Source organism: Ursus americanus, chromosome 34 (genome assembly GCF_024610735.1).
Source record: "Ursus americanus isolate L20-20 chromosome 34, mUrsAme1.1.p, whole genome shotgun sequence".
In the NCBI taxonomy this organism is placed as follows: domain Eukaryota; kingdom Metazoa; phylum Chordata; class Mammalia; order Carnivora; family Ursidae; genus Ursus; species Ursus americanus.
This window is the reverse complement of record NC_142160.1, coordinates 2,012,944-2,085,032: the sequence shown is the minus strand read 5'-3', so window position 1 is coordinate 2,085,032 and position 72,089 is coordinate 2,012,944. Positions and strand designations below refer to the sequence as shown.

General features: G+C 50.1%; 1 protein-coding gene and 1 pseudogene across 1 annotated transcript in view; one reads left to right on the top strand and one right to left on the bottom strand.

Moving 5' to 3' along the window:
• The first annotated feature begins 17,439 nt into the window (after positions 1 to 17,439).
• Positions 17,440 to 36,468, top strand: LOC123776430 (non-selective voltage-gated ion channel VDAC1 pseudogene; annotated as a pseudogene).
• Positions 36,469 to 66,756: 30,288 nt separating this feature from the next.
• NXNL2 (nucleoredoxin like 2) overlaps positions 66,757 to 72,089 on the bottom strand; it is a 7,470-nt gene continuing 2,137 nt past the window's right edge. Inside the window, exon 3 of the mRNA XM_045772392.2 lies at positions 66,757 to 66,925. Within this exon, the coding sequence (XP_045628348.2) occupies positions 66,757 to 66,925 (169 nt within the window). The remainder of the gene's footprint in view (positions 66,926 to 72,089) is intronic.

The following is a 72,089-nucleotide window of genomic DNA, read 5'->3' as shown; positions in this document are numbered from 1 at the left end:
GCAGGTGAGGCCCGCAGCCCCCCACGCCACCCCACCCACAACGAATCCCTGCTGGCTCCTTCGCTCAGAACACTAGAGCTGCAGGGAGCCACACTTTATGCATTGGCTCCATTTACTTGTTTCAAGTGACTATTTATTTAAAGGAAACGTGTTTCCTTTATCCAATTGATATGTGTTTCTCTCTGTTAAATTTTCTGATCCCTTGGGTTAGGATGGAGTGTCTCATATTTTTACCACTAAAATTAACGGAAATAGTTTCACTGAACAGCTTTCCCTCAGTGACTGGTTTTCAGGAGTGACTTATGTGGTTATGGAAGGAACAGGTGTCACACGGCCGTCCTCTGTGGCCTCAGTGTCCAAAGCCACCGCGCCCACTCCGTGCGTGAGCCTTCACCAGCACCCCACCCTGTCGGCGCATGCATGGGCGGCAAGTCTCAGGAGGACCCCAGTTTTGCCTTTCCCCTTCTGCTGACCTCCTTAGATTCAGGTAGCCAATGCCACGCTTCCCGAGTGCCATGGCTGCCCCACCCAGCACCCCAGTAAAAGTGCCCACCCACCCACCTCTCTTGACTTCATTTCCCACCAGCAACACTCAGGTGGCTTTCAACGACATGCGTCAGCCAGACCTCCCTGTCTGGGATCTGCAAGTGTAATAAATCCTTAATTTCTCATTCCTTTGGAGTGTGAGGGGATCCCCACAGACCCCAGTTAAGGGGCTTCACCCTATTCACACAACGGTTGGTGTGCTGGTCTGCTCTGGATTTTTCTAGGATTTTCCCCTTCTTGACCTAAAATAGCCAAGATGCTTGGACAGCTAGAGCACCAGAAACGCAGTAAAAGGCATCCACACCACTTTCATTATTTCCAAACAGCCCAAAAGGAGTCAGACCTTCACCATCAACATTGCTGACGAAGAGAGTAAGTCTCCGTTCTGAAATCCCATCCACCTCGGGCGGCAAATCTAACATTTCCATGCTGCTGCTCCAAGACCCCGAGTGTAGTTACAAAAATGGAAAACTCGTGGTCAGCTGATAAATCATGTGAAGCATAATTGCATAAAAGAGGATAATCAAAAGACAGGCTGGGTGGATTGGGGTGTCTTGGGATCTGGCTCCCCTGCATCACCGAGAAGGCAGAGTGTCTCAAGGAGATGCAGGACCGAGCGTGGGTTTGCAGAGTGTATCAGTCAGCGTGAGCTGCCGCAGCAAACACAGACGGGTGCCTGATAATGGACTATCCTCTCCCAGCCCTGGAGGCGGGAAGTCCGAGGTCCAGGCATGGGCGGGCCGGGTTCCCCCGAGGCCTCTCTGCTGGCGGGCAGACACCGTCTTCCCCGTGTCCACACACGGCCGTCTCTCCGTGCATCTGTGGCCTCCCCTCCATATCAGGACACCAGTCACACTGGATTAGGGTGCACACATATGACCTCATTTGCCCTCATCACCCCTGAAAAGACCTTATCTCAAACACAGCCACATTCTGAGGCACTGGCTGGGGGTTAGGGCTCAACCGTGGATTTGGAGGGGACACAATTCACCCCATCACAGAGGCCTCTGTCACTCTGGTGAAGTTGGCCTTAAAGACAGCACAGAGTGGCAGTTCACAAAGTGCTATATTTGAGTCTGCAGAACAGAGAATAAAATAAACCCCACTGTGACCCTCGGGGGCCCAGACGCTGTGCAGGGACGTGCCCTGGGCCCTTCTTCCAGGCCCTGGGGGCGGCCCCCTCACGGGTGGCTCAGAGGGAGCCCCGGGTTCTGCAGGACCTGCACCCAGGGCGTCCAGGTGCCCCTGCAGGGCGAGGGTGACAGCTCCGTGTGAGGAGCCCTCGGAGGGACATGGTGCTTGAGCTCTGCCTCCCACCGGAGCCCACCTTAGCATGTTCCTTATGGACTAAGCCGTGTTCTGTTTTCAAAGAACCAAGCTCTTTCTTTTTGGAGATGAATTTGCTTCTCTGGTTTGCTCCATTCCTGTTTGTCCCTGCCTTCCTCCACACGGGCGGGCGGGGAGTTTCGCGGGGCTCTCTCTGCCAGGTGGGCACCTGCGGGCTTCAGGCAGCTCTGCCCCGGGGCGGCCGCAGGCCCCTGGCGCCCTGTGGACCCACTGGGCCTCAGGCGAGGCGAGTCCCTGCTGTGGCCTTTGTCACTGGGGCAGCTCCCCGGATTCCCAGCTGCCAGTGCTGACGCCCACTCTGCCTTGTCACAACCCCTCCTTTGATGCCTTCCCATGCCGCGCTGTGGGTCATGACGATGTGTGAACAAGGGCTCGTACATCAGCAGCGGAGCAAACGCACAGGCCCTCATTCAGCCGTCCCCCCTCCAGGGGCAGCTCTGCAAAGAGGCCCCTATTGGAAAGGTCCGATGCCGTGATGCCAGAGCGGAATGCCCCGAAGTTCGCTGAGGCCTCAAGCCACCCACCACTGCACAAGGGCCCCCATTGACAGGCCACCAGCCCTCCCCTGGGGCAGCACAGCACAAGGTACCAATAGCTTCCAAGTCCCTGCTTCAGAAGCTGATAAGAAGGTACGTGGCCCCCCAGCACCACAACCAAATCAGTCCCCATCAGTGAGGCCCTGGCCTCAGTTTCCCCAACTGTGAAGTGGAGACTGTTTCCCCCTCTCTCTTCCTGCCTGGTTTCCGGTGGAAATAATGTGGGACAAGCTTCTGGCCTGTGCTCAGGGTCCCCAGGCACTCTGGTGGCTCTCACAAATGACGTGGCTCATGTCTCACAGGCTCCCTGCCTGCAGGCCCCCCAGCCAGCAGGTGCATGCTGGCCCCTGTGTTCTCTTCCACCATCTGGAGAACGAGGCAGGTGGGGGTCTTGTCCCTTCCACTCGCCAAAACATCAGGAGGCCTTTAGTGCACGCTCAGCTCTCCCCGCCAAGCAGAGGGAAGCCTCCAGACAGGTGGAGAGAACCTGCCTTTCCCGGGAACCAGTGCTCCATTGAGCTGAAAGAGAGAGAAAGCCATGGTGCCCGGAAGCAAGCGTGGGTGCAAGCTCACGCCTTTCTCTGCATCCTTCACGGCAAACTACTCGCCACTACAGGTGCGATCTGGGCTTGCTCGCGAAGGCGCGATTTCTCTCTCGTTGCTGTGTCTTCTGTAACGAAAGACTGTTTCTTTCAAAGGGGATCTTCCTCCCACAGTTGATTGTGCCCACTTGCAATCTGATGCATTCAGAAAGGAACAGCGGGAGAGGGCATGCATGTCCCCAGTTTGTCTGCGACATGGGAATGTGGGCTGGCGGAGGGGCGGGTGGGGTGGAAGTTGAACAAGCCCCTGCTGACACAAGGCAGACCGTCCCCCCAGTGGGTGAGCCTCGGCCAATCAGCTGAGGGACTGAACGACACACGCGGTGGACGCAAGGCGAATTTGCCGTCTCTGCCTTCTCGCCGGGACTCGGACTGCAGCCACGCCACCGGCTGCCCCGGATCTCCAGCTTGCCCACTGCAGATCTTGGACTTCTCAGCCTCCATGACGGCAGCAGCCGATTCCTGATAATACGCCCGTGTGATCAGTCAGTCGCGTGGGGCCCGAAGGCAGAGTGCCAAGCCAGACGATTGTGCTGCAGCCTTACGATCTGCTGGAATCCACCGTGTTTTGTTTCATGCCTGCTTGGGACCCATCACCCCTTCCTTCTCTCCAAGTGGCCCCTTTCTGGAATGGGAACGGCCGTCCCAGGTGCATCTCACGCAGCTTGTCCAGTGTCACGGGTTCACAGATGGAGGGGAATTTGGCCTCAGGAGGAATCACACCTCAAGTATAACCCGCATCTGACTGAGATGGGGCTTCAGACGTCAGCGTGGCGAGCCGGTGCTGGAATGAATTAAGACCCAAGGGCAGGTGGTATGGAATGAAGGTATCTTGCATGTGAGAAGGACAGGGATTTGGGGACAGAATACTATAGACTGAATTGTGTCCTCTGGAAATTCCTATGTTGAAGCCATAGCCCTCAGTGTAACAGTATTTGGAGGGGACCTTTGGGAGGGAATTAGGTTTAGATGAGGTGATGAGGGTGGGGCCCATGATGGGAGTAGTGCCCTTACAAGAAGAGACCAGAGAGCTTCTCTCTCTCCCCACCATGCAGGCACCCATCGAGGTGGCCACCTACAAGCCAGGAGGAGCCCTCCCTAGGGAACCGAACTGGGGGGTGCCGATCTTGGACCTCCAGCCTCCAGAACGGAGAGAAGTAAATTCGTGTCGTCTAAACCATGCAGTCTGCAGTGTCTGTTACGGCCACCTGAGCAGGCTGAGATGGTCACTGACGCCCTCACAAACTCTCTCGGTCCCCACAGGGCAGCCGGTGCTAACGCCGACAGATCCCAAATGATCCCCTGTCTTGGTTCAGCCACTGTAACAAAGCACCACTGAGCGGCGGCTGAAACAGCAACATCTGTGTGTCTCGGTTCTGGGGACCCGACGTCGAGATCAAAGTGGGGCGTGCTCTTTTTCTGGTGAGAATCCATTTCCTGGCTCATGGAGGCTGGCTCTCGCCTTCCCCGAGGTGGAAGGACACCCGACGGTGCGGGAGGAGCCTCCAATCCCAACGCTGATCACATCCACGGGGCTCCGCCCTCAGGACCTACTCACCTCCCAAAGGCCTCACCATGTCTCCCCATCGCCCTGGGGGCTGGGTTTCAACATGTGAATTTGGAGGGGAGGGCACAAGCATGCGGTCTCCCTCAGCCCTGCACACCCCGCCAGCCACACTAGACTGACATGCACCAGGGTGTCCCCAGCTCACCTGCTGGCTGACGCTGACTCGCCTCCTGCGGGAGGAAGAGCCCAGCGTCTGGGGAGTCCCTGTTCTCCCGGAGTCTGTGCCTGCCAGGGGGAATGAGTCACCTGGACAATTTTGACAATCAAATTACGTTTTGACTGGGGAAGAACTTGAAATGTGAATGAACACTCCAGTGAACTCTCACCTAACAAAATCCATGTAAAATACAAAAATCAGAGGCGTCTGGGCTGCTCGGTCGGTTAAGCGTCTGACTCTTGATTTCGGCTCAGGTCATGATCTCAGGGTCATGAGATCCAGCCCCGTGTACGGATTTGCACTCAGTGGGGAGTCTGCTTGAGATTCTCTCTCCCTCTGCTCCTCCCCCCTTCTCTCTCTCAAATACATAAATAAAATCTTTATATAGATGTATATATAAATCGCCCCTCGTTTTGTAACTTTGTAATAGCCTAGCTTTGCACAGCACGTGTTGCTTGGAGCAGGGGGCTTGCATCATCCACGGGCTAACGATCTAGGGTTGTTAGCAAGGAGAATCATTTCCCTGCAGGTGCTTACTCAGCCTGAAGCTCTGTTTTGAGGGCTGCTGACCGTCAAGACTCCGTCTTCCTGGGTGATGAAGCACCCGAGTTAAAGCCCTTGCTTAGTCATGGTCGTCAGTGATAGCAGAGTGACAGTTGTATGGGAAGCTATGTGTTAACTTACGTGTTAACATCCGAAAACCATCGTAATTCCACCCCCACACGGGGGAGGCGCTACGTGAGAAGCTGGAATCTTAAACATCAGAACGGGGGAGAAGTTACAGTAAGTACAACAGGAAAAGGTTGAAAATTTTTATTGCACAAATATCACATATTAATCCGTAAGAAACAATCCGTTCTCATAATTGGAAAAATATCCCTGTATAGTTAGTCCAGCCCAAACATCCCTACATAGCCCACTGCTGATACACAGAGGTGGACGAAAGACCCAGAAATCTCAGGACTAATGGCTTCTTTAGTCCCCAGGGTCCTTACTGGCCCCCAAGGTCCTCACTGGCCCCACGGTCCTCACTGGCCCCATGATTCTATTGCCTGCCTTGATCCCAATGCCCCCCCCCATGATCCCATTGGCCTCATGGTTCTACTGGCCCCGTTACTCCTCTTCCTCTCACCCAACTCCGGACCTGGGCTCTGTTGCCCTATTAGGGTGCCACTGCTGTTGGGTACTTGGAAAGTGTGTCAGGCCCTTTGTCTCCAGATTCCTCACTGGAGTTACAGTTCATGAAGACACTGCTTAAAACAGAATTTCAGAATGTAAGTGCTGACGAGCTCTCCAGGACGTCCCCACAAAGCTGGGTGGATGCAGGGGTTTGTAAGCACATGATCAAGACAGCATTCCCATGAAAAAGGACTCACCATCATTAGTCATCAGGGAAGTACAAATTAAAGCCAAAAAGGGTTATTGCTACACACCCACAAGAATGGCTAAAAATGACAGGCTGACAATATCAAATGTGAGCAAGGACATGGGACCGTCAGAACCCCCAAGCACAGCTGGGGCAAGTGTTGAACAGGGCGACCACCCTGGGAAATGTTCTGGCAGCGTCACATAAAACGCAACATAAACCTGCCATGTGACACAGCCTTGTCCACAGAAAGAACTGTAATGGAACATTCACAGCAGCTTTCTTCATAACAGCCCAAAACAACCCAGCTGTCCGTCAACAGAAGGTACAACAGCGATCTAGTCATATGATGAACTGTTTCTCAACTGCAAAAGGCAACAAACAACTAATACATTTGACAACACGGACGGTCTCAAAAATATTATGGTGAGTGAGAGGAGCCAGACCCAGAAGAGCACACACCGTAATATCGTACTAATTCGTTTCTTGAACCAGGAAACCTAATCTCTGGAGGAAAAGAGTATCAGCCCAGTGGTTGCTTCTGGGGTGAGTCAAGGATTGACAGGTAAGGAACGGGAGCAATCTTGGGTGATGCGAACGTCCTGCTGATGAAGTTCAGGTCACACAGGTGGATACACTTGTCAAAACACAGTGAAGGGCACACTTATAATGTGTGCGTTGAGTTGTATAAAATTTTCCTTGAAAAAAAGAGCTACACGCAAATACTAAATTCTAATTAATGATGTGCATGCTGGAATACTGAGGAAGAAAGGCATTAATGTCTGCAAACTGCTTTGAAAGGCACCAAGAAAATAAGACAGTTGACGGACGAGTACATGGGTGAATTTATAACAGGTAAGAGTGTGATAAAACGTCAATGGCAGAATCCGTGCTGAACAGGAGTTTGCTACAATTTTTTCACATTTTCTGTAGTTTGAAAATTCTCATAATGAAATGTTGGATGGGAGGCGGACAGGTAGAAATGTTCAAGATGCCTCTGGTTTATGGTTTCTTACAATAACCGACCATTCTCTCTCCGTGACCTTGCGGCTCCAGGGAAACTGGAGGATGGGGTGTGGGGAGAGTGCTCTCAGAGTCGGGGGGTAGAGGGGAGAGGGGCAGAGGCAGGTGACAAGGGTGCTGGGGGTGTCAGCCAGGGCTCAACCACAGACACAGAGCCACTGGGAGGTACACATTAAGAGGGTTGTCACAAGGAATTGATTTACATGAACTTGGAGTCTGACTAGGCAAGTTTGAACTCTGTTGGACTGCCTGTGTGGAAGGGTGGGATTCTTGTGTGTGGGCTGAGGCTGCTGTCTGTCCATGACAGAATTTCTTCTCGCTCAGGCAAGCCTCTGCTCTGCTTGTGAGGCCCTTCAGCTGATTAGATCTGGCCCACCCGGGTCATCTAGGCTAATCCGCCTTACTTAAAGTCAGCTGATGAAGGTCCGTAATCACATCTGCAACACACCTTCAGAGATACACCTAGATGAGTGTCTTATGGACTAACTGGGGACTGTAGTTCAGCTGAGTTGGCACCGAAACCTGACCATCTCAGGGAAGCTGCATCAGGGGTCTCTGTCTCTGTCCCCACTAAGATGGCAGGTGACGGTCACACACTCCGATACGCCCGCAGCCTCATCCAGGCATCCTTTCTGAACAGACTGTAGAAATCCCAGCCTCTTAAGCAGCCTTCTAAACAGCTTACGCTGGCTGATTACATTGTTAACCAGTTAAAAATGAGTCAAAAACCACCTCACATAAGTCCCTTCTTTTGTGTGGGAATATGGTTTCTAAGATGACCTGGGAGGAGGCGGAGCAGGAGCCAGAAGCAGGCAAGGAGCCCACAGATTCTGTGGACACCAGCAGAGGAGGGTGGGGGCGCACACCGGTCCTCGGGGCAGCAGAGCACTAGGGTGGGGCGCACACCGGTCCTCGGGGCAGCAGAGCACGAGGGTGGGGCGCACACCGGTCCTCGGGGCAGCAGAGCACAAGGGTGGGGGCACACACCGGTCCTCGGGGCAGCAGAGCACAAGGGTGGGGCGCGCACGGGTCCTCGGGGCAGCAGAGCACGAGGGTGGGGGCACACACCGGTCCTCGGGGCAGCAGAGCACTAGGGTGGGGGCGCACACCGGTCCTCGGGGCAGCAGAGCACTAGGGTGGGGGCGCGCACGGGTCCTCGGGGCAGCAGAGCACGAGGGTGGGGTGCACACCGGTCCTCGGAGCAGCAGAGCAGGAGGGTGGGGTGCACACTGGTCCTCGGGGCAGCAGAGCACGAGGGTGGGGTGCACACCGGTCCTCGGAGCAGCAGAGCAGGAGGGTGGGGGCGCGCACGGGTCCTCGGGGCAGCAGAGCACGAGGGTGGGGGCGCACACCGGTCCTCGGGGCAGCAGAGTCACTAGGGTGGGGAGCACACCGGTCCTCGGGGCAGCAGAGCACGAGGGTGGGGGCGCGCACGGGTCCTCGGGGCAGCAGAGCACGAGGGTGGGGTGCACACCGGTCCTCGGAGCAGCAGAGCAGGAGGGTGGGGTGCACACTGGTCCTCGGGGCAGCAGAGCACACCCCCGGAACGGGCTGCTCTGAGCTACAGGTGCCGTTGGTTGAAAATCCCAGGTTTCCTTTCCCATCATGTGAGCAGACCAGATCAGGTCGGGAAGTGGGCCTCTGCGTTTTCCTTGTACAGGAGGCCGAAGTGATTGATACACACAAGCCAGCTGCCACTGAAGTGGGTTCATAACGCGGGCCAAGCCGCTAGTTAATAAGCACGTGGGAAAATGTTCAGAATCATTAGTGACCATAAAGCATAAATTGGAACAATGATACACCCTTTTGCCAACAATGTGGAAAGTAAAGAGAGAGGCCAGCACTCTGGGGCTGTGGGGGGATGGGGGGGCAGTCCTGCTGAGGGCAGATGGCGCAGCCCCTCGGAAGGCAGTCATGATTGGCAGCAACTGCGGACCTGGGCGTAGCTGTCATTATTCCTAGCAGCACGAAGTCAACTGCATCCCAGGGACCCTCCACGGGGAACGGTTACGGAAATGAGGGTCTCCATGCGACGGATGTGCACTGGAATGCTCCACGTCGTGTTTGAGAGGTGGCTGGTATTGCTCTTACAATATGGAAAAGAAATCAGGGGCCTGGCTAGCTCGTTACAGCCTATGGGATCCCTGAAACCGAACTTCAGCTGAGGCCCATGAAATCTAAATTGCTTTTTAAATTAACTGGCAGGAAACCTTGAATGAGGATTTTGTGTCCAATTCAGTTAATAGGAACCAGATGCAAAGTTTCAATCAAACCCTCATTGTCTAGTGGTCTGGCGCCCATTTACCCACGTGCTCACTAAGCTAAAAATATTTTATTCATTTGCATCTTTTGTTGATTAATACCTTGGATGCATAGTAACTGCCTAAAATACATTCTTTGTGTGTCGTAAAAATGGACTTGCAAACGTGAACGTGGGAATGCCAGAAATGTCTCATGTGTTCCCCCAAATCTGATGAAATCTGAGTTGAAATCTCCATCCTACTCAGCTGGAGAAAGATTCAATCTCTGTCTTCACGGGAACCTGCCCCAGCTCTCCAGGGGGAATACACCGGGGGGGGGGGGGTCCTGAGGACCCAGCACAGAGAAGTATATTCTTGGGTCCACATCACCCCCTGGGGGGGAAGCGGACCACCTCCCTGCAGGTTTGTGATGCCACCAGGCCCACCCCGTTCAGCTTCTCACCATGCACCCAGGCTTTTCTGGGCTGGGAAATGGCTCTTCCTGAGGGGTCGCCACCTCCTCCTTTGTCCCAAGAGCCCTCCCTCCGTGGCTGCAGCCTCCTTCCTGGGGAAGCCTGGCAAACAGTGACCCACACTCTGGTGTAAAACACACACATCACACCAGGAATGTGGAGTAGCTTTGCAACTCATTTCCACCCTGAGAACGGACCTGAGGCAAGGCCTTTTCGGGGACAGAAGAGGAAAAATGTGCACTCAGAGCTTTCTGGGTTTTTTATACGTTAGTAGACTGTCCAGCTAGGCGAGGAGTCATTCTTTCTCATTAACGTTGTAGACTTGCTCCTTGCCAGGTACACACTTTCAGTTAAAACTAATAAATCTAGCAGTTAATACCATTTAGTGTATTAACCTTGGAAATGTGAGTTCACCCCTGCAGGTCCCAGATTCTCATCGTGAACTGCAGCTAAATCATAGGATTACATAAGAATTACAGTGTCCTGCCTGACGCAGCGTGTGCTCAGTAACCTGGGAAAAAGATCGACTCCGTTCAACACGACATGGAGAGTCGCCCGTGTCCACCAGGTCTTAGTCTCCCCAAGAAAGCTCCAAGGGGTGGGTGTTGTCAAAAACAATCCAAAGAGCTAGCGGCAATTTGTGGAAGAAATGCAAAGGGATCCACAGCTCACAAATATTGCCACACGTTCTCAAGGCTGTGGCCACAACGCTGTTCAGCACTTGTAAAGGCAAAGGTGTGGAGGCGACTTAGACGCCCACCTGGCGGGACTCTAATGGCTCAGCTGCTCCGTGCAAGGTCACAGAACTCTAAGAAAAATGAGACGAATACACATAAAGACCTGGAAGAACGCTCATACAGGTAATTGGGGTTTTCTTTAAAAAAAAAAAAAAAGTGAGTTGAAAACCAACGCACAGAGCTTCCATGTTGTAAAATACGCATAGGTCATGTGTTTGCATATGCATAGAGACTCGTTTGCATATGCATATGTGGGTGTGGTTTGCATACGAATTCTGGGCTGAACACGATGAACCGCCCATACCGGTTATGCGGGATCAGAGAAAGGGGCTATGGGGAGACCCTCCCTCCATGCGGTAACAGGTGCAGGGGCAACGTTCTCACGTGTCCCAGCTCCTGCGTTCATGCCCATGGTCAAGACAATGGCACATCCCCATCGCCACAAGGATCCCTCCCATTGCCCACCATAACCACACCTCCTGTCCCCACCTGTCCCTAAATTTCACCACTACCACCCTGTGCTCCCTTTCTGTAATTGTGGCATTTCAAGAATCTTATAAAATGGAATCCTCTGGCACGTGCCCTTTGGGGGTGGCTCTTTTTCACTCAGCCTGGCTCCCTTCTGGTTCATCCACGCTGCTGTGTGTGTCGCTAGACTGTTCCTCTCCGTCGCTGACCGTGGTCCCCTGGCGTGGGCGCACCATTCCGTTCCACCGTTCCCACAGGGAAGGGCATCCGGGCTGTTTCCAGTTTCGGGTGATTACAAACAAAGTTGCCATGAACGGTGAAGCACAGGTGTTTGTGAGAACATACGTCGTCCTTTCTCTGAGATAAATGCCCAGAAGTGCAGCTACTGGCCACGTGGTAGTTTTATGTGTGCACAGGAACCTGCCACGCCGGCTGCCACAGTGGCTCTCCCAGCGTACGTCAGCCAGCAGTGTGTCAGCGGTCCGTCCGGTGTCTCTGCTGGGACTTGGAATTCTTGTCGTTGGTTTTACTACTCATTCCGATAGATGTCTGCTGCTAGCTCAACTGTGGCTTTACGTGCATTTCCCCGGTGGCGAATGGTGTTTGTCTGCCTTCTGCGTGTCCTCCCAGGAAGCCGTCTCTTCCCGTCTTTCCCTCACTTTCTAATTGGACTGGTTTACTGCCATTGCGTGTGCAAGTTCCTTACAGTTTCTAGATCCTAGAATGCTCTAGGTTCTGTGTCATTCGCTAATCTTTTCTCCCAGTCTGTAGATTGTCTGTTCACCCTTGTAACAGCAAAATTTTAAAATTTTGGTGACATCCAATGTAACAATTTTCCTTTTATGGATGATGCTTTTGGCATCAAATCTCAGAGCTCTCTGCCCAGTCCTAGATCCTGAAGGTTTTCTCCTATCTTTTTCTAAGTTCTTCTAGTTTTACAGTTTATATTTAGATCTGACAGCCATTCTGAGGTAATCTTTATATAAGATGTGAGGTGTTGATTGAGCCCTTCTGCTTTTCTTTATCATGGGTGGCCAGTTGCTTCACATCTTTGTTGGAAAGGTTATCTTTCCTCGATGAAATTGCTTTTGCACATTTGCCAACACTCAATTCGGCATGCTTGTGGAGGCCTGTTTCTGGGTGTTCTATTCTCTTCCATGGAGTGCTGTTTTTGTCCCTTTAGCAGTGACACACTGTGCCACTCACTGCACCACCTGTGGCCTCAATACTGGACAGACTGGGCCCTTCAGCTTTCTCGTCTTTCGAAGAGTGTTAGCCACAAAAAAAAATTTTTTTTTAAAGATTTTATTTACTTATTCGACAGGATAGAGACAGCCAGCGAGAGAGGGAACACACAAGCAGGGGGAGTGGGAGAGGAAGAAGCAGGCCCATGGTGGAGGAGCCCGATGTGGGGCTCGACCCCATAATGCCGGGATCACGCCCTGAGCCGAAGGCAGACGCTTAACCGCTGTGCCACCCAGGCGCCCCAGCCACAAAAATTTTGAATAAGCTTGTTTGTATTTACCAAAAACAATCTTTCCAGGGGTTTTGATAGGAATTGCATTAAACTTACAGATCCACCTGGGGAGGATGGAATGAGAGCATCAGGTAATCCCGTGAGGCCCCGGCTGTTGCGGGCAGGGCCGTCCTCCGCACCTGCTCGATGTGACCACTCCCAGCAGGTGCGCCCAGAGCCAGAGCCCATGCTGCCGCCAGGAGGAGGCTTCCTCCCAAGGACTGGCCTGTGAGCTTTCACTCTCCCTTCTGTTCTTCCATATCTTAAGGTGGGTTTTTTGATGTTGTTGTTGTTTGTTTGTTTTTTAACTAAATGTCATTTTGGCTGTGATCAGCAAGATGGTTACCTGAGCAACCCGGCAGCCATCCCCCCAACCTGGAGCCTCTCTTACTTCTCTGGGAGTTTCTCTTCCTTCAAGTTCTTCATTTTGTCTTGCTTGCACTTTCATCAGCCAATGCCGAATGTCCTGTCCTGATCTGCTGACCTAGTTTTCTTACATTTTTTTCAATTTCTGAGTCTGTCTTTCGTGTATTGTCTGTGAGATCGGTCAGGTTTATCTCCCAAAATCCCTATTAAACTTTTCATTTTGCTTATTCTGTTTCCAAAAGGACTTTCTTCTCCTCCTATTGTTGTTTCACGTAGCACCTTTAATGGACACAGTATATTTCATTAGCTTTCCAAAATGTGCATTTTATTCCCGTACACACAAACGGTCCGGGAGTCCTGAGTGTGCAGCTCCACGGGTGTTCACACGAAGCACACCCATGTGGCCAGCACCCAGAGCATCTGTGTGCCCCCTCCCCACCACATCCTCTGGGGGGACAGCTGTCCTGCCTTCCAAGCCCACTGGTCAGTCTTGACTTTTTAAACCTCATAGACATAGAATCATATAGTTTGCACTCTTCTGTGTTTCTTTCACTCAAAATAGTCTGGGACGTTCACCCATTCTCCTTTTCACTGCCAGTGTTACTCTACTGTGTGAAGTGGGTAAGTCCTCCTGTTGATGGGCTTTTCAGGGTTCCCAATTAGGCTGTTATGAATAGAGCTTCTTTAAATCATTTTGCACATGCCTCTCAGCGGACACACGTACACACTTGTGTACCGAGGAGTGGAGTAACTGGGTCATAAGCTCCGAATATGTCGGCTCCGCAGAGCGCTTGAATGAGCCCACGCACCTGCCGGCTCTAAGCCCCCTGTTCGGTGACGTCTGTGGCCTTCACCAGAGCCGCTGTGCCGTGGTATTTCATTGAGGTTTCTAATTTCATTTCCCTCTGACCAATAAAGTTGAGCAATTTTGTATGTTTACTGGCAATTTAGAGACATTCCTCCTCAAAGTGCCTGTTCGGAGGTGTCAATGATTTCTGCGTCTAATTGTCAATCTTCTTCCTGAGTTGTATTTCCTTACGTTCCTCCGCCATGAAGATTGTGGAGTCTACACAGTCGTAATTGGTTATTGCTGGTTAGGAAAAAATATTTTGGTATTTTGTAGTCTGGTTTTCACTTCTCCCATCAAATATTAAAAAGGACTCAGAGGTGTCCATGTTGGAATGCTTTTGGGGAGGGAGGAAAGAGCAGCTGCTAAAACCAGAGACTGTACCTATTCCCACTTTCTCCCCTTGGTAACAGAGCCCTCCTCCCAGCACAGTGCTGTCTGGGCCCAGTTTCTCAGCAGGGACCGAATTAGCCTCCCTTGCAGCTGAGCATGGTCCCAGGACAGAACTGGAGCAGAAGTGATGGGGGGCAATTCTCCCACAACACGTCCCCTACAACTGCTCTATGCCTGTTCCCCTCCTGCCTCAGCCTCCAACCACAACAGGTGGGGTGGAGGGGAGCTGGGGGCACCAGTAAAGCAAGACCTGCATCCTGGGGCCTCATGGGGAAAGGACACCCACTGGGAACCTTCCCATCTGGGGGCTGTGCCCTAAGAGAGAAACAACATTCTGTGGTTTGTGAACCACTGCATTTTGAGGTCTCCTTTTTACAGCAGTTGTGCCTGAGCCCTAACTAGTACAACCTTTTTCTACCACATATGATACTAAGAACTTTATGCACAATAATATTCTATTCCCTTTTCATAGCAATTATATGCTATGTGCCCATTTTTACAGAAACTGAGGCTCAGAATTGTTATTCTCAATCAAAGTCTCAAAATTTATCAGTCAGTCCGAGATTTCAGATTTAAAACACAAGCTTTTCCTACTACACAAGTAGTTTCAAAGCTTTATGTTTTATTTTTTACTTATGATTTTTGTTTCTTATTGGCATAAGCCTTTTTTTTTTTCAAATAAAATTTTATGAGGACTGCTGATACAAAACACATCAAACTAATGAAAGAAAAGCTGTTTGGGTTGAAGTTGGGTGGGACATTTAGAGACCCACCTGTCTCCCTTCATCTGCAGGTGGCCACTAAGTTCTCCCCACAGACCAGCCCTCCTCTCTAGGAACCAAGGACAGACTCACCAGGAACAGAATTGCAAGGAACTTAGGGCCCACAAACAGGACTCAAGCTACAACTGGCCTTGGTTTTTCACCCTGAGATATTACAAGTCCCCCTGCTAAACACTATGCCCACTCCCCTACTTTCCTACTCAGCAGGTAGGACTGTTTTTCAAACAGGACATCAGACTCATTAGATGAAGCACAGATCTTAAATGTTCTGCTAGGTTCTCACAATAAAATGGAAGTTGCTCAGTACCTCCCGGAGCTCCTCACCTCCAAATGGAGTACAACATATATGAACGTCCTCACGTGGCTCCAACTCTGTGACCAGTTTACAGGTCAAGGATGTAACATTAGTCTATTTGTTTTACTTCAACTTATTTACCCAGCTTCGGAACTATCCTTCTTAATAAGGCTTGGTATTATTAAGACTTGACTATTTCTAACTTTAAACTCGTGTTACAGAATGAAGGGGAACAGTGAGGCACTCAGGCCATTGTGCACAGTCTGAAAGTCATTCCGGAAAGGGTCCAGGTACACTGGGAGCCATGCCAGCAGATCTGGCAAAGGTGCTGTGCCCCTTGGAGGACCCGTGTGAAGGAAAGGCATCCGCTGGGACACGCAGGCTTCAGGATGTTTAGTAATAATCACTAATTCCTTTACAGGGCCTGCCGTACAGAATATTTTCCTAAAAACTCCATCACTTCTATGTTAACACAATAATGAGAAAAGCAAAGTAGTGAAAAAGGAATTCAAAGTTATTGATTTATCTTTTTTCTCCAGAACTGAGAAGACCAACCACAGTGATGCCTTAATCTAGAATGAAAAATTGAGTGATTACATGGCAGAGTTCCTGGAGAGGGCTGGCCTCCCGTGCTCTGCAGCCCACCTGAGAGGTTTCCTTTAACGCCCCAAACTGAGCTGCCTCCAGATGGCCAGCCCTCCTCACCTGTGGGTTTCTGACGGCATGAGGGTTTCATGCAAGAAAGACATGGAGCCTTCTTCAGACTTACTCTATTTTCCTTTGCTCCCCCATTTCCAGGTTGAAATGGCATCCTTTCTGTAATGTTTAATTTTATGTGTCAATTTGACTAGGACCATAGGGTGCCCAGATATTTAGCTAATCAGTATTCTAGGTGTTTCTGGACTGGTGCTTTGGGATGACATTAACTTTGCCTTCCCTAGTGTGGGTGGGCCTCATCCAATCAGCTGAGGGCATGAATAGAACAAAAAATTCCCCTGAGTAAGATGGAATTCTCCAGCAGACAGATGGACTTTAGATTTTACGTATACCATTGGCTTCCCTGGGTCTCCAGCCTGCTGGGCCCCTATTGTAGATTTGGACTTAGTCTCCATGATCACACGAGTCAATTCTTCATAATAAATAAATTAATTAATGAAGGGAAGAAGGAAGGGAGGGAGGGATGGAGGGAGGGAGGGGTGTTTATATATATCCTATGCAATCTGCTTCTAGGGAGAACTCTAATATACTCCCCTTCACTACAACTTAAACAAAGCAAAGCTACTACTTTGGATCAACTTGCTTGGTTAACTTCCTCCCAAATCTATGAAATGGAACCAAGAGAATCTAAACTCCTTTGACAAGAAATTCTCCTTTTCAGTGAATGAGCATGGGGAGCCAGCCAGAAATGATTTTTTTATTTGTATGCCGTATTTGTGTCTTTGAAAACCCATATTTTTGGCAAAGTTAAGTTTCTGCAGCACATGGTGAGATAGCTTATTATCCCCAGGCATTAGAAGTATTTCCAAGATCACCAACGAACAAGTAGCTTCTGAGAAATGTAACTGCGCTCATTCGTGCTCCCCACAGCAAGAATATTTGGTCCTTGTGGGGCAACACAGTGGCCAGGCTACTTTAAAGGCACAATGAAGATGAGGGAACCGAAGGAAGCTGCTTCAAATGGAGGATGTTTCCAGGCTCAACCATCCACAACCTCATCAGCTCCCTGGGTCCAGATGCAAACTGACAGGCCCGGGGAGATCAATGCAGTGATCACAGCTTCCCTGTGGGGATGCGGGGGTGGTCCTCCCACGCACACGCTCTCGGTGCTCAGAGCACGGAGGATGAAGTGTTTCCCGAGCCCTTGGTCATGAGCCTGTGGGACTCACCGTGCACAAACATTCCTTATGGGCCCCAAGGCCACACGTGCGCTCCTACATGGAAATCCCATGCAATCCAATCAGTGTTCATTTCAATATTTGAAGAATGATTTTGGGGGGGCAATGGTTTTTCTGAAAAGCCACAAAAGAATAGAAGCATTTTCTTGAGAAAAAGGAATGGATTTCTTTTCTCAAAAAGCTTTCTTGTTTCTCTTAGCTGCCATTTGTCAGTGTATGTATACACCAAAGGTTTGGGTTTGTACGGACCACGTGGGACCTCGGGGGGCCGCGGGCGACTGCTATGCAGGGAATCGGGAATGCACAGGTGCCAGAGTGCTGGCCTATCCAGGCATTTGTACTGGTGCTTCCCAGTTTCCAGGTTTATGACCGGTTTCTGCAGCGTAAACTGCGTGGTCCACCTCAGGGGGTGATGGAGATCATGCACTCGGGTGCCCGGCACCGGGTAAGCGCCCACAGTATGGCGGATGATGTGGTCCCTGCGTTCGCCTACCCCCCCATGAGAAGATGCACGGAATTCATAATGAATTATCATATTTTCCCACATCTGTTACTTCTTCTTGCTTGTGCTGATGACATGCCTGTGCTTTAAAAACACAGTGCTACAATGTTTTCCTTCAGTGTATTGAGGCTACTGGCTCATCGGTTTGCAGTTCTCCACAGAAGTATCTCAAGAGCAAATAGTAGGAAAGAAGCAGCAGCTTTTGGTGGAGACATTCTTTAAAGCGAGAGTGTCATACCAGGGTCTCTGCACACGTCCTGTGCTCCTCCCTGTACCCCTACGAGGGGACCAACAGCCACGCAGCTCACGTCTGAGGGCACCTTCCCCACCAGTCCTCTTCAATGTCATCACTACGTCCCCGTTGAACGTAGGACTAAAGCACTCTAGGCGTATCTCACATCTGTAGAGAGGAGCGACCGGAGGAAGACAGAAAGTCCTAAATCCATTCACTATCCCTATTCTTCAATCCCACAGCTCATTTTAAGAAAGTATAAACCCCTAAAGAGAAACAAGGGTTTGGTGATATCGTAGCATCACAGAGAAATTCAGCCGCACACCCAGGAAAAGAAGTGCAAGAAATAATGAAACCTCATTTCCCACCCGTTGGACGGGGAGTGCTTAAAAGACCAACCGCTCCCGGGGTTGACAGGGTCCAGGCAAGGCCCAGCCGCAGCCCCCCGGCCGTTGGGGGGGGTGTGTGCGCACAGCAAGGGGAGGCTGCAAGTGGCAAAACTTTAACAGCCGTCCATTTTGAGTCGCTTCAATCAGACAACTCTGGAAAAAAGTAGAAGTGATTTTCATCGCTACGTCGTGTTACAATAAACTTAAAAATGGGGGAAGTTACATCAGGAAACTATCAACCCCAACACCCATTCCTCACCCCTGAGTTCGAAAGCCTTGAGCGAGCAGTAAGGCCGCATCTGGCCCGGCCCCTCCTGTGTCTCCTGCGCTGGCTGTTAGCCACACTGGCTTTCCTCTGCTCCAGGGAGCCCGCCAGGCTCCTGCCCTCCTCCCACAGCGCCGTTTGTGCCGGGAACGCTCCTACCCCTTCCCATTCCAGGTCCTCGTTAGGCCTGTGCGAGCACCGCCTGACCCCGACCACGGTCGCTCTGGTGTGTCACGGCCTCGTGGCACGTGGCACCGTCCCACAAACCACTCACACACATCCCTTTGTTCTCTGGCCTCTCCGTTTGTATCTGTGTCTCTGTGTCCGTCAAGCCTGCACCAGAACATAGTAGATGCTCAGTAAACACTTGCTGAGCTACTGGCTGACTTACAGAGCTGGCTCCCTCTCTCCCGACTCTCTGTCCGGCTCAGCGCAGCTGCATTTCAAGCAGGAAGAAGGTGGTATCGGAAGAGCCTCAGCAAAGACCCCTTGGCCTCCATAGACGCGGTCTACTGGCCATTCCAGCTGTGAAGCTTTACCAGGTAGGGTTTTACCTTTCCAGCATCTACAGCGGATAAAGATGAGCAAAGAAAACTGAAAATCGAAACTAACAATTCTATATCCACCTTTCATGTACCCTGCAGAAATAAAAGGGCGTCTATGATTTCAATGCGCTGACGTTCCGGAAAAGGCAAAACCCTGGAGCCGGTAGAGAGATCAGTGGTTGCCAGGAGCTAAGGAGAGGGAGGGGTGAGCTGGCGGCGCGCAGGGGATTCTTCGGGCACTGAGTCTACGCTGTATGACACTGTACTGCCAGATACACATTGTCATACATGTGTCCCAACCCACAGAACACACAACACCAAGCGTGACCCCAATGCGAGCCACGAGCCTGGGTGATGATGATGCATCCATGCAGATCCATCCAGTGTGACAAATGCACCATCTGGTGGGGATGTTGCTGGTGGGTGCTGGGAGTGGGCAGGGGGTATGCGGAAATCCCTGCACCTTCTTCTTAATTTTGCAATAAACTTTAAATTGCTCTAAAAAATATCGTGTTTTTTAAAATGCAAGGACGGAAGTACTTACTGAAGCATCATTCATAGTGGTCAAAGTTGGAGCTCAATTAAATGCTTTTTAATGGGGATCAAAATAATTCAGGTTCACGGAAGACCAAGCAGAATATTTTAACACCCGCTTTCAGAACAATGCAGCGCACCCGCCCCTCAGCGCACAGGCAGGCGTGTGGGCACCTGCGCGGTGAGCGCCACCTGAGCGCGCGCATGCGTGCGCCGAGAGCCACCTGCCACGCGCGGTCGCCACGCCTGTGCAGGACGCAGGGATGAGTCTCCGGGGGAACGACCACAGAAGACAAGCAAAAAAGAAAAGGAAAAGTTTGAAAAGCAGCATTATGACATGATCGGTTGATGCACTGATTTAAAAGTGTGTGTGTGTGTGTGTGTGTGTGTGTGTGTGTATTTACCTTCCTACCTTGTCTCCCGTTGGGCTTATTAGACAACAGCAAGTCCCATTGTGCTGATTCCTCAGACCCCACCCTCTCTCCCCAAGCTCACAAAACGTGAGCAGACACCGCCTCATAGCTGGACGTCCGGGGACAGTTCTCGAGAAGGTAAAGCGTCTGCAGCGCGAGCCCCCAGTCGCCACTGCGATCTCACCCAAGGAAATTTTCATTTTTCTTCCCAGGGTGTGCTTCTCCTTGGAGAAGCAACTCTGTAAATGTATAAAATTAGCACTGCTTTGTATGCTGAAGAAAAGAGGGTTGCACAGAAAACCGACTCCAGGAAATTAAAAAGCAATGCACTTTGAGAATTAAAGTAGGAGGGAAAGCAGCTCTGCCCATGTGCAGACGCCCGGTCGACACAGAGCAAAGGGAGCCACTACCTGAAAAAGGAGGTTTCCAGGGAGGGCAGTTGCCAGGCGTGCACGAGAAATGCAGTTGTGTGAATGGGAACGGTTAGCCTTGCTGTGTCTTATTGATACTCCCGTAGATGCAACTCCTTGCTTAATTGCCTCCTGTGAAACGTTCTTGGTGGCAAAATGTTCAGGCTGGGGACATACTTTTCTCATCAAGATCCTCACTGATTGTTCCGATTTTTACCTCATTTCAAAGTTACTTTCCTTTAAAGTTTGATTCCAGATTTTCAACTGCATCCAAAAGTGTTTAAATATGCTTAACGTTTCTGTTATTAACTACCCAAACTTGGGGGTGTTTAAAATCGCAGCTGATGATATGGCTTTAAACCCTTACAAGAGAACGGTTGCTTATTTCTGGCTCCCACTTTCCAAAAAGGACAGGCCAGGCTTTGAAGGACGGTTTGCCTGCCCCACCCAGGGCCAGTCCTCAGATTGGTATCCCAGGTTGGGGACCTGCTTGTCAAGGGTCTGGGCAGGCAGTCAAGCAGGAGTCTGCACTCTTCCTATGCCCCTTTCTAGGGCCCTCTGGTGTCCTGCTGTATCAGGACAGACACCGAGCTTGGGCTCCACTCTTGGCAAAACGCCCCAGCCCAGCATAGAGACCGGCACCCAGAGGAGGACTGCGGGCTAGCTGGGAGGAGGCTGCCCCCTGGTGGTTAGTCCAGCAGGTCTGGCCCAGCCCGTTCCCACCTTGGCACCCAGAACAACCTGCCGGCACATGACGATGATCCGTGTTCTTGTATTTATCATAACTACCCGTGTCCCCATTAAAGGGTCGGCATCTTGGCCTCTTTGCTCATGGAGGCGTTCTGTGCACTTTCAACACGTCTGGCTCAGAGTGGGTGTTCAGTGAATGTTTGCTGGCTGAATGGCCCGTTGGGACACAAACAAAGTACAACCAGAGATGACCAGCCTAGGGACCGCCCCCTGGCCGGGCATCAATGTCCAGGATGCCCTGTGACCACCTGCAGTCCCACAGGGGCTCATTCTGCAGCCCTGTGCTCCAGGGAGATGCTGGGTCAGTCCTCCCCCCAGAAGCTCCAGTCTGTCGGCCCATCAGTGACCATGAACCCCATTTATTGTGCGCACGACATATTCATTTCCTGGGCTGGAGCACCCCCCCCCCCAGGCTGGTTCATGACACAGAGACATGAACAAACAATGTGTGAGTTCCCAGGGGCTTCTCTTCTGGGCTTGAGATGAACTGTTGCTGGACGGGCATCAGCTTAAACACTAGAGAGCCACTTAGTTACTCTTGGGTCTTTGCCTGGTTCAAACCCATGGAGGCTTGGGCTATATTTTTGCCATAAGAAGAAAATACCCATTTTTTTCTGACCATTCAGATAACTGATATCTTCCCAAGGGCACCTTTTTTTGGCCTGGCCACACAGATCCCCTGCCTGGGGATCAGGCAGAAGCTGACTCGCCTCCTTTTCCATCTTCTCTCCACTCCAACCCCTTGGGTTACTCTGGGAAACTCCTAGACTCCCACGTGCAAGCTCCAGGTAGAGAGCACTCACACCTTTATCCGCAGAAACTTCGGAAGTGGAACGTGTGGATGAGCCACACATTGCTTATTGCTAAGGAATCTCGGAGGAGCCAACACTCAGATGATGGGGTCTCCCACAGGTTGTCTCCTCCCCACACCTCCTCTTGACACATCATGACTGTCTCTGAGGTCAGCCAACTGCCAGCAGACACGGATCTTCTGTTTTGCAAATCCCATGCCTCGTGCAACCTGGGGAAACTCCCGGAGCAGTCAGTGATGGCGGTTCCACAAAAAGTGGAAAATAGAGCTAGGATAGGATCCAGCAATCCCATTCTGGGTACATATCCACAGGAAATGAAAACAGGATCTAGAAGAGATACTTGCACTCTCATGTTCATTGCAGCATCACTCACAATCCAAGATATGGAAATGACCACGGTTGTTTGCCCACTGAGAAATGAAAAGGTAAAGAAGGCATGGCCAGTGGACCTGCCAAGTGGGGGGAGCCCCAGGATTTGATCCGGAGGCACAGGGAGCCAGGACTGCCCTCCTCAGCCTTGGTCTCCACTCCAGGCACCAGTCCACATGGTGTTCCTCCCCCTCGTTGTGCTCTTCCCCCACGTGGTGCTCTTCCCCCACGTGGTGCTCCTCCCCCTCGTGGTGCTCTTCCGCCAGGTGGTGCTCCTCTTCCACGTCGTGCTCCTCCTATGCCCACGTGGGCTCAGGCTCCCTTACACCAGTTCTAGACCTGGACAGGGTCTAGAAGCCGCAGACCAGGACAGGTTCAGGGTTCCAGGCTAGTGGGTCTGTCTCACTCCTGGGGTGTGATGGCCAATCTTATGTGTCACGTGGCCTGGACCACAGGGGCCCAGGTATGTAGTTAAACACGATTCTGGGCGATTCACACCTGAATCTGTACACTGAGTAAAGCAGTGAGGGTGGGGCTCATCCACGGAGGCCCAGATAGGGCAGAAAGGGCAGTCAGCCCCCCTGTGCCTGACTGCTGAGCGGGGACACGGTCTTCTCCTGCCCCCCGACCACCATGTGCGTCTCTGTGCTCTGGCTCTCGGGGCTTCGGGCTCAGGCTCACACCCACACCCCAGCTCCCAGGTCTCCAGCCTGCCCCCCGCAGGTCGGGGGACTTCCCAGCCTCCTCCACGGTCACGTGAAGCATTCCTACAGTACATACACACACCACATACACGCACACGCATTACACACTACACACCATGTACACACAGACACACACATACACCACATACACGCACATACGCATGCCAGGCTGCTCACTCTGTCTGACCCTCCTTCCTGGCCACTCCTGCCCTCTGAGACCCACCACCTCTCCGAGGCTGAGTGCCTGGCCCTGCCATGCCTCCCGCGAACTGCTGAGGTGGGCCTGGGTCTCTCCTCCCCGCACTGAGAATCGATGACAACTGATGTCCCATACCTCACCTCACCCCGTGTCCTTCACTGACTATGGGGACTCAAAGCTATTTTGTGTCTGGCGCCTGCTCCCCCCTCCTGGGAAGACCTGGTGGGCAAGGGGACATCTCAGCTCACCGCAATGCTCCGAATGGATGCCTGAGGTTTATCAAGACGTGGAATGAACACTCCATTTTGTTTAGAAGTCCTACAAATGTAAATGCATGCATGAGACCGTAGGCATACAACAGCTCGGAAAAACGACGGGGAAGACATTTGCTACAATGTTATGTTTGGACAGTAAGTTTACAGGTGACTTTTTCATATCCTGCATTATCCAGTCTGGGTACAAGAAACAGGCAGCAGTTTTAGAATCACAGAAAGACATGACACAGAAAGTGTTTGTAACTTTAATTTGTATTCAGAGAAGATCACATTGTATTTGGACACATGACTTCAAGAGAATCTAGCCATGCCATTATCTTCAGTCCACAAAGTTTCAGGGACAGGACAACGACCGTAACAATGTGCCTATGTCCAAATAACGTCGGGGCGGTCGGTATCACAAATAGGTACTTTCCAAAAATATTTCTAAAAACTGGGCTGGGGACCAGGGTAAAAAGAAAATGCGGATCTTTTAGAGAATTCTTTTTCCAAATAAAGGTTTTGCTTTGTAAAAAGGATGTTACCGGAATCTACACCATTTTGAACAGCAGTTCGCATCTTAATAAGTATGTTCATATATCCCAGGAGAAGAGTTTTGCTTTATAATCAACTCAAAAGGAAATAGCCCAGGAAGAAGGCGGAGCCACGTGGAACCTCCGTGATAATCAGGCAAACGGTGCAGTGATATGGTCTGGAGTCCTCCCAGCATACACGGCAGGGACGGGCCGGGGCGTTGAAATCTGTAAGGGCCCACAACAAGGCCAGTTCTCCCACCTGGGACTCCCCTGGCCATGTGGACAGCCTCGGGGAATGTGTTGAAGCAGGTCTTAGAACTCGGCAAGGCTCCTTGTAGGGCTGGCCCGCTCAGAGTCCGTGCACACAGCTGCAAGGCCGACCTCTGTCCCGCAAACCACAGCAGCTCCTAGGCACAGATCCTGCAGTGCCCCCTCCCAAGGACTCCGCAGAGTCAAAGCAATTCTCATCGTAACACTAAGAGACTATTTGCCTTTTTCTCTCTACTTCTTTTATGTGTACCATGGAACTCTCCAGAGGTTATAGGATGAGTGATATCACAGCGGACTGAAGGCAGAATGGGAATCTTAACAGTCATTAAATAATCTTAATAGATAGGCATTACAGATATTTCAAAACATTAAATACCATCCTTCTGCTCATTGAATATTTTTAATCTTGGAAAATAAAGTTATTTTTATTAAAAGATGTCATTTATATTAGCATGTAATAGTTTATTATTCTTATTTATAAATAAAGAGTTTTCAATATCTTTAATTTTTAGGATGATAAATATCTACAGCCATAACCCGCATAAACAAAAATCTGTGGGATCCTCAATAATTTTTACCAACAGACAAGAAGCCTGACACCAAACTTCCACGGCAGCTCCCGCGCGGCCCTCACCTGCCAACTCCTGTCATGGGCGCTGGCTACTGCCCACCTTCCCCAGAGGGGTGTGTGTGCAGCTCCCTGATGAGAGGCCCTGATTCCTGTGGGACAAGCATGCCAGGAGGTCAGAGGCAATGAGGATGGACGAGCGTCCCCGTCTGCTCTCGTGGGCTCAGTGTGTGTCCGCTTGTGCCGTCCTTCCTTTGTATCTCCTTTGTGCCAGCCGCACGTCCTGGGAGCTGCAACCCCCAGCCTCGACGTGAAGACACTGCCTGGGCCGGGGTGACAGCTGCGCGAGTCCCTGCGACTGCCACCTGCTTGTCAGCCTGTCGGGTCCAGCAGGGCAGCAACCGGGAGCCGGCTGATGGCGGGGCAAAGAGCATGCACAGACACAGGAAGGTTTGGATGGAGCTGGACAGGAAGACAGGACGAGCTCCTCACACTGACATTTTGGCTTCTCCCGTTCGGGCTCCCGATGTCCCCTGTCCCTCCAGAGGCTGCCGTGACCAGAGGGTCGCACACAGGGCCACGCCGTGCAGGAGAGGCGGCAGGCAGGACTCCTTTGAAACCATGGCTCTGGCTGTCAGGCCTGGAAACACATCTGCTGGCAGGTCATGGAAGCTGGTGAAAAAGTACCTATGGCATCATTCTGGGCATTTGTGCAGGACAGACGGCCTCAACAGGGAATAAATCTTCTGAACACGTCTACATTCTACCTTCTGGCCATTCCGTCATTCACTTTCACTTTTGCTTTTCAAGGGTTGGTTGAACTGAGTACCCTCCATGTGACCAACATGGTTCTATGGGCAAATACACACATTTTTCTATTTGAGGAATGTATTAGTTACCTATGGCTGTATAACAAGTTACCCCAGAACGCAGCAGGAAACCAGCAAGCGTTATTAACTCACAAGGTCATCTCTGAGAGTCAGGAGTCTTGGAACGACTCAGCCGAGTCTCTTTGGCTTTGGATTTCTCAAGATTCCAGCAAAGCAGTGACCAGGGCTGCAGTCATCTGAAGGTATGAAGGGCTGCAACATGTACTTCTAGGGAGCAGCCACTTTGAAGTCAGATGGCTGTTGGTCTGGGGCCTCATGAGGTGGGATGCTCCACAGGACGGCTGGTGGCAACAAGGCAGCTGGCTTCCCCAGAGTGAGTGAGCAGGACAGAGACACACTGGGGCCTTCTATGGCCTAATCTCAGGTGGCATGACATCATTCCTGCCACACTCTGGACACACAGGACAATCCAACTGTGAGAGGCTGACACATGGGGCATGAATCCCACAAGGTGGGACCACTGGGGACCATCATGGAGGCAGCCATCGGGAATCCCCCCAGGGAGAGACTGAACCGTGAATACGCAATCCTCAAGCAAAACAATTAGTCTTTATATTTATTCGTTAAATATAATGAAAAAATTGAGACGGCAGCAAGGGCATATTATCGTTTCTATTTTGCAGATAAGGAAAATAAATCAAAAGAGATCTTTGGCTTGCCCAAAGTCACCAGGTAATGGTGCACCAACTGGGTCTAGAACTCTTAGCCATCTGGGTTCCCCATTTCCCCATCACAGAGTGAGTCAGCAGGAGGCCAGAATGCAGCTCCCCATGGAAAAGGATAAGGAATGGCCAGTAGGCAGTGGATAAAGAAGGGCTTCCGCCATTTGTGGAGAACTCCTACACAAGCCTCCCCAGCGACGTGTAGTGAGTGGTTCTCAAGCCCTGCCCCCTCTCCCTGCCCTGCACGAGGTGTCCTGCAGCTAAAACTAAATGGTACCATTCTTTGCCCCCTCGTATGCATACACAAAGATTGGATAGAATTTTCCCAGTTCTGAGTTTTTATCCTAGATTTTTCCTAAAATCTGCAACCTAGTACCAATTATCCAACAAGAGCTGGCAGAAAAGGAATGAATGAATAGCAAATGAGTGTTAGAAAAATCAGACACAGCAGGACATCCGTGAAATGCCTTGTGGTATTTCGTAATGTGTTTTCACATGTGCTTGACATTACTTCACGGTATGCAAATACACATTCCTAACTTGCATGTTTCATTAAATGAACTGGTGTTTCTGTGGTTCACCAAGGAGTCCAAGACCATCTGGAGGTCCGCTTCCTGAACAAGATCACACCACTGAAGATGAGACTCATTCCAGCTCACTACATCTCCCACCTAATAAAACGCTCATCTTTGGCTTCCATGAACATAGAAATTTAAAACATTCTTCCCCAGAAGGGTACAGATTGGGGGACTGTCTGCCTAGTAGCCCCCAGCCTGCTTAATTTTCTAGGACCACAGAGCTCTCCTCCCAGTGAGGCACCCAAGGAGAGTCCTCCTGCCACCTGGTATTGTGCTGCCTTCTGTCTGACAATGTCATGGGCAAGTCTGTCATCAGCAACCCTGAGAGGCTGTCAGCTCCTCCAAGGTGGAAATCCTGCATCCTTAGCTCTGCACAACACCTGACGTGGGGTATCTGGGCGTGGAGAGGCGGCTCATAATCACCTGTTAAAATAACGACTGGTTCAGAAGTCTCTGAAGGCCTGATCCTGTTCCCCATGCTTTGTCATTAAAGCCCTCTCAGTCAGGATTCCGCAAGACAATTAGCCCACCGACACGTGATCTGAAGGACTGTTTTTCAGTTTTCCCAAGGATGTTCCATAGCTAATGCCACTGTAGGAGGAAAGGAGAGGAGACAAGCTAATATTTTCTTTTTTTTTTTAGAGAAAGAGAGAGCATGGGGGGGGGGGAGAGATGGGCAGAGGGAGAGAGAGAATCTTAAGCAGGCTCCACGCAACACAGAGCCCAATGCGGGGTTCGAGCTCATGACTCTGACATCTGAGCTGAAATGAAGAGTTGAACTCTTAATGGACTGAGTCACCCAGCACCCCAAGATAAGCTAATTTATGACGTATATTGGTTGCCTTAGGGCAGTGGGCTTTATTCTAGCAGGCATCCTTGTCGGGAAGGACCCACTGAGGTTTCCCAGCTAACCTGGCTTGTGGTTTGAGCACACAGGGTGGGCGGGGTCCTCAGCTCTGCCTGAGAAGGAATGTGGCGCCACGCTCCAGCTCCCTCAGTGAGCACAAAACCTAAACTCCACAAGCACAGAAAGTGGACCCATGCTTGCCAGACACTAGGGGCAAGGGGCAGGGAGGACTGCACACGGCCACAAGGGACCCTTCTGAGGCACTGGAAATGTTCTAAAATTGGATAATAGTGGTGATGGTTGCACAACTCTATAAATACACTAAAAATCACTGGGACCATATACTTAAAACAAGTGAAATTTTACGGTATGTGAATTTTATCTCACAAAAGCATTGTAAAAAAGAATCTATTTACGCATACACATCTACTGTAGAGACACTAAGCAGACAGATGTGAAAGGAAAGAGCTCAGGATGGAGGGAACTGCAGGCTGACTTAGAGCCGGAGTCACACCATTGCCAAAAACAAAGATGGTGAGCACAGCCACGTAGTAGTAGAGATTTTTTAATGTTCCCACTCCAGTGGTTTCCTCACCACATCCTATAAATGTGCTCAATTAAAAAAAAACCCTCCCTCAAAACCAGCCCCCCTCCAGGCACCACATACCTACTTCCAGTCACAGCCAAGCTTCTCAAATGTCTCTATTTTCGATTCCTGCGGATCCATGCATTCATTATGCAACAAGTATGTAGCAAACCTCTATCTTGTGACCAAAAGTTTGCTCAGCACGTAGGTAAATGAAATACAGAACTTACTTACTCTTAAGAAACTCACTCATGAGTGATGAGAGCAAAAATTGTCCGAGTAAGGAACTCCGAAAATCCACATCTGCATAAAAATCAATGAAACAAAACAAACAAAAACCAGGCAGAATAAACTCCTTTGGAACTCTGGAATCTACACAAAACCATGGGGGGCACTTACTCCAGAAAAATGCTGGAATACCCATAAGCAGCATTTCCACTTACCCTAGCCCATCCCCCATGACCTCAGTGAGTGTTAGCCTTTAAAGTAAAGGTCTTCATCGCTGGGTCAGGCACCAGAGGGGGCACAATGGACCTTATTTGCAAAGAATTGCTATTATTTGATCTGTCTGGAGGTTCCCTGGAAGACATGCTCGAAAGGCTTGGATTTCTGGCCTCACGATAAAACTGCTATCTGGGGGCCATTTGTTGAAAACTTTTCCAGGCAAATGTTTTAGTCACTGATGCGTGAGGTGGTGGAAAACAGATCACAACAGATTGGCCAAAAGGTGGAGGTAGAAAGACTAGGACATGAGGAGCTCTGGGGAATAAGGGCTTGAAAAGCCCCCACATATTTCTGGGAATCTAGAAGGCCACAGGCATGCCCAGGGCTGTGTAAAGGGTCAGGAGAGACCATAAGCTCTCACCTGTGGGTGACCTTGAGGCTCTGTGAAAGCTAAGTGAAGGTACAGTTGTGAACTGTCTCATTGATTGTTGAAGTTATGCCCCAACACAGAGCCCCTCAGCAGAGACTGGAGGGTTTTTTGTCCCAGTCATTTGAAGAATCTCTGCTGAATGATTAGCTGACCACTGAGCTAATGGAACAGAGACTCCAGCAGCCATACCTGACAAAGAACACAGACTTCACAAAATTCGTTTAGAAAAGTCACTAAGCAAAAAACCGCTATTACAACAAGAAGCAAAAACAACAAGCCCTGGGGAAGGGGGAGAATCCAATGCTGCCCCATTATAATACACAAAATGTAAAGTTACGAGGCGTGCCAAGGAACAAGAAAGCATAGCCCATACACATAGGGACAAGAATCAGTAAGAACTCACTGAAAAAGTCCGGATGTTGGACTTACTATGAACAGCATAAAGTCAACTAGTTTAAATATGCTCGAAGGATAAAGGAAACAATGTGTGAAAAAACCAGAGTATGGAAAGGATGGCCCATCAAATAGAGATTATCAATAAAGAGAAAGAGATTATAAAAAGAAACCAACCAGAAATTCTGGAGCTAAAATTAGTACAATAACTAAAATGGGAGATTCAATAAAATTGTTCAATAGCATATTTGAACAGGCAAAAGAAAGAATCCATGAATTTGAAGATAAGACAATTCAGGTTATCCAATCTGAAGAATAGAAAAGACAAAAGAATATATTACAAATTAACAAAACCTCAGATATTTGGGGGACACCATCAAGCGCACCAACATATGTCTACTGAGACTCCTAGAAGGAGAGGAGAGAGAGACAGGTAGAACATTTACTGGGAGAAATAATGGCTGCAAATTTCCCAAATTTGATGAAAGACATGGATCTACCAACCACGGAGTGCAACAAAATCTAAACAGGATAAATTAAAAGACAGCCGCACCAGATATATCATAATTCAGCTACTGAAAGCCAGAGACAGAGAATCATAAAGCACGATAGAACTGACTCATCACATATAAAGCATCCTCAATAAGGTCAACAGCTGATTTACCATCAAAAAGCAGAAAGATCAGGGGCGCCTGGGTGGCGCAGTCGTTAAGCGTGTGCCTTCGGCTCAGGGCGTGATCCCAGCGTCCTGGGATCGAGCCCCACATCGGGGTCCTCCGCTGGGAGCCTGCTTCTTCCTCTCCCACTCCCCCTGCTTGTGTTCCCTCTCTCGCTGGCTGTCTATCTCTGTCAAATAAATAAATAAAATCTTAAAAAAAAAAAAAGCAGAAAGATCAGAAGATAGTGAGACGATGTACTCGAAGTACTGAAATTTAAAAACTGAAGAGCAAGAATTCTGTATCCAGCGAAACTATCCTTCAGAAGTACAGGAGAAGATTTCTGGTTTCAGAAATGCAGCATATAAGGAACCTGGAAGCCATCACTCCTATCTTCACAAAAAGAAACTGAAAATCAACTAGTCTTAGGCCCATCAGAGAATTGAGGTCATAGGGCAAAGCACTGCTCAAAAAATCGGAGATGGGCAGGGGCCATGCCAGGTTCTTACAGTAGAGATAGAAAAATCACCTCATGCTTATGGCAGGGTGAAGGGAAAGTAACAATTCTGAAATACACCCAGAGCACCTGTTCTTCTTTTAAAATTTTTAATTTAAATTCAATTTAGTTAACGTATAGTGTATTATTAGTTTCAGGGTTAGAATTTAGGGATTCATCAGTTGCACATGACACCCAGTGCTCATTACATCATGTGCCCTCCTTAATGTCCCTCATCCAGTTACCCCATCCCCCCCACCTCCCTTCCAGCAACCTTCAGTCTGTTTCCTAGAGTTAAGAGTCTCTTATGGTTTGTCTCCCTCTCTGTTTTTATCTTATTTTATTTTTGCTTCCCTTCCCTTATGCTCATCTGTTTTGTTTCTTAAATTCCACATATGAGTGATATCACATGGTATTTGTCTTTCTCTAACTCATTTCACTTAGCATAATGCCCTCTAGTTACATCCATGTCATTGCAAATTGTTAAGATTTCATTCGTTTGATGGATGAATAATATTCCATTGTATATATACACCACATATTCATTATCCATTCATCTGTCGATGGACATCTGGGCTCTTTCCATACTGTGGCTATTGTGGACATGAGAGCCCTTGTTGTTTACATAGCCTGCCCTCAAGAGAAACTATTTCATCAGAGCCTAAGTGATGGGATTTTCCAAAGCCTACCACCTGGGGGAAAGAAAACACACCACCACAGCCACCTCTAGCATTCCGCAGAGGAAGGGGAATACCTCGATCCAGCTCCTTCTAGCCTGTTTCATCTACGGGGGTAAAAACCCAAGGAACACTTGTAGAGGTCATGGCCCCCCGGGGGGGGGGGTCACTAAAAGAGGTCTAATCATAGGATTATAAAATGTTTCTCTTATATAATAACTGAGGAATACAAGGGAAAGAACTACATCTTTCAGGTTTTATTTAAAAAGAGTCTCTACGGAAATCCAAACACACAGGAGAGAGGAACACCCACAGCCAATGCAACCAGTAGGCGTAGCCTGACTCCTAGTTAAATAAACGTAAAGCTGCACACTAAACACCCGTTTACCTCAGTTCCTTTCACCCAGTACAACATGTCCAGCTTTCAGCAAAAAATCACAAGGCATGTGACGGAACAAAACACATTTTAAACAAACAAAGCAAGCATCAGAACCAGACTCAGATGTGGAAGAGATGTCGCAACTATCAGACGGAGAGTTTAAAACCATGATTAGTATGTGTAAAACTCTCATGAAAAAGGTGAACAATGTTCAAGAAACGATGGCAATGAAAGCAGAGAGATGAAAACTGTAAGAAAGAGTTATCTTAAACAGCAGAAATCAAAATAACACTGTAACAAAAGTTAATGCCTTTGATTAGTGATCAATAGTCCAGAGTGGCTAATGAAGGAGGAGACAGTAATAAACTTGAAACAATGCCAAGAGAAATTCTAAAACTAAAATGCAAAGAGAAAAAAATAATAACAAGGATGGAACAGGCTATCCAAGATCTGTGGGACAATTACAGAAGGTATCCCATGCCAATGATGGGAATGCCAGAAGATAGGAAACAGGGAAAGAAATGGAAGAACAGAAAAAAATACAGAAACCATGGTGACTGAGAATTTTCCAAAATTAAGCATAGACAGCAAACTACAAATCCAGACAGCTGAGAGAGCATCAAGCAGGATATATACACCTTAAAAATCTATGCCTAGGCATATCATATTCAAACTGCAGAAAATCAGAGACAAAGAAAAAAATCTTGGAAAAAGCCAGAGGAAGAAGTGGAGGGAACACCTTACACGTAGAAAAGCAAGAAAAATAATTATACAGGACTATTCTTCAGAAATCATGCAAGCAAGAGAGTGGAGTAAAATATTTAAGATGTTAAAAAAAAAAAAGCACCAACCTAGAATTCTGTATTCAGCAAAATTATCCTTCAAATGTGAAGGTGAAATAAGGATCTCCCCAGACAAACAAAACTGGAGGGAATTTGGCACCAAGAGACCTTCAGTGCAAGAGGCATTAAAAGATGATCATCAGGGGCACCGGGGTGGCTCAGTCATTAAGCATCTGCTCCGGCTCAGGTCATGATCCCAGGGTCCTGGGATCGAGCCCCACATGGGGCTCCCTGCTCAGCGGGGGCCTGCTTCTCCCTCTCCCACTCCCCCTGCTGGTGTTCCCTCTCTCACTATGTCTCTCTCTGTCCAATAAGTAAATAAAATCTTTAAAAAAAAAAAAAAGATGATCATCAAAAAGGAAAAATATAGCTCAGAAGCTCAGGTCTAGATAAAGAAAGGAAGAGTGTTAGAGAAAGAATAAATGAAGGTAAAAATAAAATATTTTCTTTTTCTTATTCTTAATCGACATAAGAGAGAACAGTTGTTCAAAATAATAATAGCAACAATAAACTTGGGGACTGTAGTTTACCACTTGGTGAAATGAGTGGCCACAATGTTACAAAGGATGGGAGGGGAAGTGGGAATACTCTGTGTAAGGTATTTGAAGTACTCATGAAATGGCACAGTGTTATTCAAGAGCCAACTTGGATTAGTTATAAATGCACATTGCAAACTCAAGGGTAACCACTAAGAAAAGTAATAAAAGAAGTATAATTGATATGCTAAGAGAGAAGGAAAATTAATATAAGTAAATGTTTCAATAAAACCAGAGAATGTAGGGGTGCCTGGGTGGCCCAGTCGGTTGAGTGGTAGGCTATTGATTTCTGCTTAGGTCATGATCTCAGGATCCTGGGAGCGAGCCCCACATCAGCTTCCACACAGGGAGTCTGCTTGAGGATTCTTTTCTTTCTCTCTCCCTCTGCCCCACCCCCCACTCCCATGCATTCTCTCTCTCTCTAAAATAAATTAATCTTAAAAAAAAAAAAACAGAGAATGCAGAAAGAGTGGAAGACAAAGAAACAAAGAACAAAAGCAACAAATGAAAACAGAAACAAATATGGCCAATGTTAATAAAACTATATAAATTGCCCTTTTAAACATCCATGATCAAATACACCAAATAAAGTACTGTCAGAACGGACTTTAAAAATAAGAACCCCCCCAAAAAAAAATAATAAAAAAAAAAGACCCAACTACATGATGTCTACAAGAAACCCACTCTAAACACAAAGATACAGATCAAATAAAAGTGGGGGGGGGGGGGCTGGGGTGCCTGGGTGGCTCAGTCTGTTAAGTGCCACACTCTTGATTTCAGCTCAGTTCATGATCTTAGGGTTGTGAAAGTGAGCCCCATGTGGGACTTAAGATTCTCTCTCTCCCTCTGCCTCACCCCTTCCCTGCTCAAACTCTTTCTCGCAAAAATTAAATAAATAAATAAATAAATAAATAAATAAATAAATAAATAAATAAATAAAAGTGAAGGGCTGGATTAAGATAAACCAGGCTAACACTCATCAAAAGAAAGTTGGAGTAGGAGTAGCAGGCGCTGGGGTGGCTCAGTCAGTGAAGCTTCTGCCTTCAGCTCAGGTCATGATCCCAGGGTTCTGGGATCCAGACCCGCATCAGGTTCCCTGCTCAGCAGGGAGTCTGCTTCTCTCTCTCCCTCTGCTACTCCCCCCTGCTTATGTTCACTCTCTCTCTCTCTATCAAATAAATAAATAAAATCTTTAAAAAAAAAAAAGAAAAAAGGTGGAGTAGCAATATTAATTTCAGACAAAGCAGATGTCAGCACAAGTAAAATTATCAGGATAAAGAAGGGCATTCATTATATGATGATACAGTGGTCAGTTCTCCAAGAAGACACAATAATCTTTAATGTAATTATACCTAAAAACAGAGAGTCAAAATACATGAAACAAAAACTAATAGAACTAAAAGGAGAAATGAATGAGTCCACTATCCCTGTTGGAGATGCCAGCATGCCACCATCAGTAACGGACACATCCAACGTGCAGAAAATCGATAAGGACACAGCTGAACTGAACAACACCATCAATCAACTGGATCTAATTGACATTTAAAGAATACTTTACCAACAACAGCATAATTGACATCCTTCTCAGGCTCAAACAGAACATGCACCAAGATAGACCACATTCTGAGTCATAAAACACATCATATGTTTGCTCCCTGACCACAATGGGATGAACTAGAAATCAGTAACAGAAGGGTAGGTAGAAAATCCCCAAATCCTCAGTGACAAAAAAAATACACTACTAAATGGCAAATGGGTCAGAGAATTCTTAAGAGAAAATGTTTTCATATTTTCAACTAAATTAAATATAACTTATCACAATTTGCAGGTTGCAGGGAAAATAGTGTTTGGAGGAAAATTCATATTGTTGAAAGCTACACTAGAAAAGGAGAAAGATCTAAATCAATCATCTAAGCTTCCACCTTAGAAAACTGGAAAGAGAAGAGAAAATTAAACCTGAAGTAATAAGAAGGAAAGAAATTACAAAATTAGAGCAGAAAGTTATAAAATTGGACAGAGGCAATCAATAAAGAAAATCAACAAAACCAAAAGCTGGTTCTTTGAAAAGATCAATAGAATTGACAAACCTCTAGCCAAGTTACTAAAAAAAAAAAAAAACCACCACAAATTACTATTATCGGAAATAAAAGAAGGGCCATCACTACAGATCCCATGGACATGAAAAGGAAAACAAAGGAATAGCATGAACAACTCTCCAGCCCTAAATTTAATATCTTATATAAAAGGATCAAATTCCTTGGGGCGCCTGGGTGGCACAGCGGTTAAGCGTCTGCCTTCGGCTCAGGGCGTGATCCCGGCGTTATGGGATCGAGCCCCACATCAGGCTCCTCCGCTATGAGCCTGCTTCTTCCTCTCCCACTCCCCCTGCTTGTGTTCCCTCTCTCGCTGGCTGTCTCTATCTGTGTTAAATAAATAAATAAAATCTTTTAAAAAAAATTCCTTAAAAGACACAATTCACGAAACTCACAGAGTCTGGAAACCAATCTCTACCATATTACAGAGAAATGGAACCCAACCACATGCCTAGGCACCAAGAGTACTGTGTTAGATCAGCCTGCACATGGACTGAAGCTGACCTTTGACTCATCTGGCTCACCTAACCCTGGGAGGGGGGGATGCTAAGTTTGAGGCAGGAGACAGGCAGAAACAAATCAATCTGGACTACCACATCACCAGGCCTTCAATTCAGGGTGCTCTGTGCTGAGTTACTGGGGCTGACTGACTGGTCAGCAGATGAGTTTTGAGACCACAAATTCCCAAGTGACCCAGACCAAATTTGCAGTTGGCTACAAGACTGATGAATTCCAGGCTTGCATCAATGTCAATGACAGGACAGAGTTCAGCAGCTCCTTTTGCCAGAAGGTGAACAGGAAGCTAGAAACCTATGTCAATCTCAACTGGACAGCAGGAAATGGTAACACTCACTCTGGAATAGCAGCCAAGTATCAGATCGACCCTGATCCCAGCCTCTTGGCCAAAGGGAATGATTCCAGCCTGATAGGTCTAGGGTATATTCAGATCCTAAAACCAGGTATCAAACTGATGCTGTCAGCTCTGCCAGGGAGCAAAACTGTCAATGCCGGTGGACAGCAGCCTGGTCTGGAACTGGAATTTCAAGCATAAATGAATACCAGACAGTTGTTCAGTTCAAAACTATTTTGCAGCATAGCTAACTTTGGAACTTAATGTATCTTTTAATATTGTATGTTCAGGATGCAATTTTGCTGAACATCATGTTAGACCTCCAGGTTAAAGATGATTTAGCTTGAAGGTTACAAATGTACGTAAGAATCCAATTCCAAAAACATCCTTTCACCTGTAGTCTTGCGGGGAACTTGGTGGCCACTCTAAAGAGCTCAGGGGTTTTTTTTTGTTAGAGAAATGGCTGCCAGTGTAAGCTGATAACACGTAGGCACTTTGTAAATCCATATTGAATAAATGACTGAGATTGTGACTTTCTGAGAATCAAACTAGGTTTCCTTCCCTGAATGAGGAGAGATTCATTGTTTGATGCTGTGCACAAACTCATCTGAAAGGAGTTTTTAGACAGAATCTTCATGACCTCATTCTACCCTATTCTATCATCTTCTTTACACCAAACAGTCGGCAGGGTACAGTAGCTGTTTCCTCTGTGCTGTTTTGGGGTAAAGAGGGCGGATGTGATGAAGGCCATGACTCAGGACTTAATTCTCTCTCTTACTGATCTGCTGCCCTTGCACCAGAGTCTGATGTTGCTGCCAAGAGTTCCAGCTGCAAGATGGGAAGAGTGTCTGTCACTATAGTCACATGGTGACAACCCTTGGGATCTGAATCAAACTTCTGTTGCATGATCACCATTCAGTTGGATTTTTAGAAGTTTAATGGTTCATTTTAGTCTTCCCTTTTGTTTGGAATTAGCCCCTCCCCTTCAAATGCTTGAATTATCATCACTTAAAATAAAATTCGAATAAAATATTGAAACCAGAGGAGAGCTCAGGATGGTCACTCTCACCACTCCTACTCAACGTAATACTGGAAGTCCCATCTAGAGCAATCAAGCAAGACAAAGAAATAAAAGGTATTCCAACTGGAAATTTGGCATTATTTTCAAATGATGTGATCTTGTATATTGAAAATCCCAGACTCAACTGAAAAACAGTTGGATCTAATCAATGAATTCAGTAAAGCTGCAGGCTGTAAAACCAATACACAGAAACAAGTTGCATTTCTATACACTAACAATGAAATATCTGAAAAAATAAAACTATCCCACTTATAATAGCATTAAAAACAATAAAATACCTAGAAATAAATTAAACCAAGGAAGTGAAAGATCAATACAATGAAAACTACAAGACTTGGTTGAAAGAAATCAAAGAAGACACAAACAAATGGCTCATGGATTGGAAGAGTTAATATTATTAAAAGTCCATGCTACTCAAAGCTAGCTATAAATTCATTGCCATCCCTATCAAAAAAGCAACAGCATTTTTCACAGGAACAGAATAAACAATTCTAGAATTTGTATGGAACCACAAAAGACCCCAAATAGCCAAGGCCATCACAGAAAGAACAAAGGTAGAGGCATCACACTTCCCGATCTCATGCTACTACAAAGCTACAGTAATTAAGACAGTATGGTACTGGCACAAAAAACAGACCTGTAGATCAATGGAGCAGAACAGAGACCCCAAAGTTAAACCCCTGAATATCTGGTTAGCTAGTATTTGATAAGGGAGCCAAGAACATCCAATGGGAAAAAAAACAGTCTCTTCCACAAATGGTGCTGGGAAAACTGGTTAACTACATGGAGAAAAATGAAATTGGACCCCTGTCTTACAATATTCACAAATATTAACTCACAATGGACCGTAGACTTAAACAGAAGGCCTGATACCATAAAACTCCTAGACAAGCCTCTCGACATTGGTGTTGGCAATGACTTTTTGGCATGACTCCAAAAGCACAAACAAGGGACTAATCAATAAGTGGGGCTACATCAAACTTCAAAGCTTCTGCACTACAAAGAAATAACAAAATAAAAAGGTAACCTAAACAGTGCAAGAGAATATTTGCAAGCCATGTATAAGATAAGAGGTTGAGATCCAAAATTTACAAAGAACTCATACAACTCAATTACAAGAAAAACCTAACAATCCGATTAAACAATGAGCAGAGGAGCTAAATAGACATTTTTCCAAAGAAGACATCCAGACGGCCAACGGGTTCATGAAAAGGTGCCCAACATCCCTCATCATCAGGGGAATGCAAATCAAAACCACAATATCACCTCACGCCAATCAGAATGGCTGTCAAGAAAACAAGAGATAACAAGTGTTGGTGTGGATGTGGAAAGAGGGGAACCCTTGTTCACCATTGGTTGGATTGTAAATCAGTCCAGCCACTTCAGGGAACAGTATGGAAGTCCCTCAAGAAATTAAGAATAGAATTACCATGTAGCTCAGCAATCCCACTGTGGGTATGTACCCAAAGGGAATGTCAACAGGTCATGAAAGAGACATCTGCACCCCCATGTCTATGGCAGCATTATTCACAATAGCCACGAAACAGGAACAGTTAAGTGTCCATTGGTGGGTGAATAGATGAAGAACACACACAGTGGACTACTGCTCAGCCATGAGAAAATCACATCCTGCCATTTGCAACAACACGGATGAGTCCTGAGGACATTACGTTAAGTGAGATAAGTCATACAGAGAGAAACAAATCCTATATGATATTCCTCGTACGTGGAATCTAAAAAACCCTGACTTGAAAAAGACAGAGTGACCAAGGCTGGGGGTGGGAAATGGCAGAAATGTGTGGAGGTTATTCAAGGATGCACACTTGCAGCGTCCAGATCAATAAGCCCTGAAAGTGTAATTAATACACAGTACAGGGGTACAGGCCCCCCCAAGAAAACTATTATAAAAATTAAACTTGCTAAGAACTAGCTCTTAATTGTTCCCATCACTAGAAGAAATGGAAACTATGTGACACACTAGAGGTGCTGGCTAACGCCACAGTGGCGGTCATATTACAGCATGACAGCATCAAGTCAGTGTACCGCACACCTTACACTCACACAGTGTTGTGTGGCAATTGTATCTCAATGTAAACAAATAGGAAGACAGATCTTCCTCCCTCTCCCCCTCTATCCATCTCTCCCCTCTCCCCCCCCGCCATCTCCCCCCTCCACTTTCCCCCTCTATCCCTCTGTCTCCCTCCTACCCGTCTCTCCCACTCCTTTTCACATTATCCCTCCCTCTTCCGCTCCCCCTCCCTCCTCATCCCCCCTCCCCCTCTATGCCCTCCTCCCTACCCCTCTCTCCCCCTTCCCCCACCCTCTCTCCCCCCTGCTCCTTTTCCCTCACTGTCCCTCTCCCCCTCACCCTCCCTCTCTTCACCCTCCCTTCATCCGCACCACCCACCTCCCTCTGCTCCCAACTCTCTCCCTCCATACATGCTCCAAGGAAAGGCTGTGTGAGCACACAGGGATCTTGGCCATCAGCACTGAAGCCAGGAACAGGCCTCTCACCAGACAGGACCCGAGCACATATATGCCTCTGCTTCTCCTCCTGCCTGTCCAGGCATTTCTCCTCCCTCTCCTCCGTAAGTCCCCTTTGCCCTCCCTTGGAGAAGTGTCCTATTCTCACCCCCTAATGTCTCTTGGACCCAGGCGGCTACTCCTTGGTTCACTCCACCTCTCATACTATCAATCTGGGGCTTCTCCCTTGCTCTCCTGAGTCACGTGTCTCTCTGCCCACAGGATGGTGCAAACTGGACACTCCCAGGCAGTTCAAGTTCAACATGGCTGACGTTGGATTCCTTGTCTTCCACTGCAAACCTCCTATTCTGCCCGCATTTCCTGATACACGGAACAGAAGAACTACAAACCTATTAAGCCATCCAACCCCGTCTTCCAAAGCTCAACCCTGGAAGCCTCTGCTGCCCTCACTCTCGTCCTCAACACTCAGTATCCAAGAGGCCACTGAATCCTGTGACTTATTCTCTGATATGGCCCTTGCCTCATCCAAATCTTCATCATTTCTTTCTGGACTATGATTTTAGTCACATAAATGGATTTTCCTCTTTCTTCTCCCTTCAATTCATGCTCCACATTGCAACTGAGGTGATCTTTCCAAAACTAATGTGATCTTCTTACTCTAAATAATGCTACTGAAGACACACGCATACACACGTGCCTGCACACAGGTGCACACACACACACACGAGTAATGCCAAACACATTACTTTGGTGCTGAAACATTGCTGAATACTGGAAGACTAAAAATGGTGCTTAAACACCAAAGTAGAGAAGGCTAAAAATGGCTTGCTCCACTTACCCACTGGGTAGTGCCTTCTTCCAGAGCCAGCAAAAAAAACACTTTTTGTAAAAACTTCCCTTAACATTTCTCTTAAAGCCCCACAGACATGATAACACCCTTTCTTGGGCCCCCACTCCCTCAACCCCCCCATCTCTTCCCTCACACCTTGGTCAACCCCTAAGCTATCAACATCTCCCTCAAACTCCAAGGCCCTTGAAGGATGGGCTGTTGTGTTCATTCCTATATACTCAGTGCATACATCACCGTCTGACATGTGATGCCTAAGAGCTCAAGAGATATTTTTGCTTTATTAATGGACCATTAAGGATAAGAATAGTATCCCAGACTGTAATAGTAGAGCCTGCTACTTGTTCTGAGAACAGCATGGTCTCCACACCACAACATAATCTGTGTACAGAGAACTCAGAAAAAATAAGAACATATCTGAAGTTTTGGGAAAGGCTAAAAGATCATCTTCAACTTGAGAAATGGAGTCTAGGGAGGGATTTAAATGTATCTTCAAATGAATTCCATATGGTGAAAAGAAATGCTCTGCAGGCCCAGGAGACCAGGCCTCTCTGCTCCCAACCAGCTGTGGGAACTTGGCCTCGCTGGGCCCGTGCCTCTGCTCCTGTTACATCACAAAGCTGTGCACTGAGCTCCCTTGCAGCACCGGTGCTCTGTGATTCTATACCCACGCTTTGCAAACAGTAAATATATACAAATATCGACTATTGCATTGCACACCTGAAAGCAATATGATGCTATGTCAATTATACCTCTACTTAAAAAAACAGGTTAAAGAAAGATACACAAATATCAGCACAAGGGACTCTGTTAGATGCAAGAAAGCCTTTCCCTGGAGCAGAACCTGTCAAGGGTGGAGAAACCCAACAGGGTCGTGAAAAGTTGTTTCCTGAGGGCCTGATTAGCAAGGCGTTTTCAGTCATCCTGAAGGATTTGTGATGTCTTCTTCCTGAAGGTGGTGGTGATGCTAAAAGGGTGGGATTGGGATATTACTGGAGATGTATTTTCATAGCAGTTGAGCTTCCCTCCAGAAATCAGCAAGGGATGAACCCTCTGCTTTGTGTTAAGGGAGCTGAGGCCAGGACGAATTTGCCACTTTCTGAAAAGGACAAGAACACCCAAGAACAGCTGTGGCTTCTGTCAACGTTCTGCTTTGACTCCTCTCCGAGTCCGTTTCTGGCAAGACCTGATGGAGTGAGCTCACATCCCTGGCGCAAACTCAGCCCACAACATCAGCCGTGATTTACTTCCAGAGGCAGTAATAAACCTCCCTGTTGGAACGGTATTTGGTTGCTGCTGCCAGGTTCCCTGTGCATTTGTATTATGCCTCAAGGCTACAAAAATACAGAATCAAAGTGGATAAGAGCTATCTATATCTATGCACCTGTCTGCTCCACAGATTGTATCCTGTAGAAGAAAATCAATCCCTTTAAAATATTAACTATGGCCATTTGTTTAAGGATCCATACAATGGAAAAATAACAGCTTCCAGTAACCATCTACCTCACTGTGGTATTTCCCACTGAGAGAAATAAATTCTGAATTTCTCGCAGCTGTTGAAAATGGCAAATTCCATCACAGCAGCAGAAAAATAACCCTAGTAGGTAAAGATATTTGAGCCAAGTTAGACTTTGGGAACTCAGTCCCTAGTCTTGGGATGAGGCCAGGGAAAATGAGCTCCCTGCCCATTTATGGCAACTGAGTTTGAGCTTGGTAGGGGATGTGGGCACATGTTGGACATGACAAGGTTGACATTTGCATTTCAGGGACCATAGCCTGACCTGTCCCAGGGTGAAAATGTGCCCTTCCCCAGACGGCGCTGGGCCCTCTGCTGCCTGGATGAGCACCCTTGCCCTGGGATTCCAGAAGGGCAGAATAAGAGAGGGATATGTCGAACCTGGACTGGGTGAGGTCAAGCTGCTTCATTCAGTTCCCGAGGTTTGTGTCCTTTCATATGCAACTCAATGTTCCTTCCCAGGCAGAGCTGAGACCCCCACCCACCCTGTGTGTTCCTACCACAAGCCAGGTTAGCTTGCAAACCTCTGTGGGCCCTTCTTTTTTTCTTTTTTAATGATTTTTTATTATATTATGTTAGTCACCATACAGTACATCCCCGGTTTCCGATGTAAGGCTCGATGATTCATTAGTTGCATATAACACCCAGCGCACCACGCAATACGTGTCTGTGGGCCCTTCTTGACAAGGATTCCAGCAGAATAGAGCCCACTGCCCTACAGCCACCAACCTATGTCATAAATCAGCCGATCTCCTCTCCCCTTACAGCAGCATGAGCTGTGGTGCACTTGGGAAAATTGAGAAAACAGTCCTCCAAATGACTCCCCTGGAGTCTCATTCTCCCTTGGAACTCAGATGAAAATGGCTGTAATTAGAAAGCCTCAGGAATGGGATCAGGCTTTTTTTTTTTAAGATTTTATTTATTTATTTGACAGAGAGAGAGACAGCCAGCAAGAGAGGGAACACAAGCAGGGGGAGTGGGAGAGGAAGAAGCAGGCTCCCAGAGGAGAAGCCTGATGTGGGACTCCATCCCATAACGCTGGGATCACGCCCTGAGCCGAAGGCAGACGCTTACCGACTGCGCCACCCAGGCGCCCCTGGGTTTTCTGAACTTCTGAGCCAGACACCAGTCTAGAGCACAGCTGGAGATTGGGGCTGTGTTTTGGGTCTTCTCCAGGCTTGGAATGGAGGTCATGTCTCTTGCCTGCCAAGATTTCACAGCAATGGCTCCTTCTGCCACCAGGCAGACCCACCACCATATCCTGCCTGCTGCCTGGGGGAGCCACTCATATCGACGAAACACGTTATTCCTTCATCCAGTTTCTATCCCGTATGTGAGAACTCGGGGTGAGCTCCATGCTGGCACAAGTAGGCTGAAAATCTTGGTCAAGTGCAAGGATTTATACAGAGATATGCTTATAACATTTCTCTTTTTTAAATGCCCTTTTGGGGCACCTGGGTGGCTCCGTCAGTTAAGCATCTCTTGATTTCAGCTCAGGTCATGATCTCAGGGTTGTGAGATCAAGCCCTGCATCTGGCTCTGCAGTGAGTGTGGAGGCTGCTTAAAATTCTCTCTCCCTCTCTCTCTGCCCCTGTGCCTCCCACCCTGCTCACGCTCTCTCTCTTAAAAAAAAAAAAATGTCCTTTCACTGGCTTTGTGGTGTGGACGTTACAAGTATACACCCTCGAAACAGAACTGAGTCTGGCGTTGTTCCGCATCTTACACGTTATGTGTGCTCAGAAAAGTCTCTCAGCCTCTTCCCCTTGGACATGAGGCAATGAAGAACAGTGTACCTGAGAAGTACAAAACCAACAAGGTGAGTCCTCTAAGGACTGACCTGAGTTATCAGGCATGAGGCAGGGAGGATGGTCCCAGGAAGAGGAAGCACATGGGTTTCCTGAACTGGAGATGCTACTGGGAGTCCAGGGAGACAAAGGCGGCTACAGTTCACAAGACAAGGTACCACAGAGAAGAGAGCAACAGGCAATTCCAGAGACCTGCAGAGGGTTGCTCTGAGCGTCCGTCACGTGTGCAGGACACTCCCCAAGGCTGGTTCCAGGATTGAAGGTTAGCGAGAACCACACCCAGCGCTCACACAAGGCCAGGACTGCCGTGTGACTCCACCAGCCAGGCCTGAAGCATCGGCAGATCATATGCACACAGGTGGGACACTCAGATAAATCTCACCACAGTACTGGGGAATAGTTCACCCTAGACAACACTGCTGAGGTCACAAATCTTAAAAGACTAGAAAGAATCAAACTGATTCCATGAAACATAACTGTCCCAAAACAAAGCTCAAGAATATTCATGAGAATACAAAAATATCCAGCACCCAGCACGGTAGAATTCACAATGCCTGACATTCAATCAAAAATATTAGGTATGCAAAGAAGCTCATAGATACAACCCAGAATGAGGAGAAAAGCCAATCAGTTAAACCAACCCAGAACAAACACAGATGGGAGAATTTGCAGAAAAGGATGTTAAAACAGTAAGTGTTCTATATGTTTTAAAAGTTAAGTAGAGACATGGAAAATATATTTTTAAAGCCACCCAAATCAAACTTTAGACATGAAAACTACAATGTCTCTGGGGAAAAAATAAATAGGTGAACCTACCAGCAGATTAGACACTTCTCAGGAAAAGATTAGTGACTTTGGAGGCATGGCAATTATCCAAGTTGAAACTGGAGGAGAGTGATTTTTTAAAAAAAGAAGGAAATCAGAAAGAATCAGTAAGTTGTAGGACAACTTCACAAGACCTAATATACATTTAGTGTTAGTCCCTAAAGCAGAAGGGAATGAGGAGGACAGAAAAAAAATTGAAGAAATGCTGAACAAAATTTTCCAAATTTGGTGAATATGCACAGACAAACAAGACTCAAGTCCAAGCACAAAAAACAAGAAGAAAATGACACCAACTTACGTCATAATCAAATTGTTCGAAAACCAGTGATGAAGATAAGATATTTTTTAAAGTCAGAGGGGAAAACAACGTTATGTATAGAGGGAAGATGGTACATACAACAGCAAGTTTCACACCCAAAACTATGCAACTGGGAGACAGTGGAGTGACATCAACAAAATATTGAAGGAAAAAAACCTGTTAATCTAGAACTCAATATCCAGCAAAAAATACCTTTAATTTTAAACGGGCAAAGTTCGAACTATTTCAGATTCACAAATGCTGACAGAATTCTTCACTGGCAGACCCACACTTCAAGAAATGTTAAAGGATACCATTCAGACAGGTGAATAATGATGACAGATGGAGACAGGGATCTAACGACGGAATGAACCATATATGCTTCATATATGATTTTATATACATATATGAACATATATGATTTTTCATATGATTTCAACTTCTAAAAGATAATTGTTTCAACAAAAATAGTAACTATAGATTTTGGGTTTCTAACATACATATTAGAAAATGTCTAGTGACAATCCCATAGAGGGTGGGAGGGGGGAGTTGGAGCATACGGCTCTAGCACCCTTATATTCTACATGCAGTGGTACCACATCACTTGAAAGTAAGCTCTGATAAGTACTCCCCTAACCCTAAATGAACCACTAGAATAACAAAACTAGGCATTATCCCTAATTATTCGACAAAGAGAGAAGACACAAATCACCAATATTGGGAATCAGAAGTGGCATCACCACAGAATCCACATATATTACAAAAATATGGAAAAACTATGAACAACGTTATGCTAATAGATTTGACAACTCAGATGAAAAGAAGAAAGAACCTGATAGAAATAAAATAAATGAAAGCCATGTAGTCAAAACACATAAAACTCCCTGTTCTATCTGAGTAGGTTCAGAGACTCAGAATCTTTGGAGTTTGCCCAGAATGTCAGAATGTGATGACTGGCTTCTGCGTTAGCTTGCTATTTAATTTAAATCTTGAAGGCAAGCCCATTTCCATGAAGTTGGCTAAGGCACTCCCATGTGAAGAAATTTAACTTGTGGTCAAAACAGCTCCCACAAAGGAAACTCCAAAAAATTAAAGAGGAGGGAATACATCCCAACCTATTCTATGAGGCAAGATACCCTGGTACCTAAACCAGATAAGAACATTACAAGAATAGCAAACTAAGGACTGGTATTCTACATAAATGCAGATGCAAAAATTCTGAAAACAATTTTAGCAAGTCAAAGCCAATAATGTACAAAAGTGAAAATACATTATCATCAAGTGGGTTTACCAGGAATGCAAGGTTGGTTAAACACCTGAAAATCAATGCAATTGGACATAGTAATAAGCTTTAAGATGTAAAATATAAAAAATAAGAAAACTATATAATTATTTCAATAGATACAGTAAAGGCACTCAAAATCTCACATCTATTTCTGATATTAAAACAACAACAACAACTCTTTGGGAATTAGGGTCAGAAAGGAGCATCCTCAGGGTGATAAAGAACATCTACAGAAAACCTATAGTGACCGTAACAGTGGGAATAACTGGACGCATTTTCCCCAAGATCAAGAGTGAGACACAGATGCCTTTTCTCGGGACACTCAGTCGACACTGTGTGGAAGGTTCTACCTGATGTGAGTGGCAAGAAAAAGAGGTAAAAGAGATTGATACTGGAAGGGAAAACTAAAATTGTTTTGTCCACAGATGACATAATCATATATAAAAAATGTGATGGAATCTACGAAACATCTGCTAGAACTAATTGAGTTTGGTAAGTCTGTAGGGTTTGAGGTCAATATACAACTGTTATTTCTATCTTTATATGCTAGCAACAAACAGTCAGAAATTGAAATTATTACGATAACACCATTTATAGTAGCGTCAAGAAATATAAAATATTTAGGGATAAATCTGACAAAACTGTGCAAGACCTGTACACCAATGACCATGAAATACTGATGAAAGAAGCTAAAGAACACCTAAATAAATGGAGAGATATACCTTATTCATGGATCAGAAGGTTCAATACCACTAATATGTCGATTCTCTCCCAGTTGTATTGTAGACACAACAAAGTCCAACCGAACTCCAAACAGGCTTCTTGTTGTTGTTGAAATGGACCAGCTGATTCTAAAATTTATATGGAAATGCAAAGTACCTAGAATGGCCAAAAACACTTGGAAATAGGACAAAGTTGGAGGGTCAAGACTACCTGATCTCAACTTTTCTATCATCTGTAGTAATCAAGACAGCATGGAATTGATGTCAAGTTAGAAAAATAGGTCAGTAGGGGCGCCTGGGTGGCACAGCGGTTAAGCATCTGCCTTCGGCTCAGGGCGTGATCCCGGCGTTGTGGGATCGAGCCCCACATCAGGCTCCTCCGCCGTGAGCCTGCTTCTTCCTCTCCCACTCCCCCTGCCTGTGTTCCCTCTCTCGCTGGCTGTCTCTATCTCTGTCGAATAAATAAATAAAATCTTTAAAAAAATAAATTTAAAAAAAAGAAAGAAAAATAGGTCAGTGAACACAGAGGAGAACCAAGAAACAAACCCACGTGTATATGGGCAACTGATTGTTTACAAAGACACAAAGGCAAGTCAATGGAGAAAGGACAGTCTTTTTCAACAAATAGTGCTGAACTCTTTAAATATCCATATGTAAAACATACAAACTTTCATCCATACCCCACACCTTATGCCAAAATTAATTCAATGGGTCACAGAATTCTACGTAAAAGGAGTGTTCTAGAGCAGCCCCTGGGGGCAGGCGTCTGAGGGAGGACTGGGGTACTCCATGCACAAATATGTTGCCTAGGGTCTTCCACACGGTCGTCATCATGGATTGAAAGACATCAGGCCATGTTCATAGTTGCCAAAAGGTAGTCACTGTGGGGCCAGTAAAGAATGTTCATGGGAGCGTGCTTGTTGGAGTGCGTGGGGGGCTCAGCTGGTTAAGTGTCCAACTCATGATTTCAGCTCAGGTCAGGATCTCTGTCTGGGTCAGTGGGAAGTCTGACTGAGGGAGGGAGACAGCAAGGAGAGGGTCAGAGAAATCGGGGAAAGAGAATCTCAAGCAGACTCCCCACTGAGCACAGAGCCCAACACGGGGCTCAATCCCACCACCCTGAGATCATGACCTGAACGGGAATCAAGAGGGACAGTCAACCACCTGAGCCACCCAGGCACCCTGGAATTTATTTTATTTTTTTTTAAAGTAACTAACTGGAATTTATATAAAAACTTTAAAAATAGAATATTTCTAGTATTTCAATTGTCCCAAGTCCCTAAAGAAAAAAAGGCAAAAAAAAAGAAAAAATTCACTATTAAAGAAAATCATTACAAAATAATAAATAGACTGACATTTCACTGCAGTACTTTTTTTTCCTGTAAAACATAAGACCTACTGATGTATCTTCAGAGTTTTAAACAAAAGTTTTCCATGTTTTAGCCCCGAGGAATTCAAGCACTACAGCCAAAGCAAAGAAATAACCACCAAAAACAAAAAACAAAACAAAACACAAAAAGAACCTCACTGTTTGATTTGGCTTTTCTTTTCTTTTTTTTTTTAAGATTTCATTTATTTATTTGACAGGAGAGAGGGAGAGCCCAAGCAGGGGAAATAGCAGAGGGAAAGGGAGAAGCAGGCTCCACACTGAACAAGGAGCCCAAAGCGGGGCTCAATCCCAGGACTCTGGGATCGTGACCTGAGCCAAAGGCAGACGCTTACCCAACTGAGCCACCCAGGCGCCCCGCATTTGGCATTTTGAAGCAAACTTGTTGAAGTCTTCCTGGGAAGTGAGAATGTGATGATGGGATTCTGTGTTCGCTTTCTATTCCGCTCAGCTCTTGAAGGTCACCCTGTCCCGTGGAGGTCAGCCTGGGTATACTCAGGTAACCTTTCCCTCCACAAACAGGCAGAGGTGGCCCCTGGCCCAGGAGCCCCGGCTTTCACGCTAAGTGCCACCCCAGGCGTCTCTGGCTGTCCCTTTCCCCCTCGCCCGTTTTGACCAGTGTCATTTGTGTTAACACAGGGAATTTTCCAACAAAGAGCGGTCCCCAACACGGATGTCTGTCCCCAGGGCCCTGAGCAAACCCGTACCCCACGCTGCCCTCCCACATGCTCTTTCGGATGCCTGTGCCAGCTTTTACACAAGTAAATCTCTTATGGGCTTCCAGAGATCTTCCAGTCCCTAAATGTGTGAACAGAACTTCTCTTCCTTCTTTATGACCAGAAACTTGGCCCATGTCAACAGCTCAGGGCTAGCACCGCATCAAGTTCGGGCTGCAACTCTCAACAAAACCTCCTGTCTGTTGACAGGCACGCGGGGGCAAACGGGGACGATCCTGGCGCTAGCAGAGAACACAGTAGAGGACAGCTGCCCATCTCCATGCAGCTCCAAAGTTCCCCAGACACGAGTCTTCCTTTCTTTGACACACACTGCTCAGCCTCCCTCGCTGCTGGAAGGCAGGCACGTGGCTGGCTTGGCCCCCGCAGATGTCCACGGCAGACACGCGCATGGGCTGGCGGTGTGAGGCCAGGGGGAGGGCAGGCGGTGATGATGGTGCAGAGGACACAGCAGTGGACGGTCAGTGAGGCTCTGGGTAGGTTGCCCTGGCTGTGTGGCTGCCCGGCTGGGCTCTGCGACCTTCCCAAGGACTCTGGGTGACCTACCTCACATTCTGTAATAACCCCCTTTCCTTTTAAACCAGCCTAGCCCGGCCCAGAGAACAGCTCCACATAACCTGGAAAGGGAACCAGAGAAGCAATCCGAGGTGCCTCCCGCCACCCCACAACAGGACACGTGGACAGCAGCTGTTGCCTCCTGGGTATCTCCAGCTCCGGAGGGATGGCCTATAAGGCAAGTGCCCAAATCAGAGGCCAGGGAGCATCGCTGTCCAACAGAAGTCTCTGAGATTGTAGGATTGTTCTATGTCCGTGCCGCCCATAGGAGCTCCTGAGCACCTGGGGAACTGGATTTTTCCAATTTATCTCATTTTAATGAATTTACGTGTAAATGGTAACATGGCTAGTGGGTGCCGGTTGAGACCTCTCTGGGTGAGTGAAGCTTCCAGAACATACATTACTGTCATCTCTGTTAGAGTGACCGTTATCCTGCTCAGGGAGCAGTGGGCACAGAGGGAAGGTCCCCAACTGCCCCCGGGGAACACGTGTGCAGACCCTCCCGTGGCTGCCCCACCTCCCCGTCCACACCCTGACTTCTCCCAGGCCAGCCCAGCCAGGAAGGGTCTGTGTGATCAGCTGAGCCCACCAGCCCATCTCCCTATCTTGAGGCCAACTCTGCCATATAACACAACCTAGTTGCAGGAGCACGACACGTCACACCCACAGTCCCAGGAGATGCGACACAGCGCTCTGTAGGCCAGAACTTGATACAGTTTAAAAGTCAAAAACCAAAAATGTAACAGATTGGTCAAAGTGCTGCCAGCCGAATTATCAATCTCACTGGGACGAAGATCAGTTTGGAGGCTGACTTCATGGTACATATCAAACTAAATGTTGGATGGGTTAAAAAGTTAAATATGAAACTGAAGTTAAAATAGTATTAGGAGAAATGTAGGTGAGCATTCACCTTCCCTTTGCTTGAGGGTGGGGGCTTCCTACGCATTGGAACAGCAAAAATCCGCAGAACTGAGTCAGAGAGTCCCATAAACAAAATTAAATATGCAACGAGCGGGGGGTGATTAATCACATAGGATATCAGCTGACAGCCAGAATACAAGAGCCTACAAATCAGGCGAGAAAAACCTGACTGAAAACCAACAAGGGCTGTGGGGGCCGGACGAGGAAGGCGGAGAAGCTGTCCTTCAGATGTCAGTCCCGGGGTGGGCCGCGCGGGATGGTGACCAGCGCACACTGCCCTAGGGTTTATCTGAAACTTGCTAAGATTCTAAAAGTTCTCATCACAAACACAAACCCGTGTCTGTAGCTCTGTGAGATGGTGGTGTCCACTACACTTAATGGTGATGACAGTCCCACAAGCCGCCGTCCTCCTGTCTGCCTTCAACTTACCCAGCGCCGTGTGTCTGTGACGCCCCCAAAACACTGGAAAAGTAACATACATCGAACATCAAGGGGCAGACGCTTGAGGACAGAGGACATGCAAATGTGCAAAGGCGCGTCTGTGAAATGACCCGTCGGTGATCAGACAGGCGCTCTGTAAATACAGCAGGTGCCGAGGCCCCGCGGTAGCGAGGATGTGACACGAGGCCCGCCCCTCCCTCTGCTGCCGCCAAAATCGTAGATGGGAACAGGTCTGAAAATCAGAATTAAACACTGTACCAAGAACACAAACAATTCCTGAAGTCCCCTGACCTAATAATTCCACTTCTGGGAATATACGCAAGGGAAACCAAGTGGAGAAGGCACAGAAGCGCGTGTGCGAGATGCCGCCACAGCGTCCGCAGGCGGGAGCAGGTGGGAGCAGCCTGAGCGCCCGCAGCAAAGCGCGCCCCGCAGGGAGCATCCGCAGCTCTGGGAAAGAGCCCGTGAGGAGCGTCTACGCGGACGGCCTTGGAAGTACAAACGCTGGAGGAAACCCAGGAAAAGTCAGGTGTCGGCTGCGGGGGTGTGAGGAGGTGGTTTCCTTCCTGCATGCTGCTTTCCTGCCCTCGGCAAGCCCTGGGAGTCCCTAGCCTGGAGTTTCGGGCCCCCTGCTGGGAGAGGGACCTCTGAGAATTTTCACAATTGTCTAAAACAATAGTGTGTGTGTGTGTGTGTGTGTGTGCGCACGCGCACACCTGTGCTATTTTCCCGCTTACGGAACGAGCTCCTGATTGTGAAATCTTATTCTTCCGTTCTGGCTCTGACCACAAGAAAGCCAAGTGCATGCGGCTCTAACCATTCTCTTCCCTGAGCTCAGTGCCTCCGAGCGAGGCTGGAAGACCCCCTTTCCCTTTGGCAGGGAGGCCCCTGACTCGAGGGCCTCGCTTGTCCTTATTGGGTTGGTTGGCTCTGTACCTTTTGCATTTCTCTGTGTGTGTTTCTTCCCCAGCCACTCCCCCATCAGCCGAAGGACATGTGAGAGAGGCAGGTGGAATGTGTCCCTACGTCCCCCCAGCACGTGCGCCCCGAGCCTGAGAACTCGCTGCACTTTCTGCTTCCCAGAACCACATGAATAGAAGGTGTCCCCAAGGTGGTCATCTTGGGCTCTTTATCAGTGACTGTCAGGCTGACACAGGCAGAGGGCGTTGGTGTCTCCCTAGGAAGGGAGGTTGGACTCCCGCCGCCCCTGCAGAGCCTAGACAGACCAGCAAGACCCTGCACCGAGGGGACATTAGACCCCGTGCCAGGCCACGGGCTCAGCCAAGATGCCCATTGGTCATTTTCATCATGGCTTTCTCCTTCTGGCCCCAGAACGACTGTCAGAGCTGAGTCTCCCCGTGTGTCTCCCCATGCTGGGGAGTCACGGAGCCAAGGAAAGAGCCCCCCCAGGTGCCAAACTACTCAGGGCACCGTCATCCACACTCTGCTGCTCAGAGCGGTCCCGGGCTCCAGGTGTCCACCTGTGTCTCTCCCACAGCCCAAGCGCTGTGTTGTAGCTGCCACTGAATGAGCTGAGTATGAGGGGACGCGGGCTCCCAGCTCCTGAGGTCAGATTGGGGGGTCAGCACTACATAAACAGGCGCCCCTGTACTTGTTTATTCGTTTCCTGGCCTCGCACTCCCTTCTCTGCCTGATTGCATGACCGGAGCGCAGACAGCCCTCCGCGGGGCCACGCATGTGTCCACAGTCTCGCGGGCATCGCGGCCCTGTCCCCCGCCAGCCTCCAGGCAAGCCCATCCTGCTGCTAAAGCTCAGACCCGGCCCAGATTCAGACCACGCCGCGTGAGCAAGTCTGTGCTGAGAAGGCACACCGTCCTGGCGAGGGCGCACGCGCAGCCTGCCTGAAACCCCAGTGCCCCCGCCAGTGCTGGCCTTGCCAGGACCCCGAGACTCACGGCGGGACACAACCCCATGCTTGGGGGGACAGCTACTTTTCTTAACAGCACTGCCGCATGGCTGACGGCCAGCACGCCCTGTCCCGTGGCGTATAGCATCCCTTGCAGAAGACTCATCAGCTTGCGACGGACTCCCCAACAACGACACCCCCTCCCTCTCCGATACGGCCCCTCAGCGACTGTGATTGCACGGGGCCGAGGGTGGCGCCCGCTCCTCCCATCGATGGGTGAAGGGCCTTCTAGGTTCATACGAATTAGAGAAAGAGGTGGTGGCAACGGCCATTGTATAACATACAACGTGGCCTGCGTTAAAATTGGCCGTGGTTCTTGGTCACGCTGCTTCGAAGAATGAAGAGGTGGACCAGATGAAGAGAGGTGGGCAGCTGGGCAAAGTTTACGGAGCAAGAGTAGAGAGCTCCCAGAGAAGGAGAGGGGCTTCTGGGGTTGCCCACGGAGTTTCTAAGTTTAGGGGTTTTTAGGAGCTCTTTTGCGGAACTATCTGAAGCAATCAGGGTGTGCTGAGTCGTGCCAGTCAGGGCTTTGGTCACATATCCGTCTGCCTATTAGATTCACATCCACGTGCCGATGGGCTTTTTTTGTTTTGTTTTGTTTGCTGACATCTGGGCTTAGGTCTTAACTGCTCCTTGCCCGTGAAACTGACAAATTCTTTTGTGGCTAACTGTCTTATTTTAGGACATTTTGCAAAAGTCGTTTCTGCAAAGGCTGCAAAGCAGAATGTCAGTGTGTTCCTGTCTAAGTTGCAGAACAGGACGTCAGTGCTGTTTAATCTTAGCCGTCCTGACTCCATATTTCCTTGTTGGGGACCCTGGCCCTGACTATCTGACTGTCCAGCTAACTCCTAACAGTCACCAGAGAAATCCCATGACTTGATGGTGTTCTGCAGGACACAGGGTGGCCAGAGGAGCCGGCAGTGTCCACACATATGAGACCTGGGGGTCAATCTCCAATCTCAGCTTCCTTCCCGGTTTCCCCCGGGAGCCAGGAAACCAGTATGCATGGTCCCCAGTGGATGTTATACACACACACCTGATATACAGAGTACTCCAGAGCAGGGCGTCTAAGTCCAAAGCTGGAGGCCCATTTCCCTAGGGTGACCCCAGCACAGGACGTGAGGTCCAGCAGCACCTGCCCCACAGCCCAGCTGGGCAGACGGACGGGTCCAAACCCAACCGCTTCCTTGTGTGATGTCCTGGGCACCATGTCCACCAATTTCTGCAGAGGGGGTGTGGAAATGTGTCGTCTCCCCATTCAAGGAGGACCCTGTGGTCTGGACAGACACAGGCTTCCCTTGCTCACTTGCACGCTCTAGTTAAGATCTGAAAGACAAGGTGGGGAGACATCGTGGGCCATTTGGAAGGTTACCAATAATAAAGCGATAGCAGAGCACAGGCACGTGCCTGTGACCCACAGAGTCCGAGTGTCTGCAGGATCTCGCATCTGGATGGGAGTCCTCATGAGGTCGGGAACTGGGGAGATGTGGACAGAGGCATGTGAACCCCGGTGAGGTCAGAGACAGAATTCTGTATCCACGCCACCCCATTTGCAGCCCTGTAACTAGATGTCCCCAACCTGCGGGATTTTCACGCGGTTTCTATTTTTTTTAATGTAAAGGTCACAACTTGGCCCCATCAGCAAGACACTAAAAGGCCCTTTCGGGTCCTTTCTGAGGTTAATTTCAACATGTCACGGTCGGTCATTGTACGGGTTCCCATTGTGGCCATAACACAGAACCAAACACAGGGGTGTAAAGAAGGGAGATGTGTCCTCCGCGCTCCGAGGTCTGCGCATTGACAGATGAAACCAGGCCCACTTACGCCAGAGAAAATTATCCAGCCTTAGAAAGGAAGGAAGTTTGGACACACATCACAACGTGGATGCTGGACATGATACTAACCGGAAGAAGCCAGCCACAGAGGGAGAAATCCTGAATTTCCACCCAGACGAGGCACCTGGAGCTGTCAAGGTCATAGAGGAAGAGAGCAGAATGGTGGTCCGAGCTGGCAGTTGCTCCACGGGCATACAGTTTCGGGGTAGGAAGGAGAAAAAAGTTCTGGGTGGTGATGAATTCACCAAAAAGTGAATGACCTCAACACCACTGAGCCGTATGCTCAGAAGTGATTAACACGGTAAATTCAAGCTACGTGTACTTCACCACCATTGAGATTTAAGAATCCAAATAAAGTATGAAGTTTAGTTGATAACAAAATGAAATAGATCAAGACAAAGATGGGTGGCCAGATATGCAAACCCCACCCCCACCCCCAACACACACACACATGGTCAACATTTTTGTAGAATCCAGGGGCAGGTGTCTGGGTGTCCACTCTCAACATCTGTGTATGGTTTGGGGTTTTTTTAGATTTTGTTTATTTATTTATTTGAGAGAGAGAGAGCGCACGAGTGGAAGGAGGAGCAGAGGGAGAGGAAGAGGCAGACTCCACTGAGCGCAGAGCCTTATGCAGGACTCGATCTCACAACCCTGAGATCACAACCTGAGCTGAAACCAAGAGTCGGACGCTCAACTGACTGAGTCACCCAGGTGCCCCCAATGTCTCTGTATGTCTGAACATTTTCTTAATAAAATGGCAGGAATCAGAACAGCCTGAGTGGAGAGTGAGCCGCGAGGAGCCCGAGCTCCCAGGAACAGTCACTGATGCCCAACCCATGGTGGAAACAGTGTGGCCCCCACGGAGAAGCTTGGTCCTGGGCAAGGACTGCCCCAGGCGCCATGTTGGGCAGTGGGGCACAGTCCTCACTGGAACCACGAGGTCCCCATCCATGCATTCGGTTCCCCACGCTTGGAGGACACTGTCACTCCATGACGGCTTGCAGACGCTTAGCAAGTGCCTGGCAGACTGTCGTGGTCAGAATGCTGGGTGGTTGGCTGGTTGGTTAGTTGGTTAGTTGGGATAGCGGTAGCGTTGTGCAAGTAACCACCATAAGCCTATCAGTAGAGCACTCCTTTCCTTTCTTTCCAATTCTATTGAGATAGAACTGACATACAGCATCGTGTAACTGTGAGTGACAGGCCTTCCCCTTGGCCCCAGGATGCCGCGCACCCACTTTCTTGAAGCACCTGCACCCCCTGCTGGCGGGGACCAGAAATGCACAACCCAGGCACGGGAACCAGAGCGCCCACATGCACCTGAGACCTCGGGACAGGGCTCCCTACCCCCAGAACACACACACACACACACACAAACACACTCACAAACACACATGCACACACGGGGACACGGAGGCCTGGACCTCGACCCACACCCCGGGCTGTGGACCAGGGCTGGCCACCCTATCTGTGCAGAGAGAGGCCTGTCGGCCTGGGACAAGCAGAAGACGCCAGAAATAGTGTCTTGGGGGAAGATAAACTTGCTGTTTCTGTTAGCAACAGGAGGGGCTGTTCCCTGCCTGGGGGCAGTTTTAAATCCCAATTGTGAAGCACATTTCTGAAGGTGGCTCTTGTTCCAGGGATCAGAGCATGGGGGGTTTTTTGTTCAAAATTAGAATTCATGGGGCGCCTGGGTGGCACAGCGGTTAAGCATCTGCCTTCGGCTCAGGGCGTGATCCTGGCGTTATGGGATCGAGCCCCACATCAGGCTCTTCCGCTATGAGCCCGTTTCTTCCTCTCCCACTCCCCCTGCTTGTGTTCCCTCTCTCGCTGGCTGTCTCTATCTCTGCCGAATAAATAAATAAAATCTTTAAAAAAAAAAAAAGAAAAAGAAAAATTAGAATTCATTTCCATTATTGTTGCTGTGAGACTTTCAGTTATGTTTAGCACTTTTGACTACGAGCATGTTTTACATTAATATTTAATTCATTTCAACAAATAAATATTCCCAACGACGACCAAGCCAACGTGCACCTGTGAAGAGCAGAAGGAAGGGCGACAACTGGAGGTAAAGGTAGGACCTGAAGTCACAGACCGCGGGCTGGGCCTCTGAGGGCAGGGGAGGCAGAGCGGGAGGCGGGCACTAAATCCCACAGCGAGGGGCAGGGGAGGCCATGCGGACCCCCAGAGGTGCCCTGTCAGGCGCAGCACGGCTGTTTCACTTTTCTCGTTGGTGCTGGGAAACGTTTTCTCCCGCTGTTCCTGGACACCCGGCGGGGTGGAGTCTGTCCACTCACGCACACAAGCAGGACACACCCCAGGGAACTCACACATCAGAAACCCGAGGAATGAAATCCCAGCAGTGAGAATCAACACAGTTACCGCAGAAAACTGTCTGTGACCGTAAAGATCTACTTGGGTTCAAAAGAATGTTCACACAGCTTCTCCGGGGGGAAAAATCCCCATGATAGGATAATTGCCCAGGACTGACCATTCTTCAAGGCGATGACAGAATTTCAGCTTCTTCTGAATTATAAGTGGAACGTCTGGCTCAGAAAAGCTTCCGGAAGCAGTTTGTCAGTGGGACCCTCGTTGGCACTGGGACGTATTTCTAACGTGGACATACCTGAGAAAGGACAGAGCTGCACCACACAGACGTGGTCACATGAGGGATTGCTTTCTCCTTATCGTACTAACAATTTGTGCTTCAAGCCATATCAGCGGTGGCTTTCGTCTCTGAACCCTGGCGGACAGCTCGCAAACAGGGCTGATAATTTGCCTCCTCATGCTCACGTCCTCAGGCGGCCTCCCCCACAGGACTTCGGGCAGAACCATGGGTGGAAAGATAGCGAATGTGACCCGAGCAGAGATCAGAACAGAGCTGCACCTGCTTGGAATCCCCAAATCCCCATGAGAACGAGGCCAGGGGTGCATGCGGGGGGACAAGGACCACGCGCCCAGCTCCCCGCCGCCCACTGGCCACAGTACATGCGACAGCCCAGCAAAGGCCACTGCGTTGGCCCAACCAGCTATTGGACTTGTAAGCTGACGAAAATGGGTGGTGTTTTACGCCTCTGATGTCTGCAGCAAATGCTAATGCCGTGCAGACCCCACCTAAGAAGGACAGCCTCCCCCTCCCCACACAAAATTCCACTTCTGTTTACAAAGACGAGGCCAGGGGTAGCAAAGCGCAAAATCGCTTCAACTCAAACACCCTTCCTGAGCCCAGGTGAGGACGGAAAACCAGTGAGTGAGCGCACGGGGGCCCTGGCGAGAAGGGGGTGACGGGAGAAGAAGCCAGGGCCTCCCATAAGGACACGCGCCAAACGCCGCCACTCCCCACAGGCCAACGTGCCCTGGCACCTGCCACCTCCCAGCTATGGAGAGAAGCCTCCACGTCACCAAGTGCCACGCACAACGAAGCTCATCTGAGACACGCTTCTGCGATCTGCAAACAATGCACCCACAATCAGACCTCCTGCACGCGGGGCCTGGGCCGCTCAGCCGGTTGGGCGTCTGACTCTTGGTGTCATGATCGGGTCGTGATCTCTGGGTCGTGAGATCAAGCCCTGTGTCGAGCTCTGCGCTCAGTGCGGACTGGGCTGGAGGTTCTCCCTCCCTCTCCCTCCACCCCTCCTGCTCGAGCTCTCTCTCTCCAATTAATCAATAAAAATCTTAAAAAAAAAAAAAAAAAAAACCACCTGCATTCACTCTCAGGACCAGAAAAGAGTGGTAGCATTTGCGTTGTCTTTGATGCCCCCCCATTCTGGAGCTTGTTAACTGGGAACTGACTGAGAGCCCAGTCCCCTGTCCGCCGCCTTCTCGCCCCTGCTTTTCAGCTGCACGTGTCCCCTGCCCGCCGGCGGGGCCTGAGGACAGGAGCTCCTTCACGAGGACGAGGACGAGGCCGCGGCAGGCCAGCGAGACCCAGCGTCAGGTGTGCCAAGGAGCCCATTCAGAGGCCGGTGTTGAGAGGCACACTCATTACACAGAGGACGGATCGATGACCGCCTTACGGACAAGCTACTGACCCACCTCCATGTGGGTCGATACAAGAGTCTTTCCAAGGATCTACGCTGTGTCGAGCGCCAGTGTGTCAGTCCCTCTGCTGTGGGTAACGGCACGGTGTACGCGGACCACATTTTGTGCATGTTTGCCGGTTGATGGCCTTTGGTGTGTTTCTGCCGTCTACGAACATTTATGAATATTTATTAATGAATAATGAGTATTTATGAACAATGCAGCAGGGAGCATTTGTGCACGCGTCTATCTGCGGACATACGTTTTCGGTTCTCCTCAGTGTATGCGCACGAGTGGAATTGCGGGAACACGCGGTTTAACCATCAAACTGTTTTCCAAAGAGGCTGTGCCATCTTGCCTTCCCCGCAGCAGTGAAAAGGCTCCCGGGGCTCCAAGCCTGGACCCTCGTTACTGTTACTCACTACAGCCGCCTAGTGATGAAGTGGCAGCTCGCGGGAGTTCATCTGTATTTCTCTCCTGACGCATCGTGGTGGGCGTCTTTCCGTGTATCATCGACCATCTGTATATCGTCTTCGGAGAAACACCCATACAGATCTTTTGCTCTTTTAATTGTGGTAAAACTCCAAACACGAATTTTACCATCTGAACCGCTTGTAAGCATACAGTTGGGCAGCACTCGGTCTGTTCGCACTGTGGTGCAACCATCTGCAGAACTTTCTCACACCCATTAAACGACCCCCCAGCCACCACTCAGCAGTCGTTTCTAGGAGAGTGCCGACCTGCTTGTGAGCACGCCAGCTCTCCGCACTCCCCCGCTGCGTGGTCCCGCGCAAACACTTCCGTTGCATTATGGAGCTCTTCAGGCACTGACCTCTCCGTGGGAGTGTTGCTCAGACGTTACCGGAGACATCGTGGGTATTTCAGACTCAAGATTATTGTATGTCCTTAGGTCGGGACGGCATTTCCAATCACAGTCTGATATCGAGTTAGTCACGGCCCCTTGGATGAAAACTCTGCAGTCGGGAGTCCCAGTACAAGCAGGTGGATGGCGGCCACAGGCTCCCATCACGGGCTCGTCTACACCCCACACTAGGCTAGGTACCGAAGATTTGCCCACACCAGAGTTCCAGTGTCTAGTCTACACTGTTTGGAATTAACAACCTGTGAGGGCTCGGGCAGCCTTCCTGTTTCCCATCCACACGTCCAGTTAACGCTGCCGACAGGACAGGTTTACCGGCCTCCTGTCTCACGACGCCCCTACCACGGTCAGGGGGAAGCCCGCGCAGACACACCCAATTTGTCTGAACGTTCACCCCCATCAGCAGGCGCCTGCATTCCTCACTGTAGGACCTCACCAGCAGTAGGGGAAGCGGTCTCCAGTCGGACACATGCAGGGGCCCTTCCACACACCTGCAGCTCGAGCTCCAACCACGTGAGGCCATCGAGCTGCGGCTGGGCTCCTCCAGCTAAACCTGGCGTTCTGTGTTGTTAACAAATGAATAGCATTAATTGTAACAATAGCACTTACATAAGGTTTACGGTGTGCCAGACGCTGGTCTTAGAAGTCTGTGTGTGTCAGTAATCCATCTGCTCCCCAACAGACTACGAGAAAGGTGTAGCCTCTATTTTACAGACGAGGACGTGGCATTTCTACACCCTCACAGGAGAAGGCAAGCATAAGTGTTTATTTCTAAACAAAAGATTGAACCCTGGGTAGCATGGCTCCATATTCTCTATTCGCCAAAAGAAAACACATCTTTGAGAAGTACGAAACAAGCAAAACCCAGAGTTTCACCCTATGTGAAGCCACCCGGGCACACCATACGGGCGAATGGACAGTGCCCTGGACCGGCACCAAAGTCTGCAGAAGCAGGCAGCACGTCATGGCGCGTACGACATCAGGTTGTGCGATAGGGCTAAAAATAGCACAAAATGAGCAGTGTTATGGATGACGACCACTGCAAACACCCCCAATAAACCATTAGCAAATTTAATTCTACAGCTCATTAAAACAATAGTAAGTCATGGCCACGTAGGATGTATCCCTTAGGAATGCGAGGGTGGTTCAAACTGGGACGTCTAGTCACCAAATTCACCACGTGAATAAATCAAAGAAGAAAAACCACATTATTGTCTGCAGAGAAGCTAAAACGGCATTTTTAAAAAATTTAGCAGGGGTGCCTGTGTGGCTCAGAGCCTACTTAAAAAAAAAAAAAAAGTTCAGCATTCATTCCTGATTAAATTTTAAAAACACTTACCAATAAGTGGATATTTTCTTCTTATGATAAAAAAGGATATCTTAAACAAAAAAAGGTACCAAACGTGATGGTGAAGAACCAGAAACATTCTCACCACATCCCCACTGTGGTTACAATTTCAGGAAAGGGACGAGCACAAGAGAGGCAAATCATAAGGAAGGAGGCGAAGGGGACGTTGTGGAAGCCGGTGCCCCGTGTGTGCTGAGCGCCGCGGGAAGAGCATCACGCTGGCTGAAGACAGATCCACCTGCTGAAGGGGCCTCTTTTCTATAAATAGAAACCAGTTACAGGGAGAATGAGAGAGGAACGCGTTCTTTACAAAGGCAACAGCACCAAACACGGGAAAAGGCACAAGGGCTCAGGGCTGCAGGGGGAGAGACGGAGAGCCAGCGGATCTCAGCAGCTTCTCTTCCGAACCTGGTCGCCATGTCTAGCTTGTTATGGAAAAACTGCATACAGGAGAATACCCAAGAAAATTCTGAAAATAAGACAAAGCCAGGGAAGATCAGCCACGGACATGGCAAACGAGAGTGTGCTGTGTGAGGCTGGGGGGACCGAGCATGTGCAAGCACACAGACAGAGCACGGCTGGAAGGCCATCCACGTGCCTGGCAGTGTCCTGGGCCCTGCGGGACCAGCCCCAGGCCCGCTCAGAGCCCGCACCATGGCACCAGCTGTCTGCTAGGGGCGGCCAGGGGACAGAGTCTGGGCTGCAAGTGTGCTGTCCTTGGCACAGTTCCAGGCGCAGTCACGAGCCGCAGGTGGCCACCTAATGGGATATGAATTAATTACAATGAAGCATCACCAAACACTCCTCAGGGCACGCGCCGCGTCACAATGTGCCCGGTGCACATTTCCGTGCACTCGGAACCTTACAGACTTTTCTCCAGTTCCTCTGCCCTGGGGCCTGAGCCAGCCACAGGGGCCACCTGTGGCCACACAGAAAGGGGTGGCCCCTAAGGCGAGGATGGACAGGACAGGGAGCATGAAGACAGGGGAGCGAGGCCGCCTGGAACTGGGCGTGGGCACCGCGCCGGCCTCACACTGGCCCCGCCTCAGGAAGCAGCAGGTGCGCCTGGCCCCAGAACGGCTCCACTGGGCTGTGGCTCGGACTAGAGACGCCTGAGCTGTCCAAGCGCAGCCGCTGCCCGGACTAACCCAGCAGCAGAAAGGTTATTCCCTCCGGGGTGATGAAGCACGAGCACGCACCTCAGGGCGGGAGAGACCACTCGCTCCTTCACTCTTCACCAAGTCAGGCGCAGATTCTCTGTGTCCCAGCCAAAGCGCTAGGAGTCACCTGGACGAGGGTGCCCAACCCAGCAACCGTTAAAGACCAGCATCAAGTCCACGGACATGCAGCTGGACCCAGTAACCTACAGGACGCCATCCACGATCGGGCTCAGTAGACATCGGAATCCAGTAAGTGAGGGGCATCTGGGGGGCTCAGCTGGTTGATGTCTGACCCTTGATTCTGGCTCGGGTCATGACCTCAGGGTTGTTCGTGGGCTCCAGCCCCACATGGGGCTCTGCGCTCAACAAGGAGTCTGCTTGAGATTCTTACCCTCTCCCTCCCCCAGCTCGTGCTCACGCACACGCACTCTGTCCCTCTTTCTAAAATAAGTAAATAAATAAATAAAATCTTAGAATTGAGTCAGTTGACAAGTAGTCACGGAGCATGGAGTAGGTGCAGTTCTAGAACCAGATACGAGTGCAATCTCTGCTCTCAAGGTAGTTGAGGACCCGGCCGCAGTCTCAGGTGCTGGGAAACAGGGTCATAACACGACCTGATTTCCACGTGAAGGACGGGCCTCGCTGTTGTGTGGACCACACATTCCAGGAGGTGGGGAGTGGACACCCAGAGTCCAGCCAGGGACCATGGCGGTCGTCCAAGTGACAGGTGGGGGCCCCCTGCGGCTCGGGGGCTTTCCTGATGTGGCCCCAGAGCTGGCCCCCCTCCCCACGGCCTGCTACTTCCAACCCTCGGGGCCCTGCACTGACCCTCTGGGCCTTTTCAGACAACAGGCCCTGGGGAAGGCAGGCAGGCGTCCGGCAGTTGGGAGCGTGCGGGGTGTGCCTGAGTGCGGGAGGCTCACGGCCGCAGGCAAGGCACCCGTCCCAGCTGACGGTGGGCACCACTCCACCTGAACGCGGAGATGCAGGAAACAATGTCTCAAATCCACCAATTCTGTGCATTGGGATGAGCTCTGACTGGGTGGGTTTAATCAACTGCACTGTAAGAGCAGCCCCCAGAACCCTCCCGCCAACACCTCCACCGCAGAAGCCCTGGGAGGAAGGGGGGCTCCCCAAGTCTGCGGGTCCTGGGTTCCTCCCAAAGGGGGAGAGGGAGGATAGAGAAGGACCCCGCAGGGAGTCTTACAAAAGCCAGCAGCCTGCAGAGAGCTTTGCCCCAGCTGGGAAAACATTCTTCTCTGCCCCTGTCATCCAGAAGTCTCATGCAGCTTCCTTCTCCCAGAATCTGCCCCGCGGACAACCCCACCCCATCCCCTGGTCCTGCCCAGCTGGGGCTTTATTTCAGCCAGTGGGTTACAGTGACTCTTCAGGACAGCCGGCTCCACGGGATGCTTGTGAGCATGTGCTGAGCACGGGGCGTGCGGCAAAGCCTGCTGGTGGACACCAGGAGAGGCAGAGCACCGTCCTGGGCGAGGTGGCCTCCGGCAGCGAGAACCCCCATACTGGCATCGCACCCCAGCACGGCGGCCTTCCTTCAGTGCAGAGGGATCTCCCCTGCCCAGCTCACGGCAGACAGCGGCCACCAGCGTGGAGAAATAATCCCGTCTGGGAAAGGCCTCAGACCTGCTCTCCCAGTATGGAGTTGAGGTCTCAACTGAATGTGGAGTCAGGTGACAGCTGTCCCTGCAGGTTCCCCAGAGCCGCCCCCCGGCGTCGCGAGCCCACACCCTGCCTGGGTCCCCACCAGCCTCAGCACGCACGTCATCACGTCTGCCAGCCCAGACGCCTGCCGAATGAATTAACAGATACCCAAAACCCTGTATTAATGTGACGCATTTCTCCTCAAACCAAAGAGGATTATCCGTCACAAGAAAACAAACATGACACACGTGTAAGGAAAGGTAATGACTTCCCTGTTTCAGAAAAAGAGCAGAAAAGCAAAAGAACATCCGTGAGAAGCAGCGTTTCCCGCGAGCCTAGTCCCTGAGAATGCGAGCCCCAAAACCACACGGCCTCCGTCCCGGGGTCTGTGTTCACCAGGAATGATAAGAGATCTCGTCTCTGAAGCATAATGGAGGCGTGCCCAGTCCCAGCCCGCCCTCTCCCTGTAACCGCAGCCGGAGAGTCTCTTCTCCTCTCCCTGTGTGATGTGGCAGTGCCCGCGGCCGCCAGGCCCCCCGCGATGCAGCGTCTGGAGAACCAGAAAGCCTTGCAGACCAAACCCAGACACTAAACATACTATCTGACGAGGAAGTGAGAGACGAGGGGCAGGGGACAGTGTTGCAGGCTGCCGTCGCGGGGTGCACAGCGATTCTGGAGGGATATTTAGGAGAAGTAGGTGCAGCCTGAGAAGTGCTGTCTCGGGAGGCAGGTAACCCGTGGAAATCCTGTCTAGCGGCCACTGTTCTCTGAGGGCGGGACTGAGCCCATGGGCCGCGGGTGGCAGGGGGGTTCCACATGGGGCAGAGGGATGTGGTCCAGGATGCTGACCCCAGATCTGGTCTAGCCACATCCAGTTTTATCCAGGGGTGACTTCCTGCCACCCCACCCTCGGTGTGCAGAGACCCCCTGTGCCATGCTCCTGCTCCACGGCCACGTCAGGCAGACGCAGAGGTAACAGGGAACACGCAGGTGCAACCGGGGGCCTTGTGAAGATGAGAAATGCAGTTTAAGGCAGAAAATGAGACTCGCACAGCACTGGGTCAGTTCGCTAAATGAAATAACAATTTAAAAAGGAGTCTTCCTCGTGGTGTCACACTTAAAATGAACTCTTTTCGCGGGTTTTCTCGCTGGTCAAGCAAACCCGCGATTAACACGTGCCCCTAACAGCACAGCTTCATGGAGTGAAATCATCGCGGGGGTTTTAAATCTTGGGAAACAAAAGAGCGAACAGTAGAACATGCCAGGAGCCCTGTGGGAGCGGGTGGTGCCCACCCCGAGGCCCACAGCTGTGCGAGCCGGCACCGGCACCGTGGACCCACTGACCACTGTTGGAGGTCATCGGACCTGCCCCGGGGGACACGCTCCACACCTTTGCCCAGAGCTGGCCAAGGGGCCTCTCGTGCCGGAGACGGGGCTGGAGCAGGGGAGCCCAGGGGCATCCGAGGACTGCGCCCAGAGGTGTGCGCCCAGGACGCCCGAAGGAGCCACGGCCAGTCCTCTGCCCACAACAGGACATGCGAGGGGGTTTCCTGACGGACATGGCCAGCTCAGGAGGGAGGTCACCTCAGAATGAACCAGCAAGACCACTCTAGAGGGGAGCTCAGAACCCAACTCCACTGTGGTCTCACAGTCCCCCAACCCCACAGGGGCCCCTTTGGTCTCTGAAACCCGCTGGGGTTCTGCTTAGGCCCCAAACCACTGGGGTGCCCTGTAGTCCCCCTAAATAAACAGAAGGAAAAAGAACTCGGGTTAACAGAAACTACGCAGAAAAAAGACATTAAAGTAGTGTTATTGTCCTGACTGACAGACAGACACAGACACCTTTTTGTGCTTTCATGGACCCAGAGCAGAACGCAACGGAGGAGAGAGTGGAGAGGCACTCAGAACACACATGTGGGGCGTGCGCTGTGTACGTGTGTTGTTTGAATTATGTGTGTCTGTGCGCAGTGTGTTTGTGTCCGTGTGTCTGTGTGGTGCCCTCCGAGGGACAGCTGTGCAGCAAATCCTCAGCCGAGGGTCCCGGCAGGTGGGCCGGAGGGGACCCGGTATTTCCGAATCCCAGTGACCTGAGTGACAAGTGCCCGGGCAGCACGAGAGGAAGCAGGGGTTGGTGAGGGACCCCCGACAGACCCCCTCGTGCTCTTCTTTGCAGAGACGGTGCGTGGGCCTCTGCTTCCCTGACCCGCCAGCACCTTTTCGGAGACGCGCATCGGACCTTGAAGACACGAACACACAGCCTGGAAAAGCTCTGGCACTTTGAAACACAGAACCAAGTGCTCAAGAACGGTATTCCCGCCGCACTTCTCTCTCCGCGTAAGAGCACTTGGTTTGCCGCGAAGAGGAAGGAGATCAGGGGCTCCGTGGACATAGGTTTCTTTATTAAAGCATGTGGATTCCACAAACCTCAGTAATAAATGCAGGGTGACTGCAAATCACCAACATGAACAGAGCTCCAGACGATGTGTCAATAAATATATTATCTCACCTGAAGAGTGGGTATAAAATACACGGTTCCACAGATTTCCACGCGCTCAACGTGAAGCTGCTCAAGTCCCCGCGGAGAAAGCTACGCTAAGAAGAATCACAGTAAGTCCGTGCAGGGAGGGCGCGCTCTTCCTGGGCGGTGTTTTCGCCTCTGCTCTGACACGAGCTCCCTTGGTGCGGGCAGAGATTGGAAACCAGCCCACTCCCCTTCTCCCGTGCGGCGCACCTGCCCAGGCCTGGAGACCCCCGTGTCATCCGGAGAAATTCTGAAAGATGTTGGCGGCCTCCACCCAGTTCTGGAAGCAGGCCAGCCCCCGCTCGCGGACCTGCTTCCGCCCTTTGTCTGTGATGACCTCCCCACTGGGTTTCACAACCACCAGCCTGGGGGTGACGGAGATGTGGTACCTGGTCCTCAGCTCACTGCAGGAGAGAAGAGGGAGGGGAGGGCCGGGTCAGCAGGGGAGCAGGTGGTCCGAGGGGACCGGGGCCTCCCCGAGGGCCGGCCAGCTGACCCTGCCAAGCCTCAGCCCCCCACCTGCAGGCACGCCCTCCTCCGCACTGGGCTCCTCTTCACCTACTCTCCCTGCTGCGGGCCTGCCCTAAGCCAAGGGAGCGTCCGCAGGGAGGGCGCGGCTCTGGACCTGAGCTGCCCCAATTGACAGCTGCGAGGGTTCCTGGAGCACCTGAAAGTGCTGACAGGCCTGAGAAAACGAATTTTCCATCTCAGCTAATTTAAATTTAAGTAGCCACAAGTGGCAGGTGTCACCCATACTGGACAGTGCAATTTTAAACCCAGAGACACCCCCAACAAATTTACATCCCTCCTACATTCAAGAAGCAGAACAATATCCGCGGTCCGAGTAAACACTCGAGTTCTACAGCCACACAAAGCCGCGTGAGACTTTCTGCCCAGCACACTCAACGGCAGGCTGGTCAACAGTACGACACATTTCTTGTTACGTTTCCTGTCAGGTGCAACCCTGTGAGAGATGTTTTTACAAAATTATTTGTGTCCATTTAGAGAAAATAGTGTCTACCTTCTTGGTTTCTCCCCATAACCTTCCCCGGGATTACTGTCCTCAGGACAGGGCAGCTGATGAAAATCCCTCCCCGTTTCCAAGGCCGGCCTGCTCCAGCCTCCCGTAAACAGTAAGCTGATTTCCCTCATCTGTCACCTCAGGACTGTGGGTCTGTGTGGAAGGAAAAACGCACGTGAGAGCCTCCCATTACCACATCTCCCGCTGACGCCTCCGTCACGGCCTTCCTGCAGCTTTCTGGCTCCACCCAACATAGAGAGATGGCCTTGTTTTCAAACATCGAGAGACGGTGACAAAAGCAGCCTGCTCTCAGCCACAGAGGGATCTTAATACATTGCAAATAATCAGGGGCGCCTGGGTGGCTCAGTCGGCTGAGCAGCTGCCTTCGGCTCAGGTCCTGATCCCAGGTTCCTGGGATCGAGTCCCGTGTCGTGAGTCCCGTGTCGTGAGTCCCGTGCCGTGTCGGGCTCCCTGCCCAGTGGGGAGTCTGATTCTCCCTCTGCCCCTCCTCCCACTCATGCTCTCTCAAATATATAAATAAATCTTCAAAAAATAAATAAATTTCAAATAATCAATAGCATATAGACCACTTAATCAGACCATAACATAATAGAAATTGGAAATCAATACGAAATAATTTTTGGAATGAGTTTAAAAACTAAATAAGCATATGTTACACATAAAACAGCAGCACAGACTTCAACCTAATTAGAAGAGGACAACGCAGAATAAACTCCGGACCCCCAGCCGTACACACCATCAGACACAGAAGCTGTGCTCTTAAACACACTCTCCTGAAGGACAAGCATCTGTGTAGACGAGCTGTGTGTCTGATCCGAGAAGCACGCACACCGAACACAGAAGTCACGGACAGACAAACCGACCTGGCTCCAGGGAAGACGCACGGAGCAGGGCTCTGCCAGGACTGCCCGAGGGAGAAAGGAAGACACGGGAGCATCCGGAGTCAGGCGATGACCAGTCCCAGCCCACGGTGGACTCCACACTGCTCGCGGACACCACGGGCGGGCCCCATCACTCCTGCCACGCCCCACCGCTGCCCGGACTGCCGGTTCCCGAAGGAACCCCGCGCTGGGCTGGCTGCCCCTCCAGCAGCTTCTAGAAGCCGGTCTGCGCGGCGTCCCCCAGTTACTCATGTGAGGAGGAGACATGAACGTCGGAGAGAAACAAGTCAGCTATTAAACGTGATCGTGACTGAAACAGACACCAGGACTGACAAACGCAAAGCACAGTTGGACAGACGCCGACCTCGGGATGAACCCCGGCCTCAATCACGAGCCCGCAGGTCTGGCAATTCGTGGGGTGCGGGGTGGGACCCAGCTGAGGTGGGGGAGAGGCCCCCCAGTGTTTTCAGAATCCTGCACAACCCCAGGAATTTGAGATGCCTAAGAAATTAGCTTTCCCCCAAAGCATAAAACAAACACGAAGAAAAGAGGAACTACGCAGCAGCCCTTGACTTAACAGCTGCAGGAAACGGCGGTGCCCACGAGAGACTCTGTCCGGGCCTCCGCCGTGGGCAGCATGGCGGGGCGTGCAGCGTCCACCGCGTCACAGCGGTCCCTCTAGGGCTTACCCTCAAGGCCAGGGGGCCCTGGGGTGTCCTGGAGGGTGGTGAGGGGATCTCCTGGCGGAGCCCACACACGTTCCTGACTTCACACCCGTAGCCTGCCAGGCTCCCCATGTGGCGGCTGCTGGTCCAGGCCCCACCGTGGAGCAGCAGGAGCAGTGAGTGCTCTGGGCATGGGTCCCAGACCGGCAGCAGCAGCAGCACCAGGGAGAGTCTCCTGCCCCTGCTGGTGGGGGTGGAGCCCACAATCCCCCAGGGATTCGTGCCTGCCAATCTCCCAGGGCCGCCTGCATCCCTTCCCTCCACCATCCAGGGACCCCAAGGAGGGAAGCTGAGAACCGTGCCCTTGACTGTCTGGGTGGTAGAGTCTGCAGCTTGCTGACCAGTCCACAGCCCTGCACTTTCTGGCATGAACTAGCTGAGGGACTTGGGCAAGCTAGCCAACCTCCCTGCACCCCAGAGTCCTCACCTACACCATGGGAAAAACACGACGCACCTCCCTGGGTTGCTGGGAGGATGAGATGGTGACTAGACCAACAGCTGCCAAGGGATCAAAACACACGGGCTGTTACTGATGGGAAGCCCACCCCCAGTTCCAGCCGGGCTGACTGTCCAGTGCAGCGTAGCCTGGCTCCGCTGACCAGCACCAGATGGGTGCCCAGCAGACTCAGAACCCGTGAGACCCTGCAGAGCCCTTGCACGTGTGCCAGGAAAGAGGACGTGTGAGGACATGCAGCCTGAGATGCAGCAGCCACTCTGCCAGCTTGAGGAGAGACGGGATTTCCCAGGTGGCCACTGGCTGCAGCCTGAGCCTGAAGCACGCATGGCAGAAAGCAAACTGTCCTCCCTGGCCTCCCCCCTCCCTCGAGACCAGCTCCTGACTCTGGGATGTTTAAGTTAAGCTGATCAACAACATTTGCTGTTTAAGCTTGGAGCTGTTGCTCTCATCCCTTGCAACGCAAAATCAGCTCTGACTCCGTCAGGGGGGCGCAAGGCAAGCCGGGCTTAGGGCGGTGAGGTGGAGTCTGGAATAGACATTTGCTCCCGAATAGCTTCAGAGTCAGCCATGTGGGCACTCAAATCCCCACCCTGGCAGCCTCCGCCCAGGGGACAACCGTAACCTTGGAAGCCTCTCCAACTGCTCCGAGCACTGTGTCCCCAGGGAGCAGGCTGTGTCTGGGAAGGGAGAGCCCCGTGGCCACGCACATCACAGGTGTGAGAACTCGGAGTACTGTGGCTGTCAGGGATTCCGAGTTCCTCCCAGCCCTCGGCACTGGGCACTGCTGCAATCCTGGATCCCTCCCTTCACCAAACACAGCATGTCCTCTTCCCTGCACAAGTCCTTCTGGGTTGCCATGGCAACTCTGGTTCCAGCCTCTTCCCACCTTGGCCACTGGAAGACTTGGCCAGCAAATCTCTCCAGTTGCTCCAGCCACCCACCCAAGACACAGCCTGCAGGCAGCAAGCGCTGGACAGTGTCTGCTCCAACCTTAAAGACTGCAGAGACTCTCCTCCCACCGGTGGTGCTGGGTGCAGGAAGGGCACAGCACCACCACCCCCCACCAGAAATGCCCCCAGCGCCCCCAGAAGCACGGGGGAGGTGTAGGGGCTGCCAGGTGAGGAAGTGGGGGCTCCAAGGTTGGGTGACTGCAGCACCTGTGCAAGGTTTGGAGGTGGGAAAGATGCGGGGTATTCTGGAATATCAGCTGCCCAGTCTGGCCGGAACATAGGTACAAAGGGGCAACAGGAGGTGAGTGTGAGGCAGACAACACATGGACTGAGCCCCCTGGGGAGCTGGGGTTGACCCGGTGGGGCCAGACTGCCTCTGATGAGAGGAGGAGGGTTTCAGAACAAGAGTCCGTCAGACATGGACACTGAGGCGGGGGGATGAGTGAGAACATGCCGATGGTCCAGGGCCTAAGTGAAGGAAGTAGCAATGAGAAAACCAGACTCAGTAGAGGCGGTGCCTGACGGGGACGTGCTGAGTCAGGAGGCCCAGGGGGAGCTGGGACACAGGGCTGGGGAGAGGGCAGGGAGCATGGGCTTGCCGAGAAGCTTGGCATCAGCACCCACTGGACCCCATCCAGTGGACAGCTCTAATGGAGCCATTGTCTACTCGAGAAACGAAGCCATGGCCAGCTGTGTTCTCCATCCAACGAAAACCTATCAGCCTGAGGGCTGAGGCATCCATCCGCCTGGCCCATGGTGGGGGCAGTGGGATCCAGAGCGGACTGGAGGTGGGGAGGGCCACTCCAGGCCTCTCGGGGGCCTACTGAGGTTCCAGGGCAATCATAAAGTCCATGACAATCACCACGGAGTGGGTCTTGCCTGTGGCAGCAGGAGACAGGAATTCCTGCTGGCAGAAGCAGAAGGTGATGCTTGGGCGCTGGGCCCGTAATAAAGGGCAGGAAGATGGGCAGGACCCCCCATCCTCGGTGCTGTCCCCACACTCAGGCTGCTCATAGGCACCGGCTGCGGGGACATCAGTAAACACGTGTGTGTCCAGGCAGAAGGGTTGTGATCACCCGCCAGCCATCCGGCCGCCAGCCATGCCCAGGGCACCCCCGTGGGGGCTGTCTGCGGAATTCTCCTCCTCATCCTGGGACTCAGGGGGTCAGCAGTCAACCAGTGGGTGGCCAGGGTCCCGGACCGTGACGGACCTAGAGGGGCCCCGGTGACTCCTGTCCTGGCCCCACCTGCCCGGGGCACCACACAGAGCGCCGTGTTCCACACACTTCTGGAAACTTCCCCAAAGGCTGCCCGCATGCGTCCACACTCCTTTGTGCTCCATGGTGGTGGTGATTTCCGTGTTGCTGGTCATCTGATTCTGTGTATCCGGCTGGAATGGGCGGAACTCAGGCGTAGCTCCCCGTAGTCCCACAGAACAGCCCATTTCCTACCACAGAAATCACAAGGAGAGCTAACGAGGTCCCGTCTGGAGAGCAGAAGGGCAAGGAGCTAA